The following is a 64343-nucleotide window of genomic DNA, read 5'->3' as shown; positions in this document are numbered from 1 at the left end:
ACGGCGAATTTGTCCAACTTATAAACCTATATGGCATCTTTTTATCGATTGATACAGGGCTATGTCGAGTGGCCATGGTGGTGTTGCTGGTGCCCATAGTAGTGGTGTCAATGGTAACAATAATAATAGTAAATCTAGCTCTCATTTTTTTTTGAAAATTGTTCCAATAATTTTATGACCTTGGTTGTTGGATGACAACCAAAAACAATGGCCATCATTTAAACATTGGTGACATATGATTTAACAAAACAACAAAATTTTCCAAGAAATTTTTATAATAGCTATTAATAAACTATACCATGTTAAACACTAACTACATTTATAAATATGTCACATATCCAACTAGCTAATTTTCTCTTTTTTTTTTTTTTTTTGGAAAAAAATAGAGAAACCAACTAACAAAATTGACCTCATTTTATTACCTTTCCTAGAACTTCTTTCATCATTTGTACTATAACTCAAATTGGACATATTTCTTTATCATTTAAAATATATGATGTAACCTTACAAAGCTTGAATATAAAGAAATCAATAAAATGTACCTAAAGAGTTTTAACTGCACGTGCAATCGCAGGAACAAGGAGATGAACTGTAACAAATATAAGAAACTACTGCCAAACAACACGAGCTAACTATTATTTATGACCTAATTGATTCTTACCTTCTGAAAACGGAAGAGATTGATATAACAAGAGAATTGAAAGGGATCAGATACCTTGTGATGTCAAAGAAAAGTCATTCGCACATGCCTTAGGAGAAGCCTTCCATGTCCTCATTTTTATTTTCCTTTTAGTTCTTCATGTACTCTACTACTTTGGCATATCTTTTTCTATGCTTTCTATGTCTGAGTAAAACTATTTTGCATGCTTATGGTAGATTGTTGCATGTGTTTTTAATTTCGGTGAATGGCACATTCTCATTTGTGCCAATTGTGGGATCTCTTATCCAACTTTGTGCCAACAAAACTATATAATGATGTTTTTACTTTGACTGCATTCTCGTTACAATGAGCTATGCCCATTGATTTAGATGCTGTCAAGACTAGTTTAGGCCAAACATGGCCATCATCACCATGTAAATAAACAGTTAATTTCGTGCAAGCTAGTCTGATAATTGTCGAATATAGGCATAAGAATGATCTTGTTTTGTCATATTGTTAATTTCATCGTCGGGAAGGCGATGCACTATAGCAGATGCAACAATCAATTATTTTAGCATGGATCAACCTCCATACAAAGCTTCATATATTGCTTTTTCTTTTTCACCTTAGATCACATCGGGCTAGAGCTGAAATCGGATTGAATACGGATTGAATACTAGCATATCCATATCCATATTTATTTTGTTTGACGAATACATATACGGATACGAATGTTAGTCGGATGCAAAAATTTATTTCCATATTTATTTTAAACAGATATAGATACAAATTGAATATCAAAAGTATAGATATAAATCAGATAATTAAACTTTATGAGCACAAAATCAAAGATATTATTAAGTGAATGATAAATCATATTGATAGCATGTTAGTGTGGTTATTTTTTCTTAAAAGTTAATGCGTGCTATATAAAATTAAATAGGATTACAAATAGAATTGGATATTCGCATACAAATTGGATAGTCGTTCATCCATATTTTTTTTTTGATAGATATAGATATTAGTTATATGCTCAAATTTTTAATTATATTCTAAAAAAAATTGATAGATATAGAGCAGTTCCTCAGTTCCGTTCATTCCATGAGACGTACGCAGAACGACTTTAAAGAATACATTCTTATAATGAATTAGCATCCATGACCAATGGTCAACCAAAATATCACCACAAGCTAGATGAATCATCTCAATTGTGAGGGCTATCCATTACAATATTCTTTTGAGCGTATCTGTTACAATATTTGGTAGAATGGAGTGTATCCACGTGTTGAGCATTTTATCTATGATTTAAACATCTTATTTTTACAATATTTTTTTACTAACTAATATAAGCCGGCACCGTCGCTAATAAGCTGTTTTGGAGGCATGAAGGGAGTTGAGCTTGCCAACTATCACTAATAGGAATTTATTATATACTTGACCTAAAGCAAAAAGATATTAGGTATGGTGAGGCATAACTCGATGTAGCTAGATGGGAAATTTGTACGAATAATCTCCTTAAAAGCCACCATAAATGCGTGTTTTTTTGTTTCTCAGCAGGTCCAGGGGCGGCTCAATGCATTTGGAGGCCTATGGCGAACTTGCTAAAAGAAGCCTTTTTTTATTTTTTATTTTAAATAATAAAAAAAAATTAATAAGTGCAATATACTTTAGGAACCGTCTATTTACCAACCATTTGAAGTTACTAAGAAGGGTAGAAACTTATTTTTCTAATAAAAGCTTATGCTGTCACTAGTGTTGGCGCCATCCTCACTTCACAGCTCAACTCCCACATACAGGCACAGAACAAAAAAATAACAGCAGCAGCAAGGACAATAATCTTCAATTAATAAGCTATCAGAGAAAATACATACCTTATCCTGTGCAAGCAGAGAAAGATGTAGAAGAATTTCAAGTGCCTCTGAATGCAATAAGCCAATAACAACAATATGGCATATGAAAGAAACCCTATTTATATATAATTGTTCGGTAATCACAGATTCACAGAACTATTAGAAAATAAAAACAACAATCAACAAATACTTTCATGAAATAATTAGTGAATAGTGAATAGTGATTAGTCAATATAAAATATTAAAACTTACCCTTAGCCTAAGCCTGGGATTTGATTTTGGCTGCCTTTGCCCTTTGGGATTTGGGATTTGGGAATAGCCGAGCTGCCGAATGATGCTCCACTCCGAGTGGAGGACGGGAGTCGGGAGGAGCCGACGAGGCGACGAGGCCGAAGCCGCGGAGCGGCGGAGCCCGGAGGGCCGGAGGTCGGAGGAGCCGGAGGCCGGAGCCCGGAGGCCGAAGCCGGAGGCCCGGAGCCGAGGAGCCGGAGCCCGGAGCCCGGAGGAGCCGAGGACGGCGAGCAGAGCTGGAGAGGAGATCCGGACTCCGGAGTCCGAAGCAGGGGCGGTCGAGGCGTCGAGCCTCAAGCCGTCGACGGTCGAGCCTCCCGGCTGCCGGTAGAGAAGGAAACTAGGGATTAGGGAAGGGCCGAACTGCCGAAGAACTGAAGTGAAGAAGCATTGAGGCCTGAGGGGAGATCGGGAGAGCCGGAGAGGAGAACGGAAGTCGGAAGGTACGCTCTGTTTTTTTTTTTTTTGGTGCTTTGAAGGGTTCTGCAGCTTCTGGCTTCTGCCGACTGCTTTGAGAGGAGAACGGAAGGTACGCCGTACGCCCCGGCGCCCCGCCCCGCTCTGCCTGTCTCAGGCCCCTAACGGATCATAGGCTCGTAGCCTGTCTCAGGCTCTCAAGAGGCAGCAGCATAGGCATAGCCGTCGGCCCGCGCCCGTCGCCTCGTCGGGAAGATGGGGACTGTAGCAGGCCGCCGTCGCCCGTCAACCCTGCAGCCAGCTTTCGGATGTGACTCAAAAAAAAAAAAAAAAAGACTCTTCACGAGTCGGGCGGGGGGCCTTCCATGAGCCGGGGGCCTTAGGCGACCGCCTCGGTCGCCTAAAGCTCGAGCCGGCACTGAGCAGGCCTCACTGAGTATCTTAACCCCACAACGCGGAGAGAGAGAGAGAGAGAGAGAGAGAGAGAGAGAGAGAGAGAGAGAGAGAGAGAGAGAGAGAGAGTACCATGGCAGCAAAAAGGGTTAAATTAACCAATGATCTGACTCAGTGAGGATCTTTTAGATGGACTGAAAAAAAAATCTACGTGAAATTCCAAGGTTATATATTTTAGAATAAATTATATATATTTTTTTAAATTTATAATTATTATACTTACATCCAAAAATATGTAAAACCTACGTTAGTTGAATCTATTTACCTCGAAAAAGTTAAAATTGTCTTTGATGGCTAAATTAAAAAAAACTTTCTGAGATTAAAGATAAAATATAGTTACAATCAATAGTTTGAAAAACCTACGCTTATTTCCTTGAGGTTTATTTTTATCCAATAATTTCACCCATAACAGAATTTTAGCCAAATCATTAACTTAAATAGGACTTAAATATTATATTAGAAAAAAAATTAGAAAATTACAAAGTAGCCTTAAGTGAAATAACATCCACCCAAGAAGGAGAACAACCATGAGGCGTCATGGGTCTGGAGCTTGATTTTGATGAATCATCAGAAAATAACTATGTGCCAAGAAAAAAAAACATAATTCTATATATAGATATAAAAATCCTCATCCACAGCGACGGTGTTAAGAAATCATGTCTACGGTATTAGACAAATAGAACTTAGAATTAATAAATGATACACCAATATTTCTTATCTCTGTAATATGTTGGGCCGGAAAGCAAGAACAAAACCTGATAAAAAAGGAAGAATACTGGTTAGGAATTAAGGATGTTGTCGCCGGATGCTGGTTGGGAAGGAAGCTTGTTGTAGGTCGCTCATTGGAAAGGAACACTCATGGTAGGGCGGCGAAGAGAGAAAGAAATTCTATATAGTGAATCTTAGAGAGAAGAAGACTCTTAAAGATGAAAGGCTTTAAAGAGATCGGAGTGTCGAAAAAGTAAAAGAGGAGTTTTATTTTCTCATAGAAGTAATTTTGGCTTTTTATAATAGGTAAATTGTTTCATTAACGCTGTCAATTTAACTGAGTGTAATTGGATGTTTTACAAAAGATTAGGTATAAATATAATAAACGTAAACCTTAGAGAGATTTTTGTAAAATTATTTTGATCATTTTAAAAATTTTTCTAACATGGCACTTGAGTTCCATTAAAAGTTAACAGTTTGACTAATATTTTGTTAAATTATGATCTCAAATATTGAATAAAAACAAACCTCAAGGGGATAAATGCAAGTTTTTCATACTATTGGGTATAAATATAATTTACCCCTTATCTTAGAGATTTTTTTGTAATTTACTCTATATTTTATTACCCAATCAAGACCAAATTAACCCATATACTAATTGGGCTCAAAATTGGTCAAACATGACCCAATTAGCCTAGCCCAACATGCTTCCCCAAAAGGTCTGTCTTTTAAAGGGATGTTTGGATGCTGAAGTTCTTCATCTGGCCCAGTTGGTGGCCTACAGTAGATAAAATCAAAAGTACATAAATGATGTTAAAGAAGCCTGCCTCTAGCAACACTTCACAACAGCAATATGCCCCCGATCAGCAACTAGAATTCTCAGCCGGAATGTGTGAATACCACCAGCCAACATCTATTCAAACTCCATGGTAAGACCGCTCGGATGCTGCTCTGATGGACTGATCCCAAAATTACGGCGGGGATCGTCAAAAACCTTGCCCTAATCAGGATTGTTACCAATTCACATCTTTGAACCATTCTCACCACTAAACAACAGAAATATCCGCTTAAAAAAAAGAAGAAACTTGTTGGCCCACTGCCAAGTAGCATTCGCTGAACTGAGACAACCATAGTCCGTCATAGAATTTTTAAGCTGGCAATCAGCCATGCTGAAAGAACACTGAGATGTATAATCTGTTTCACGATTTATCTGTCGGATACAGTCTCCGTCGATGGATATAAAAAGCTGTACAATTCGAAAAGGAACAAAAAGTAAAAAAAAAAAAAGCAAAGAATTTTGTATCTCAATTTCGTCGTGGATGGGATGAAGCAATCCAGCCAACATGATGGCAACTTTAGGCCTGTACCTCATTTTGCATGTGTTTTTTGATTTTGGCCTGTGGTCAAATCTCCAAAACCCTTTTGAATTAGCTGACAGAAATTGGTTGCCACAACAGTGGTATTTGAAGGTCAATGTTGGACAAGAAATGTAGGTCATTGAGCATTTTCCATCATTGGAATCATACCACTCCTTTAGACCTAGATTTGGTGTCAGCAAAAAGGATGAAGGTTAATCATGTGAATGACAAAACTCTATATAACTGAGAAGCCATGAGAGAATCTACAAATATCCACTTCTAACATCATACCTATTTATATTCCTGCAATAATGAAAAACTTGAATCCTCATTCGAATGCAAGCCTTTGAGTCCCAACAAGTGAGGCATATTGACCTTTCTGAGCCAACAACTCAAAGTGCGTCCCCAACTCGGTGATCTTCCCATCTGAACAAAGAGCGATTTGATATGCATTTTGCACAGTGCTTAATCTATGGGCGATCACCAATGAGGTCCTTCCCTTCATCAAATGATCAAGAGCCTCCTGCACTAAGCGCTCGCTAGTTGCATCTAGAGCACTGGTGGCCTACAACAGAAACATATCAAGAATAGTTGAGGCAGAATACTGGGTCCTGATGATAGAGCTAGCAGCCATAAATCATCAGTTTACCATTGGAGGACTTACCTCATCGAGTATTAGAACCGGAGCATTCTTAAGAAGAGCTCGTGCAATAGCAATTCTCTGCAAAGTTAAACCATTAGTTGTGATAATTGACCACGTTCAGTATCATGTAGCTTGACATTATACCTGTCTCTGTCCGCCACTTAGGAGGCTTCCACGTTCGCCAACTAGTGTGTCATAGCCCTAAATTAAATAAATAGTTCTGTAATACATATAAAGATGGAAGAAAATGGTGCTGAAGATTCCAAAATACATGAATCTGAAAACTACTGACCTGAGGAAGAGAGATTATGAATTCATGAGCATTGGCAGCTTTGGCTGCCTTTATTATGTCATCTTTGGAGACATCCTCATCTGGTAGCCCGTATGCAATATTTACTCCCACAGATACTGAGAAGAGGACAGGGTCCTGCACCGGAAATTTATTTACTTAAAAATAAGTCATGAAATAAAGGAATGGTGGAGCATTAAAAAGAACTGAATAAAAATGAAGAAGAGAATTGTTGGATCTCACAACCAGCATAATAAGCACTAAGCCAGATAATAAGCACAAAAATGTACTGCACTGAACCCTTGGTCATCCAAAAGGTACCTGATTCACTAAGGACACAACCTTAGCCCATTCTCTTTTATCAAATGTTCGAATATCTTCCCCTGCTATAGTTATGCGGCCTCTAGTTGGCTGCAAATACAGAATAACTCATTTCAATTCTCTCTGTTTTTCTGCATTGGACACAAAGATAATGGATAATTTTGAGTGAAATGACATCTTACCTCATAAAAGCGGGCAAGAAGTTGTACTACCGTACTTTTTCCAGCACCACTAGGTCCTACTAATGCAGTTATTTTTCCAGATTCAAGTTTCAGGTTGAGACCATTTAAGACCTCCACATCAGACCTTAAAGGATAAGAGAAGTACACATCTGTCAATAATAAAGAAAATGTAAGCTGAAAAGTTTAATGTAGCCAAACAAAGCCATTGAGGAGTAGATGTTGACATCTGACCAGTGCTCAACGTAATTGAGAAAAATAATCAAATTGAACATAGGTGTACAAGATATTAAAACTTTGAAAGAAAATGCACCATCTCCCTTATAGTAAAAATAATGCAGGACTGCTGGTGCATGTATGAACTAAATATAGTAGAACAAAATCATGCAAGGTCAAGCTGTTGGTTGATCTCAGTTATTTCAAGTCACTGTAATCCTGGTAGAGTTAAATTTCTAAGTAAATAATAAACTGCAGATTTATAAGGATCCACTTAAATCAAAATGAATAATTGCCAAATTAGTTATGCCATATCTCCAATTATTTAACTCGAATTGAATAAAAAAATTTGCTCCAGATGTGACTTAAGTGATTAGCAGAAGTAGAACCTGTTAAATATTAACCCAAAGTAAAGCTTTTGAAGTTATTTCAACACAAAAGCATCGGTCACTATCATCAAACAAAACAGATATAAATCAGTGTAACCTGGACAAGCCATGTATTTAGAACTTGTAAATTTTGACACCACTGAAATCCTAGAAGTGATGCAGCACATTAGCCTTCTAAAAGGATTGTCATAGTCACTTCATGTCAGCACAAGCATCCATACTTGGCACAGGTTTTTGGAGTAGAAAGTCAAAAAATAAAGTCTGGAAATTTGTAAAAAGCAGAGCTTCTCTCCCTTCAATTTTTAATATAGTTTTTATTGTGTTTACCAACTATTAAGCTTACATGCAGCAATTAGAGTGTCTGTTCTGATGCTCATGATATTCAAGAGCTAGAATGATATAGCATAAATTTGCTGAGCATTAAAGAAACTCTAGAATAAGGCAAGCTCACGTATGCTAAGAAATTTTCTCTTTTAATGATCCTAGACTAGTTTTTATAACATAAATTTGTCGAGAATTGGTCCAGACCAATGCGGGAAGATATGCACCCACCCACCACCATGGCAAAAAGGGACACCCCTTTTCTCTACCCACCGCCATGGAATGCCTATGAATAGGGATGGATATGCAACTCCTTGTTTCCTTGGAATACATTCTCTTATCTTGGTATGGTCTCTCTGCATTCCCATTGAAGAGAGGGCCGTCCATGGGTGATCAGCTAGGCTCTTCGAGGATTCAAAGGTTCTAATTCGAAGTTTGAGGTGTGTATCCTTTGTTTTTCCAGCTCATGTGAATAGAAAGCTTATACATTGTAATTTTTTCAGATTTTGAGTTCAACATCTCATAATTTAGAAGTTAGGGTTGAAAGCATGGTATGTCGTACCCGTCCGAACCGGGCGGTACGGGTCGTATCGTACCGTACTGGTTCGATACCGGTACCTGGTATGAGTGGCGTATTAACACTCGGTACGCAAAAAAAATCCATACCATATATGACATCAGTATGGGGTCCGGTACCAAAATGGAGAATCTTGCTTGAAAGTAATGTCAAATTAGTGTTAAATATCTTATAATACTAGCAGGCACCAATATGTGCACCGACTCATTTCAATCCTTGATTATATGAAGTGGCTTGTCGGATATATTGGTTGTAGATTGTGTCAAAAACTATGTCCATAACACTTAACATCTTATATCAATTGTGTATTCCTATAACATGTCTAAATTTTAGACATGATAAAGAAATACAAATTTTCTGAACTTGTAAACCTGAAAAACACGATCACAAATTCAAAGCTTTTAGTCCAATATCCAATAAACAGCGAACATAAAGAAAAGAAAAGAAAAGAAAAGAAAAGAAACTCAAAACTACCCTAAGAAATCTTATATCAAGAGTCAAAATAAAAAAGATGGCCCAGTGCATGAATCTCATGCCATTGCGGGGTTTGGGAAGGGTCAAATGTATGCAGCCTTACCTCCACATGCAAAGAGGTTGTTTCCGTGTTTTGAAACCGTGACCTCTAGGTCATAATCGAGCAACCTTACTGATGTGCTAAGGTTCACCCTCTATATTAAGAGACAACACACACACACACACACACTTCAAAAAGAGAATCAGATGTTTCAAGATATAAACAATCTAATGTACCTTCAAGGCAAATGTCACCAGACCAAGCTAGACTACACCCATCACTAGCTGATCTCAATGCTGACATGTAATGCATATTTAGAGCTTGATTTTTCGCAGAATAACCATCACTATAAAGTGATCCAACATTAACCTCTTCCAGTTCTTTCGATTGGATTTCTTTATCTAAACCATAAGCAAGTGACTCATCAATTTCTGTTGCAGACAGAATAGAATTAATCCGTTCTACAGCAGCAAAGGTCCCACGAAGATCACCAAGGGTATTCACACCCCCTTGAACCTGTAGTGTTTGTCATTTTGTAATAGAGCACAGATAGGCTATCCTAAAAGGAGGATTGGAAATACTGGATGTATATCAACATATGGATGTTCAAAAAGCATAATAAAAGGTACTCACAGCAAAGGTTAATGTGAAGGTGTAACCAATGAATGAAGTCATGGTTCCAACAGACAGTTCACCCTGCAATGGAACAAATGTGCCAGTCATGCTTGTAAAGGATGATATTAGAACCACAAAACCCTCGAGTCACTGATGGGTTCAAAGCAGTAAAATTGCATGTCAATAAAAAGAGACAAGGCAGGCTGGAAGGCCATCAGAAGTAGATGGTCAGCACATTTAAGAGTAGCAATCATCTGATATCTAGTCAAAAATTATAAAGGCACGAGAATTACATGCATTGTGTGAATACTGATCAGTGTTATTTCTGAAGAAGGTGGCAGATCAGACGCTTTGCTGTTCAAGAAGGCATGTGTATGGGGGTAAAATCATCAAGGAATATTATCAGGAGATGGAGGTTCTTACCGCTTTCACTTTGCTTCCTCCAAGACAATAAAGTGCCATCAGAGAAATGTAGACTACCACTCTAGTCAAGGATTCGTTTGCAGACTTCAATTTTCCAAGTTTTATGCCACTACGCTGGTAAGCAAGTACCTATCAAAGGTTAAAAGACATACAAACTCAGTATAACAAGAAGGATTAATCCACTCTAAAGAAAGCAGCAGCATTTACTGTGTATATATGTGTTACATGTATACATATAAACATATATGTGCATGCATGCGTGCAAGCATCTTATTATGTGCATGTATATTTATATGTTCATGAAATCGTATGGCATGTATATCTAGAAGCCTTGATTTAACACTGAACAAATATCAGTATCAGCACAATGTTGGTACTAAAATTAAGGCAACACTTATTTGGTGGCAAAAAGTATTGTAGTTTTTTGTAATACCAAAGACTATAACCAACAAGCCTTGTATTATTTTTTTCCCAAAAATCATTAGGTGGAGCCGACCAATGTCCACAGGTCATACATTGGGACACAAGGCTAAAAATTGAACTTTAATCACACCTCCAAATTCCAAGTTTGTAAATATCAGATCTTTGGTTGATCAAAGAATCCAAGCATAGCTCTTTTAATTTCTTAATAAATATTCTTAACTTATCCAAAGTTTGCCTACCAATAAACCACTAAATATGTTCATTATGTATCAATGCAAAACCCAAAGAAATCACATTAAGCAATAAAATGTTTTTCCAAATTGCTGGCAAGCTTCACAATGGTTAGAGTTACCTGCTATTCTCACTCTTGCACAAACAAAATTTTTATTCCAAAAGCTTTTAATTGTTGCACTTTGTGCAATAAGTAATAGTAGAAATTATGCTAGCCAAGTCAATTCCATGTTTCAAAGTTCAAAAATTCTTGAGTTGTATATAACAGCATAACCATATTTTTTCCTCGCAATTTAGCAATGTTTTTTTTATAACAGTAATGTTCTTCTCAATTTAATGGAGTTGAACCCCATCCTTTGTATAAAGTATAGCCAGACAGGGTGGGGATATTCATGTTTTTTTTTTGTAAAGAACTACGATTAGTTTTCTGCCTAGTCACTTCCTATTTAGAAAAAGAAAAGTTTTAACATTTTTTTTATTGAAAAATCTTACTCCCATGCCAGCACTTCCAGTGGTTCAATGGCTTAGGTATCTACTATTCACTGAAAATGTAGCACCCTGAGAAAACTTACCAAATTACCAAAGAGAGACATTTGTCTCTTTTCACCACCAAAGGACCTAACCTGTAAGAGAAAAAGGAACATTAAGTTTTCAGTGAATAGACCTGCTGGATATATCACCAATAAGTTGGATAATTGAATAAGCAAATAAAGCATTTTTTAAGCGAAAAATATCTAACAAATTGAACAGATTATTATAAAACCAACAATGAAAAGTAAAGAACAGTCAAAAGAATCTTGAGACTTACAGTACGAATGGCAGAAAATGTTTCAGTTGCACAGTCTGATATGCTTGCTTGGGACATTCCATGAGATTTAAAGATGGGAACAGTTGACCGCTTGAATATAGCTGAACATGTAGAATAATTTGTAAACTAAAAGGTTGAAACAAATAATATATTTTTCGTTCATGTTATAAATATGGTGTCAAGACTACAAGTATGGTGTATGAAATATAAAGCTACAAATGGTGAAATATGAAAAATGTTCTATGCTCATTAAAACAATATCATCTAGAGTTCTTGAAGAAGATACGAAAAATTCATCCATGCTTCCTGGTTAAGAGAGAGGCTAATGTAAGCAATGAGGGAATTATTACTTATAACTAACCCTCTCTTAATTATTATGGGTCCTTCAGATTGTCCTAAATCAAACTACGAGGAAAAAATCCAATCAGAAGTTAAATGTTAGTCGTGAGTTCAAAATCATTTTGAGAGATGTACTAGGACAAAACCAATAAGCATTATTCCAACTATTAGGGGTTGGCTAATATGGATCCTTGTAGTCCCCACTTATCCATTAAGGGAAACATCAATGGAGACCAATATCACAATTTCTGTTTCAATTTTTTGAAGACCAGATGAGTTTCAATGGTTTCAGCTACAGTTTCTGAAATTTCAGTTGCAAATTATCAAAAAATATCACTGAAAATTCAAAAAATAAGAAAGGAAAATGGATGCTTTAGAAAATAAGAAGCATATCATTTTGAGGTATATTACATATCATTTCAGGGGTTCAGCATTCAAACAATCAAAAATTGTTTTTTTTAAAATAAAATGTAATCATAGTTACATTGTAGTATGTAATTGTGTTGTTTAATTCCAATTTGAAACATGCTAGTCTACATGTCTATGACATTTGGGTTTTAGGTGTCATGTCTACAAAACAAACAATTAATTTACATGTCTTTGTGATGCAATGGTGCAATGCTTCCAAATCATCTAAAAACTCGCAACATCCAGGCTAAATTTAGAGAAAGTGCATAGATAGCTTATCTATACAATAAATTTGTTCCTAAACTTTTGGTTTGGCAGAAATTAATCAGTTTCAATTGGTTCAAGTAAACATGGAAACTTCTGGTTTCAGTTTCGGCATTTCAGGCAAAACTTCAAACATGATTGTTGTAAATGTCCAAGCCACATTAATCAATTGTTTACTACTCTATCAACTTAACTACCACGCATCCATTAAAGCAACCAATTTAACACAAACATTCTAGATTTTCCCGATATCATGTTATCTGCATGGACCCTATTAATTGCCTAAGGGCCTTATGGTTGGAATGAAATCAATGAAAGTCACTTTGGTCCACTTTCGGGCATGTCTCTGCGAAAGTGAAAAATGAGAGTCATTTTTGCCCGTAGAAGACGGGTAAAATGACTTTAGACCACCTAGGTCCCAAAGTCAGTTGAAATTGGAGAGATTCAAAGAAAGAGGGTCTGTCATTTCACCCCACTTTTTCCTCAATCTCGATTATGGTCACATTGTTAATAATAAATACTAATAAAAATATTATTTACTAATAACAAATAATATTAAATAATTAGTACTTAAATATTAAAATATAATCTTATTTTATTTAATCATAGTTAATAATATTAATAATCTAATACTATTAAAATATAATCTAATACTATTATCAAAATATAATAATAAAATTCTACTCACACAATTTGTGCTCTCTTGAGACTTCATATATTCATTCAAAGAATGTACAATGCCAAAAACTAACAAGAAAGCAAGGCATGCTGTGAAAATAGATAAAACACTGAGCCCATCATGAAGTTGCATGACACATTGTATGTTACATACATATAAGAAAGTACTACTAACTACATCAGGGACAGTAATTCCAGATTTGGATATTAATAATGATAGCAACAGTAGTCCATGTTCACCTGAAAGATTATAGATCGTGTAATAACGGTAAGTATTGATGCAGAATAACATGCAGACTTATTACCTACTAAAACAGCTATGGACACCATTAGCAGCCCCAGCACAGGAGCAAGTTGTGTTGATAGTGCAAAAAGTAAGCATACTGTACCAATAACCTGCAAGATATGGAGAATTCTAGAAATAGTTCATCCTCAAATTCAAAAGGTCAAAAAAGTCAGCAAAACAGAATACAAGACAGAACTGGCATTGAGATCTAACAGGGAAAGAAAAAATAAGGAAGAGCTTCTATGGTGCAGAAGCTAATACAACAAGAAGTCAAAGAACTATTTAACAGCATAGTACAAGTTAATGATAGAAAAGAAAGCCAGATGGCCGAGTGTCATGAATCTCAGACTAAGAGAATCATAAGTAATAAACATGTATTGGTCAAATTGTTGGCTATACCAAGCTCACATTGTCAATAGTGTAAAGTAGCTTGCCTCAGAGAGTGCCCTCAGTCCACGATCTCTTGATATATTTTCACTGACAACATCTTTTAGAGAACCCAAGTCAGATGTCAACAAACCAGTCAATTCACCAACCTGTTGAATATTAAGAGCATGTATGTAGCGTAAGCATGAAATCTTGCCGGCAAAGGAACATACCATAGGAGATGCAATACTAGACATTAGATCAGCAATGTTCGTAAACCATATCAAATAAAAACGGCGTGCTTTCCCCAACATCAAATACACATGGATTACAAGTATAATATCATGTGCACAAGCAGAACTATAATAAAAAATAATCTTATGCTGCCCTATATCAAGTGTCAGCACCAAGAACTGGACCATCCCGACACTATCAGCAAGGTAGCAGAAACCTTGTTCTTAGCAATAGTTCTATAAAAATCGCCAAGAATCCAAAACTAAATGAAAATTTCACAAGTTGTCTTATCTCTCTACCAATTTTTGCATAATACTGCTAGCCTAGTGAACAACTTGAGGAAATCTTTATGGATAAATATTTAAATGAAGTTTCAATGCATATTGATCAATAAATATTGCAAGTTTCAAACTGAACATGTTTGAGGCGTTGGTCACATCTAGTCTTGTGGTGCAGACAATTAACTAGAAAAATGGATGCTTATATACAAAAATGTTACTCATGACATATTTTTGTACAGATGTATAATATAAGTTGTATCATGTATAATATATCCAAATTTTCCAAAAAATCACCACTTGCAGATATTATAACTGGGTTTCCCACATGTCATTAGATACTACTAATAATTTGAGAGAGATGTCAAGGAAGACAACATATTGTACACTTACATAGAGATTGCTATTGGCATGTTTACAGCAATATAAAATTGCTAGAATACTAATATGTAGTAAGCCTTGTAACTTTGAAATGTAACTTCGAAATGGTACTTGACTTGCATACCCTATGTTAAGGGTCTGCCAAACCCATACTTGTTTTGTCTCATATAGCAGATCCCCATTGTTTAGAATAAGGCATGTTGCCATGTTCATAATAAGTTTTACATGTTAACTAAGTAGCAAGACTTGAGAAAGCGCAAATTGAAACTGTGGAGGAAAGATATGGAAGGCAAGGGAGCTAACACCAGTTGAAGCATACAGTGTACAGAAAATGAAATTTCCATGAATATAATAAAGCAAATTGATTATAATATAATGAACCTTTCCGGATCATCTATGAAAGCAGCCAATGAGGCATTGCTTATCTCTACACAATTTGATTTTGAATAATGAAAAATCTTTCATATTGTATACTTCAGAGAATTAGTACAGACTATGATGAAGTGTATATAGCCATATTTTCACTTGTATAAAGCTTAGTTTACTATGAATATTACTGTGCTGCCAGAAAAACAAAAATAAGAAAACTAAAGCTAATGAAATTACCTTATGGCGGTCAAAAAATTCCACCTGCAAAAACAAAAAATGGCAGTCAACTTAAGAAAAATTATCTAATTAATTCACAGAGAAACATAAATAAAGAATAGAAACTAAAGAAGTAATCAAAGACATGAAGTATATAGAATTAACAAGACAGTGAATACCATAGCAAAACGTTGTTTGACCTCATCCAAGAACCATCTAACTTTTGATCACTTTGTTCTCTTTTTTTCCCAAAAAAATGCCTTAACCAAAAATAACTTCTCCCTAAGTATAGCATTATTATCCTTGAAACTTTGTATTGTCAACTAAATCCATAAAAAATGACAGTTACAGAACAGTAAACTCCTTCAGAATCAACTTCAAATGGGCTCCAAGCCTAAGAGTCTTGAAACTTCTGAACTCCTTAAAATCCAATGGAAAAGTCTAAGTGCTTGTATTTCATATACCATCTCAAACTTCATATAAGTTACATCTTCATCATCGGATTATCATATGTTCTCTCACTCTGCCATTTCTATTCCTCGAACTTACATTAACACTCCCTCCAGCTTGTTAGAAGGAACCGATGAATGTTATTAGCTGGTTGCAATTATAATATAACAGGATTAGTTAAAGGAAATTGTACCTTTTGGATCAATATCCTCCTAAAAATCTGGCCTCTGAGGCTTGCCATCACCTTCTCCCATATAATGGTCATGTTAATAACAAATATAACAGTAAAAATTGGCTCCAGGGTATAAAAGACAGCAATTTTAGAGAGAAGTTTCCACAATGGTTCAGAACCTCTTCCTATGAGTATCTCGAAAAATTTCCCTGTTGCAATTTGCAGTATGTGACAGATTAATAATTATGTGATCTTGATAATTATGCCAACAACATGATAAACAATTACAAGTTTTCAAATTCATCTAAAAAAAGAGAAAAATATAAGAGTTGTTCAGTTGAAAATGTTCAGCCACGAAGATTAACCCACGTTAAAAAAAAACTCTGATCAGAAAGAATTAGATAATTTTTAGAGAAAATTCATAGTATCATAAAGAAAATTTTGCGTTTCCTACAAATCTTACAAATGAATGTTCACTGATTTCTACACTCCACCATACGCGCATAAGTTGTGGGTGAAATGTACTTATTATATAGTAAATAATTGGATAAACTGGATAATATGTTGGCAGACAAATGACAGAGAATAAAAGAGAAGGGAAAGGGACCTGCTACCATGGAAATCTATCTCATGCCTGGATAAATTTTAGACATTCATATGATCATTTGGAAAATCTTGTTAAGAATCCAAAAATTCATACAATATTCTTATTTTCTGCCTGGAATGGCAATGCAAGAGTGGAGTAAAAGCACCTGGAATTAAGTAAATATGCAATATTAGTCATTTATGAAATGAAGTTTATGGAAAATAGACTTCACAGGAAGTATGACAGAAAGTAGCTTGTAGGACAAGGGAAATGTATTTGAATAAATTATAAAAGAGAACAAACTCAAGCTCCTCAAAAATCTTGACAGAGGCTCAGAGAATGGATCTAATTTCTTGAATGTTAATGGAAACTCGCATGGAGTAATATCAGAACATTTTATCCAACCAGACTTGATTTGAACAAGGTCAGTTCATACAATTTGTCAGCATTTAAATGAGGCAATATGACTCACCATGTTGACATGATGCCGCTGAAAGTGAAGAAAGATGTCGAACTACCCAAAGCACTTGCTCTCAACTCCTATAAGTGGGGGTATGGACTGTATCTAGGAGCCTGGAAGAAAATTCAAACCAAAAGATGATTGGTTTCAATTTTGGCACTTTTGGCCATTACTGATTCCCGGGATTGTTCAAAGAATTGTCAATGAGGATACGGCAACAAATAATGGTGGTCATAGTAAATGCATGAAGCATTTATAGAGATACTAGGATGATGAGCTTAAGATTTAATGCTGAAACCAGAGGAACAGATGTTTCAGGTGATGCAACAGCCCATCAGGGACAAGAGACATATAAAAAAATCCAAAATTATTTAGGTCAAAGGACATATTCTAGGAGGATGTCACCATACTAAGGGTGAATGAATATAAACCCAAAGCACAAAATTTAATTTAAAATCTACAATCCGTGTACAAAATTGTTTAAAGAATAAAAGCACAAAACAATATAGATATGAAGAACATAATAAATATGTAGTTGCTACAGTGTATTTATGGATTTTCTCTAACAACATATGGCTTAAAATAGAAGTTTGCAGCATCAAGCATGAATGAAGTAAAAAGGTAACAAAGAATCCTTAGTTTATGTTAGATAGAAATGGTGACATAGACCGAACATTTAAAAATTTCAGTTATCAAAATCACCATGCCAGTAACATATGGTAATATTTTGAACAAAACACATCTAGAGATATGGAAAGAAAGAATGGTTACTTATAATACCATGGGCAACAATAGATCGATTGTAAGGTAGCTTACTGTATAATGCCGTGGTTATATGCATGTCTAAGGCTTTCTAAAGAATCCAAACACAAGAATTGTGAGGGCAAACATGGAAGATTGAAAGAGGCAGCAGATCTAACTCAAATGAAAGAAATCATGAAAAAGAGCATCTGTAGATACAGCTTTTAAATAGGTACAGATGACTCGACGATGCGATCGCGCCTGATCTATAAAAACAATGTTCCGATGTTTAGGTCAAAGCCTAATGGATATTTCCTGGTTGATGCCATGAGCAAGAAAACTAGCACTCTATCACAAGAATTTCTTGAAGGAAAATAGGCTCCTTACCAGAAAAGAGAGGCATCGAGAGGGTGCAGGAAGTGCACCCAACGAGAGAAGCCAGCGAAATAGCCATCCTTAGCTTGTGACGCAAGAGGAGAGACCAGATGCCGCCCCAACTAATGGCGGCGGCCGGGGAGGACACCTGGGGAGCGGGCGCCTCGGGACTCGCGCCCCTGTCGATGGCATCGGGATCGGAGGCCGGGGCGGAGACGTAGGCCGCCCGGGCGCCGCCGCCGCCGCCGCGCCGCTGCCCTCCGAGGAGATACGGACGGAGAGGCCTCCGAGAAGGAGGGAGGATCAGGGGCGGGGTTCGGCGAGCGAAGCAGTGGGAGGACGAGAAGGCGGAAGGCCTGGGTTTCGGGAATCGGGAGGACGGAAGGGGGGAAGCGAGAAAAGATGGGAGAGGGAGAAGGGTGGAGGTAGCCATGGGATTGGAGTCCCCACAAGATCTCCCACGCTGCCGCGCTCTTCCTTCTGAGGGGTTCGGGGTTTTCTTGGACCCTTCGATGGCAACGGTCAAATGTTATCCACGCCGGGGTATATGGGAGCCCTACGCTCCGCACACCGGTATGGGTCCGATAAAATTGGACTTGCTCTAAAGCCTTAACCCGATTGGGCTTGATAAATGGCAAGCTCTAGTCCAGTCCATTTGGAAAAAAATTTTCCTCCCGTTTGTTGTCGTTTGGTCCCGAAATCTTGGAACCTAAGCAGATGTTGAATTTCTGAAACCAAGTTGATCTGATTCAAGGGTTGGACTGACCTGAACCGACAAGCACTTCCACGGACTCGACCCAACCCAATCCAATTATATGATATTTAAGACTCGGCATAACTAGAAGGAGACATTCATTCTTGATGAAGAAGAAATAGTGATTTTGTCAGGTCATCAAGAAGGTCTAATTCTAGTGACATCAAGTCTTAAATAGGATTAGAAAACTGTCGCCAATCTTAGGACATCAAGAAGGTCTAATTCGAGGAACCCAGTACAAGAAGCAGCCATATTAGGGAAAAGTCGGACAGGGTGCTGCCAAGAGTCAGCCCGGCAGTATATCTGTTGTCTGAGTACTTCAACCACTTGTGTTTGCGCAGTAGGTAAAGTGATGCATCTCAAAATGTTGCAAAAGAAGGGGAGGTAAATAAACAAAAGCTTCGGTCGTTAAACTAAGAGATGAGAGATGCTAACGAGGAACAAGGATCTGCCTCGATCCGGGGAAAACGGGGGAACTTTTCTATATTTTCGATCAAATGTAATAAATAATGATTATGAGAGAGCAATCCATCAAAAGTTAAATCCTATTTGTGGGCAATCTGCACGAAGAAGATAAAAAGAATCCGTAAAAATTTATTTTTCCTCTTCACTGGATTTAGATTGGAAGGATATTGGGTTAATATGGACCCTGCCTAAAAGCCAAAGAGGCTCTAAGGCATTCTAAACACCACTGGTAGCCAGTCACTCGAGTACTATCCTGTAGGCTGGAAATGAAAATTTGCCCTGGGCACTCTAAGATATTTTGTTTTTTGATTTTATTGGGTGCATCCGTACTCGTCTGATATGATCCACCCATCTTAGCAAAAAAAAAAAGAAAAAAAAATGCTAGTTCCTTGTTTCTTTTTTTTAAATGATTCCAAGTATATATTCGTGGTGATAGTAACGGTCCGATACTCGTGGAAATACTCCCAAGACTCGAATCAGTAGCTCGGTATCTCCCCCAAGCTGGGCTACTGCACAGATCATAAAAGAGTGATCATTTAAAAAATTATAAATCAGGCGGTCCCAAAATAAACAATTTCAAAGACACTAATATTTTAATTTCATCTCTGGTTTAGGCTGCGTTTCGAGGTCTCCAGTCATAAAATCATTACTTTTCCCCACTAAATTCGAAACTTTGGGGTTACGAAAATTGATACTATGTGTTTTATTGTTACAAGGGAAGGTCTCAATTTTATTTTTTTTTAAAAAAAAACATGCTAATAACAAGAGAAAATTATGAATTTGCATAATTTTACTCAAAGTATAAGTTTTAGGCTATTTATGAGTTTGTTTGCATAACACACCCAGTATTAAGAATACTTGGGATGAAGCAAGTTCAGAATCCTCCTTAATAAACCTTCCCAGCAAAGGCCAATGCTAAGAAAGAAAACTGAACAAGTTCACTCAGTTTTCCTGTAACTCAGTCAATAATCCAAATAACTTCTGGTTTCCTGCAACTTGATCAACAACTGATATGACTAACACGTTCATCACTAGAGTGGAAATATAAAGTTTTCTTGTTTGGCAGCAATAGGAATCGGGCAGGGAGTTTTCAAGTGCCTTGATCCTTCAAATGTGTTTTATCGTGATTTCAGCATGAAAGCCAGAAATCTACATAGCAAATGACATTCTGTATATCCTCAAACACAGGAAGAAAAGAGGAGATGCTTTCATGCTATCTGAGTACAGGAAAACCCAAGCATCAGCTCTCCATAAAGTCCAGGAAGCAAGATAAAGAAATGAAAACAAAGGAATTACAAACCAACCTCACAGAAACACAAGGATAAAGCTGCAAAACATCTGACATACTTGCTGATATAATGTACGGAAAAGAGTGAGTCATGGTACCAATCCAAGATCCTTGAAGTACTCATGCTGCAGAGCTTTCCGAGCTGTGATTCTTTTACTTGGTTCCAAGTGAAGCATTTTCTGACAACCATGAGTATCAATCAAATAATTAGAAACACAGCATTTTCATACAGCATTCGACCTATTATTAACAGAGTATTTCTTTAAATAAAGAGAAAAATGCGTATGACCCCAGACATCCCATTCTGAAGTTCAATAGCAGGGTTCCCAAAGTCGTACCGTAAGATAGATTACCAACCTAACATGTCGGTTTTGTAGGTGACCAGCAATGCACATACAAGGAGCAAAAAAAAATGATTGTGATCACAAAATTAAGAAATTCTTTTTTTTGTTAGAACATAATTACACCTGCATTTTCGTTTCACACACCTAGATTGTCTCAAATAAAAAGAGAAGAGAAAGCGCAATCAAGGTTGGTACATTTGCTCAAGAGATAAATTGACATAAGTGTCTTTAAAATGGTGTATGACAGACATCCAACTGGACATCCAATCTGAGTTTGCCTTATAATATAGAAGAGGTACGTTAATAGAGAAGGTCAAACAGTTTTCAGCCCATAAGATTTTTGCTCTTAGCATGCACAAATGTACAATGCATGCGAGGGTAAGATGGATAGTTGTGATCTCAAGATTACAATCTTATCAAATGAATGCTAGATGTAAAGGAACTCCTGTTTTTGGTTGCCAAACTTGTTTCTCTCTTAAGAGAGAAGAGATATCTAAGCTGAGCTAGAGTGCATTCATTAAAAGGAAGATAGTTACAGACATGCCCTCACATAGTTCGGAGACTGTCAGAATCCAGTCAGGAGTTTTATATTACAGTGAAGATAGTGGTGGACTCTTCAAAAATCTTGATTGATTGGTTCCATTGAAAGTTACCACCTTTCAATATTGAAGTAGATGACCCCATTTCAAATGCCATGAATTCTCTGATGCAACCCTATTTTTAGCATCTGAGAAACTAACTTGTATTTAAAGCAGGCAACTATCAAGTGACAAAAACAACTTCAGCTTGCGTTTATATTTCAGTTAAGGTATCTTGAAATATTATCATGTCATTTATAAAAAGCATGACTTACAGAGAGAAGATCAATTCCAGACGGTTCAAGATTTGGGACTATTGTTTCCAGATCCTGAAAAGCATGCAAAGCAGATGTGGATAAAAATTTAGAACATCAATCCAATCAATTATGTAAGTTACTGATGTTATGGTATTTGACCATAGCACATGATGCCCCAGGCCCCAAGGTCACCACAAGGTAGAACAAACATGTATGTATGGTTTCTAGAAACTAGACATGTATCTTTTATGATTCCATAATGCTCATTGGAAGATGAAATCTTAGTCAACATAGGAAAGCAAACACACTATTCTTTCATACCTTCGGAGGCCACTTGGGGAAGGCAGACTTGAAGTCAGCTAAGGAAGTGACCCCTGGCCAAGTTTCCTCATTTGGGGTACCAAGTACTCTAAAAAAATATAATACAACCAAAATAACAAAAATCAGTCTGATAGGTATCAGACCAGGGGTACATAAAAAGTGCAAATTAAGCATGAATTTACTAAAAAAAACCTGAATATCTTAAACAATTCATCAATCTCAGAATCTCCTGGGAATAATGGCCTCTGATTCACCATTTCAGCAAAAATACAGCCAACCGACCACACATCAACAGGTGCGGAGTAATGCCGGGATCCAAGTAGGATTTCTGGTGCTCTGTACCAGAGCGTCACTACCTGAAAAGAGCTCTCAAAGAAGATGAGTAAGAATCTTATACCAGAAAAAAACATATGAATTTCAGAATACTAGAAATCTCCATGAAACATGACCAAACAGTCCTATATATGTGTGCGCATGCATGCGCACAAATGCATTTGTAAGGAGAAAAAAGTCAGACTCCTCAATGCACCTTTAAAAAATAAGAATCTACAACAGGAAAGGCAAAGTACATGTAAAAAGCATTTCCCGCAATGCTAACAATATATATTAATTCTGATGTAATCAAATACTTCTCAGAAAAGAGATTTTCAAGAAGATGGCCTGTGCAAATATGATTCACTCATTTGTGCTAGAAACCAAGCATACGCTATTTACCTATCCGATCTAATTAACAAGAAGTCCAAACTATAGGAAATGGCAAAAATATTAGCAATGGGTAGAGGCACCTCATGAGTAAATGTCCGGACAGGAATGCCGAAAGCCCTGGCTAGTCCAAAGTCTGCAAGCTTCAAAGCATTTGTACGGCGATCTATCAACAAATTCTGCGGTTTCAGATCCCGGTGAAGAACCCTATGAGTATGACAGTAGGCAATGCCACAGAGTATCTGATAGAGATATTTCTGCAAAAGACAATAACAAAATGAATGAGATAAAATGGCCAAGATATGTTCTACTACTAGTCCAAAATGCACTCTTTATCATTATTATCCTGCAAAGAGCCAAATGAGAACAGCAATATGTAATGTCACAGCATATCTGAATGCTGAAGAGATGTCTGCAAAAGAGAGAGCAAGAGATAAGCTAAAAGATATATCTGAAGCATAGTGTACTATTTATTATTAATCTCGATCAGGTTTTATTTATTTCATGAACATACATTGCCACTACCAACAACATTAATCCACTCTTATGCTAGGAAACCTTCAAAGATCTGTGGCACATGTATGTTCATGACAGATTACATGCAACACACCAAATCAAACGTCGAGTCCAAAATGATTTTTAGCTGTGAATTTTCCAGGTGAAAATAAAGCACAAAATGTCTCATGAATTCAACATAGATTCACAATAATGCAAAGCTCATAACTGACAGACCATTGTTGACTAAATAATATCCAATTACAATTTTATCAAGAGAACTAGTTTGGTGAGAAATTCTAGAACTAGGACAAAAAACATTGTTAAATTCTGATACACTCCAGAAACCTGATGAAGCCACAAGGTGATCAAATATAGAGCAAGATTAAATCTTCTACCATGCTACCTCAAACTTAATGAAGAAGAATAAAATCTTTCACAATGTTAAAGAAACAAATACAACTACAAATGCTGACTCATAGTAGTCTAACTGTCTACCATGCAATCCCTGCTCGGAGAGCTTTTGGAAAAACAGAAATAAATATTTGTACAAAACTCATATTCTTATACATCACTAGACAGGAGAAGCATTCAAGAAAGTGTATAAAACCATTAGATAACCACTAAACAGTCACACGATGATGTCTGTAAAACAGGTCAATCCAACATGTATATTTATAAGAGGAAAAGGATCTCACTTTAACTAGACGAGGATCTTTAGCAAACTCTGGACAGGAATCCATGTGTTTCTTCAAGTCCAAGTCCAGATATTCAAAAACTAAGTAAATCCGTTTCTCACTGTGAACTACATCTTGCAACCTGTTTTACAGGAACCATTTAAAGTGTAACTAAATATGTGAAAATAAGAATGCAGAAGGCAAGACCGTATAATGAAGCTTGAATATTCAGAATTTGAAATGATAGCGAGGATTCTGATGAACTGAAGCTTTTGAACAGTGACATAATACCCAAAAGTTTCCTGTAGCTTATGGGTTGCAAGAACAGGCAACACAAATACAAACAAATTTTTTCTGTATTGTTTTGTACTCGCTCAGGGATTATTTCATGTTTCTACTTATTTTCAGAGGATTTTATGAAATCCATTAAATTTGATAAAAATATGGCTTCAGGCCAGGCCTAAATGGAGCCATGTTTTTTAATAAAAAGACTCATAATTATGTTTGCATATGAATATTTGAGACACCAACAGATCACTAAAATCCTCCTATTGTTGAGCTTAGCGAACTTTCGTACACATCTATGGTATCTCTAAGGACATCTTCCCATCAAGGAAGCCGGGAAAAATATCACAGACATCTCTTCCTTTGATAGAAAATAATTTACACCAGAGTAATGTTTCAATTTAGGAGAAGGGGAAAAAAAACTTCTCCCAGAAACATGCATGTTCTGTAACCTAAAAAGAAAATTTTAATTTAAGATAAAAAAAAGCATATACTGCCAATTGTAGATAGAAAGCCTATAGCTATCAAGCTGTATCAACAAGCTAAAATGTTTAGATAAAGTTCCAACTCATTAAAAAATACAACTAACAATGGGCTTTACACCCATATAAATCACATGCTCCTCAAAAGATTCTATTGAAAGATTCTTGATCACAATGTCTGCAAGATTATAAGCCAAGAGAACAATTGAGACACGAATATGCCTTTTTCTGGACCTTCTGATAAATATATTGATACTCAAGTACAATATGCTTGGTTGCCAAACGGCACCTTGCTTCATTAGTAAGAGATATAAGTACATTATCATCATAGAGTAACTAAATCCATACATATTAACACCAACAAAAGTACTAAGGATAAAATAGAAATATTTCAAATGCAATGTGTTCCTAGCAAGCTTACAAATTGCAATATTTTCTGCCTTTCTAACTTATTGGGTTCGAAAAGTTTGTAATGGCCCACCATCCATTACAAATATATATATGCTCCGATGTTGATTCAAGGTATTCTCACATTCATTAAAGTCAAGGAATTCAACATCCAGATTGTCAAATCTGCTAAATAAAAAATAAGACCTTCGACCTTTAACTCCCTTCAAGTATCAAATATCCTTTGATTACCTTTTTTATGTGCCATCCTAGGTTTACTTTGGTATTTACCAAGCAGATCCTTAGCAAATGCTAAATCCAAACAGATAGAAGTCATTGCATACATAACCCAGCCATTGTAAAGGCTTGCAAAAGCAAATGCCAAAAATTTAACTTATTACCTTTTACAATAAATGACTCATTTGGATGGCTATTTTCCTTTCCATATTTTTCGAACTTTTTATTCAATATACGTGCTTCTTAAAAGAAGACTAGATCACCAAAGCTCTCTGTTTCTGAACCTTTAGGTATCCAATGCATTCGAATAATTGGCAAGACTTATCATTTCAAAAACATGAGAAGGACATTATATATGTACTTATCTATGTGCATATTGATCCAGCTCTGCACACCTCACAAAAAAAAAAAAAATGTCTTCGTCGCTATAATGTCTCTTATACTGGAAGTATAATTTCCGCAAAAGAAGGCAACGAGAAACAAAATCAAATTAGATGCATGAATGCAAATCAAAATGGCGGCAGAGCACTACCTGACTATGTTGCTGTGCTGCATTTCCTTCAAGAGCGAGATCTCTCTTATGGCTGTGCTGGGAACTCCCTCATCTTGTTGCTCCAGGCGAATCTTTTTCAGAGCTATCGTCTCATTGGTGAGACGGTCTCGAGCCTTGTACACCACTCCGTAGGTCCCTTCCCCAATCTTCTCCACCTTCTCGTACTGAGACCAAAATCCCTCATATTATCACTGAAAACATCACATACTAGTAGGAGAAGAGCTGTAGAAGCAAGAAAGCACATCACTGCTAACCTGGTCCATGCAATCCCAACAAAATCTATGGCTCACGAACACAAGAAATCCAAAACCTAGCATTCCATAAAGAAGAAGAAATGAAGAACGCAAGAAAAGAGCAAACTCGATCCAACCAGAAGAAGCAATTCGAGAGCACACATGCTGCACGCATTCAAAATATATATATGGATCATGATCATGGAAATGGATGCCGTTTAACCCGAAACCAGTTCCCATCGGCGCAGCCTAAGCATTCGAATTAAAACCCTAGAGAAACCGATCAAATCAACTTCAATCATGTAATCCAGCGGGTTACTTTCCACCAGTATTCTTATCCAATAAAAATCATAAACAAAAAAAAAATAATCGGAAAAGAGGTGTAGAGAGCTCAGTACCGAGCTACGACGGAGGATCGGATCCCCGAGACCGAACGGAGTTGGGCGCGGAAACGGAGAAGACAAGAGGAGATGGGATCGAGATTAAGAAACAATAAGGGGAGAAGATGGAGGAATGAGTCGCGTGATTTTGTTTTATTTTTCTTTGGGCGTCGGAAAGAAACGAGTGTGCGTGGGATAACTGACGAGGACGCGCGAGAAATATATATACCGCTTCGCCCCTCTTTCTATGCTAATGAGTAGTCTCGTCGCTGTCAAATGGAGTACTGTTTCTCTCCCTGACTCCCCCCATAAAGGAGTGGTAAATTGGTAATAGTTATAAATTAGCCGCCCAGCCGTCTCGAATGCAGACTTCTTACTTTGTCTTGACACGTGCCATGAGACCACGAGGAACGCAAGAGCAGGGTTAGGATTTGATGCACGAAATTTATCAGGCATTCACGACTTTGAAAGAAGACGTGAGCCTTCTTGACGCCTAGTCAAATCATTTTGTTGGGCAAGTATAGGTTTGTGAGAGTAATCACGGGCATCATGAAGTCTTTCTTATTGTTGTTAATTATGATTAGTTAGATTAGTACTGCCAATGACTCTATCTATGGCATGCCACCACTAGGTCCCGGCCTGCGTCTACCTTAAAAAAAAAGAGGGATTGGATTCCCTGATGATCCGTAGTGGACCAGCAGGTGATCCATTTGCATCCCTACTTAATTAAATGGCCATTATGACAGTTTTAGCACCTCTCCATCATATTATAAAAATATAATATAGATTAAAAAAAAAGCAGTTGTTATAATACATTATTTAGTGCTATAATGATCTTTTATAATGAAATAATGGCCACCTTTTTAGATTATATTTTTGAAAAATAAGACTAGCATACAAGTAAATGCGATGCATGTTTAGTAAATGATATAAAAATTAAATGAATATAGTAGAAAATAGAGATTGAAGGTGAGAAAGGTTGTTAGAGAGGGAGGTGAAAATATATGAGAAATAAGTTTGCTGGTGATCATTATAAAGCAGATCCAAAAAACCTCACCATTCTTCTTTTAAAGTTCAAATTTTTTTCTAAAACTGATTGTATTGTAAAAAAAATAATATTTTCTATCCAATAAAAGATGAACAAAAAAATACAATTCCATCATTTTTCCCACTATTATCTAATATTTCTATTATAATACTGTTATAGTAATTGTTATAACAATAATTATTTTAATATAAAATATTTCAAAAAAACTTTTTTGAGATAAATAACAATCATTATAATTACTATAATGATGAGTAACAATTTTGATGGAAATCTGTTGCAACTTGTAATGACATAAGGCATATATTTATAGACTTGTTTCCCGGAAGTTTGAGCTACAATCACGGCCACCCTGCTCCGTGTGACGTACCGTAAATGATATTATTATCATATTGATGGTTACTACGAGTGCAACAAGCTGAACCCCGTATCCTTCTCCTCCTCTACATCTTTTTGCTATAAAAAAAAAAGGAAAAAGAGAAGAGGAAGGGACAAGCCCACCCCATATAGCAGCCCCTAGTGAGCCCCGCCCTGCCAGAAGAGTGTTCGATACGGACAAAAATTACCGTGTGTTGAGCACTTCGACCAATTTTACTCATGCCCTCTCCATCTATGGGCCCAGCATGGCTATCTTTTTGGGCTCCGGCTCGAATTCCATGTATGAGTACGTCATATCTGGCACCACCAAAGTTATTAGAGGTCCAATAAATGTTTCTAGGCCCCATGTCCAAATAGTGATTAAAGTCATATTTTAATCGATGCCGCAGCGACTTAAACTTGCAGCTACGAGGATAGAAAAAACGTCCGGTACCATAAGGATACCACCTTGGTGGCCAAACCCCGTATCTTCCGGCGTGGCTTCTTGTTTCAAAAGAACACGTAGGTTCGCGTGCCTGCTGTGACTACGAAGACACCAGAGGTTCATGGTGCTCACTACCCCCATGATTTGGGGTACATGCATGGCTTCGGTAATCTTATTTGGGGACACATCGGGCATCGATCTGATCCGACGGCGCCATCACCAGAGCGCCTGACGTGGGAGCGTAGGACATCTGGGGCAAGACCGGATCAGCTGTGGCGGCTCCCACCACCAAAACCGTACAAAGGCGGCATTAGCCGCTGCCACGTTATCCGCTTTCCATGAAAGGATTCACCGATGCTAACGTTCGCCACCGAAAGCCTTATGGTTCAGTGGCCGTGCATCAGGCTTTGGTACGGTGGCTGCTATTTGGTGAGGAATGTGGGACCGATCGCACGCCGCAGGCCATGATATCAAAAGTTTAGAGGAGACCGTTTTAATGGTTGGCAGCGACGGCTCTTAGAAGTACCATTTCAAACTTCTAATATTAAAATAACGGCTCTTATATTGGCTGATATAATGACATTATGATGGAACAGAACAGGATAATAATGGAAATATAACCAAATTGTCTTTCCACTCTTTTTTTCCATTGAATAAAAAATATTTATTTCAGACCATACAATCACTTTCTAAGAAAAATTTAAGGCAAAAAAAATTAGCTTTAAAAAACACTAGTATCATACATTAGAAAAAAAAGTAGACTTAAAACTTCCTTTTTGTAAGAATAACACCATTTCCTTTTTGTTGAGAATAACCACCATTACTTAAATCTTTGCTTGACATTAGGAGAAGTATCTGAAAGATAATCTGATGGTGCCTAATATAAGCTTGACCTTCTAGTGATAGTTCAAGAACTAATATTCTATCACCATAACCACTTATACACCAATATAACCCAAAATTAGTAATAGCAACCTATGTAGGTGCAACAGTGTTTTTTTCTTTATGAAAGTTTTTCACCAAAAAAATGATTTGCATTAATGGTAAAAGAAAGCATGATAATTTCAAGCCATGCTTGAAAACTATAATATTGGTCGTATGACCGCACACAAAAATGAAAATGATATGCTAAACTTGGGGGCTCTTTAGTTGCTCATTTGAGTTATCTATGTATATTGACCTAATAGATGGATTTTGATGGAGACAAAATACTTAAGGGTGATACTAATGATTTTGTATTTTTGGAGTAGTTAATTTTTTGTATAGGGAGCTTAATAAGTTTAAGAGGTTAGAGAAGCATGGAGAAGTTTTTTAAAGAGTTTTGGAAGTTTCTGCAGTAGATGAGTCGACTCCTAAATAGCCACAGAAAGTAGTTAAAAATAACCGTTTCATTAGTCGACCCCTCAAGATTACGAATCGACCCCTAAGATCACAAGTCGACCCATCCGCTCCTAACAACAACACCGGTTAGTTTTTCTGTAAAACCAAAATGGTCATATTCACTCTCAACGGCTATTTTAGCCTATCTAACAGCTAGAAACGTCTTACAACCGGTTGTTGAAGATATAAATATATGGAAACACCCGATGAAGCCAAGAAGAAAAGAGGGGATCAAACAAAGTGAGTGGATAAGGTACAAAAGAAAGGAATATAAGTCTATCACTACTTCTTGAGCTTCAACTTGAGGATTAATCTGAAGAGTGACTATTTAACTCCTCCACCCACTTCAAAGAGAGCTTCCAGATATTGAGAAAAAGCTTCAACTTCCAATATTTAAGTTCTATCGCAACATAGCAAGCGAAAAAGAAAAAAAAAAGTGTTAAACTCTACTCACCAAGATCACAACTTTCAAAACAATCAAGTTTGAGCTTCCACGGCATCAATCCAACCTTTGTAGAGGTTATATTATATGTATTTTTTTCTTTTTTTATGCACGAGATTAGAAAATCTCATATGGAATATTTGGAGTAGCGACACTGTAAAAAATCAGTTAGCTTGTAAGATCTCATTGTACCCATGAAACAACTAGATTGCAGTTGATTGCTCTAGAAAATGGGCTAAGTTTTGTTAGGCTTGAAAATCAGCAAAAGGTTTTTAAGGGTTGGAACTGGGGGTTGGTTTAGTTATATCAGCAAAATATCTTGGTTCTGGTTGATTGCCAGAAAAAATCAACTGGATTTGGCTATGAGCCCGAAAACAACTGAATTGTAATATTATTTAAAGATTATAGTGAAATCCGCCTTGGGGAGTAGATATAGGAGCTAAATTTGGCTTCGAAGCATTATAAAATTTTGATGGTTGATTTGTTTGTGTTTGTTCTTATCTTTTGCATTTATTTATCATTCATTTCACTGTGTGTTCTTAAATTACAGATTACTTTTAATTAAGAATTATTGAAGTTCGTAAAAAGTTTTGAAAAACCCAATTGATCCTGCCTCTTGGGTTGTCATCTTGAGAAACAATGTGATTATCTATATATACGTGTCCGCAAACTCACCAGAATGGTTGGCACAAGAGTTTAGAAAAAACAAGGAAAACATATGAAGATAACTACTAAAGGGATAAGGATTGTAAAATTAACTAGAGTTTAGGCAGCGCAAATTAGACTACCTGGAAAGGAGAGTCACCCTTTTAACAATCCTCGAATAGAAAAAAAAAGCCTAAATTTGAAAAATAAATGGAAGGGGAAAACAATCCACCAATATTTGGGATAGATTAAACTTAATAGTAGTCAAAAGTTACTACTCCAAGCAATATTTATGTCTCCGAGAATATTACAAACTAACAAAGTAGAACATGATGAGCAACCTCAGCCAAAGAAAAGGGAGGAAAACTTAAAAGACTTGAGATAGGTGAAAAATTGTAAAAAGGTTAAATTGAGAATAGATAAGCATATAATCAGATGCAACAAAATTAAAGAGAGTTCAAGTGGCTCCTCTAAGTGTGGAAGGTTTCGATGCCTGGGGGGAATGGAAGGGCAGCGAAAGACGGACACAAAGAGAGAAAGAGATCAGACCAAACCCATCCAAAGCCTGAGTGAGATCAAATAGGCTTGACTTTGATCTGATGTCAGTCCTCATGCCATTAGAAACCTTCCAATGCCCCAAGACCTAGCATCAGAAGTAGTATCACTATTTGAAGGTTCTAACGATAGATGGCCCATATACCGTCCGAAGATATCTGATGGTGACCATGTTACCAACTGAAGTCCATAAATCCAAGTCCGAGCTAGGCAAGAGATCCAGAGGATCCGATGACATGCAGCTAGGCCTTATTAGATTACATATGACAGCAACATAACTATTGTTCGAACATTTCCAATAGCAATCTTCCTACCATCAGAATCGAGTCCTTAGTCATCATTGCATGCTTTGAAGGAGCTTGATAGATTCCCACGACGATGAAGCCTTTCATTAGCAAGGCAAAGAGCTACAAATTATCCTTAGTTACCTTTAGATTACTTAATTATCTTCTACCTTTAGTTTTCGAAATTAATTCTCTTTTCTTAGTTTCTGAATTAGTTTAATTATTTGTTTAAAGTAGTTTATCTTACAGTGTGTCAATCCAAAGCTTGTGCTAGGCCTTCCGGCCTACAACAAAGAGAGAGAGGCAATGAAACAACGGTTGCAAATTTCTTGCTAAGATATAGCTTTCGATGATTAACAAAGAAAGAGCTGTCCAAGAAACATCCAAGGAAATGGAAGGAATTTTTGAAAAAAAAATTGAAGTGGAAACCTTAAAACTTAAAAGACAACCATAAATTACCTCGAAATGAGATAATAAGCTAAATTGACGAGAAAGGACGATCAAAAGCTCCAAAAGGAATCAACAATAAAGCAAAGAAAGAGCAAGCTAGATGTAACTATAAAGCGTTCCTATCTAAATTGACTGGACTAGCTAGGATGAGTATTTGTTAACTGCGTGATTGGTGGTTTCAATCACCAATGGTAAAAATTACTACTTAGAATTGGGAATATGACTCCAACCTCAAAAATCTCTACATTAGACAAAAGAATGAAACCTAATAAGCATTATCCCTTCTAAATAAGGAGTCTTAGCTAGTTTGTCAGTTTATAATGTCACACATGTAATAGGGGATTTGACATGGACTTCCACCATTAAGCTGAATCAAGTTTATATAGCTTGCTCTGAATCTAGCCCTTAAGAATACAAAATGGATGTAGGTGATTTTATTCCATGGTGGTATCACAAATGATTTGAAGGACCACAACATGGTCGTGAAACTTGAGGACAAAGTGAAATGTAATTATCATTGTACAGTTTTGATAACTCAACAATCAATTGAGAATGCATAATAACATTTGTATATAACCTCTATCACACTGTTGATATACATGAAGTGATCATTAGAAAAGGTAAAGTAAACGAAGAAATTTTTAACTTTTCTCGCAAATTTATTAGTGAACAAAGCAATATGTTGAACACATATGTGCCATCGCTTATATGTAATCATTTAGCAAATTATGTATTGCTTGAAGGTGCAGACATTCAAGTGCTTCGTTCACAGTTAATTTGAATAAAAAGATTCCTAAAATCATAGCATGGCTCCCATACTTATACAGCGATGCGTGTAAAAAAAGATCAAACGAACATACAAACATACATATTGAAAATGGTGCTAGTCCAACCATGGAAGAAAAGGAAAACAAACAGAGGAACCTTATCTTCTAGGATTCTTTGCATATGACACAATATGTGGTCGACATTACATACAATATCTTCCTTAATCACTATTTACAAAACAACCCAGATAACTTCAAAAAATTTTACAACGAACACCTTAGGCTAGATTTACTCTAATGGAATAGTGGATGGTTCTGTCTAGGCATTTTAACTAGGACTTGGGTGTGATGTGTGTATGCTCTTAGCTTTTCCTCCTTGGACTAGGGTATTACCCTATCCGGGGTTTTGCTGTGCTGAGGTTGAGGTTGAGTTATTAGTAGGGGCCAGGACTAGCTTGTACAGAATTTTGAATCTCAAACTAAGAATTATTGGAGAATTAATCTCAGCCATACTAACCTGGGAGGATGATGGGAAGGGAAGAGGGCTTGGTCGCCTTTCCTTTTCTTTAAAACTCAGGGGGAAGAAGAATCTAACCATGCAAAAAGGGAAGATTAACTATACTAAAAAGACCAACTAAGAGCAGTCAGGAGAAAGGGATAGAAAGGCTTCCTTGATGATGCTAACACCCTGGCCAGACCTCCTGCAGAACTCCAAGACCCACTACACCCTTCAGAGTAGCAAAAGCATTAAATACTCGACTACCTTATAAGATATGCCTAAGCTAAGCTTGCAACACGGTTACTCACCAAGACTGCTCGATAGTTCTTTAAGGTTGTTTTGGCATTGTGATGCCCAAAGTGTGGTTTGTTGAGGCATTTGGCCTATGTTTAAGGGATTAGAAGTAGGGCATCTGCAAGTCCCACTCTCTTCTATTCTCCTTAGCTTCTTCCCCCCATCCAGCGTCTGTCCTCATCGACTATGCCCCAATGAGAACTATTGCGTTCGAGTTTGTCATCGGTTGAGGGCAATCCCATTTGCAGCCTCGCCACAATGGCTCCACTGCCTGCGCTTGCTCAAGCACCATCTTCAACAATAACCATGGCACTAAGGTTCGATTACGAGGCACAAGAGCTCCTGGCTACGCGATGCCTCATCACCATGCAAACCCTTTTCTTTTGATGAGCAGATCCTCTATGACCACCACATCATCACTGGCTCTGATTCCACTCGTGAATCCTACATCACTAACATCAAAGGCAAGGGAGCGGCATCAAGATATCTGGCTCTAGTTAACTTAATCAACAGGTAGAGCAATCATTTGCTACCTCTGGTTAAGCAGGATCTATGATTAATTTTGCTCACATATTGCAATAATAAACCCATCTCTGCCTGATGCAATTATGCATGCGTTTATGTATGCGCAGACAACATAAAAGAAGACCATAAACCATAGAAAGAAAACCTAGGTTTATACCGCTGCACATCAATGAGATTCCGCTACCATCCCTGGATGTTATCCAGCTAACGCCAAGTGTACCACACATGTCAAACCATTGTTTTATGCCACCGAAGTAGTAAAATCAAATAACCATTATATAGATTTTCAATGAAAAAAATCAATTAGCAATCCAAGCAAAAGATAACCTAAATTCTAATATATTATCCACTAGATCTAAAAGAAATTTAAGCTAATGAAGAATGAAAGAATGAGTCCACAATGTATATCCATCTTATTAATATCTGTGGCCTGAGTATAAGTCCGAGTGAGGCTCATATTCCATTTGATTCCGCCCCTCGTGCAATCTTAATGATAGGTGTTGCAGCTGGAAATTGGCCCGACCAAGGCGTTGAGCTAGCAAAACTATTGGAGGGCTCGAACGATCTGCTGTTTATGCCATAAATGTTGGTCGAAGATTGCGATATATGTCCGAGGTGGCGGTGTGGTGACCATTGTGCTCGGGTGGTGGTGGCTTTGATGCTAGTCGCTCCTAAGATGGTGCTAGGTGGAGGAAACCGCGCTTGGACCTTAGCTTTGACACTAGATTCGACCTAAAACAGTCCTCTTGGCAGAGAGTATCCAACAAGGGATCCTCTGATGCTCAAGTCACATCGACACTCAGGGAACAACGAAGATATTATAAGAACAACAGAGTGGCAACATAAGGACATAAAATGGCTCGAGAGCACTTATTTGGATGGTTTCTTAAGAAATATAGATGAGAGTTGGTGCATGTCACTAAGGGCTCGTTTGGTTCGCGGAAAGCATTTTCCCTCCTAAAAATATGATTTCTGGGAAACAAATTCCTACGAAAAGGATGCCTAGAAAAGTACTTTTAGCATGTTTGGTTGACCATGGGAAAGTGACAAATTTCCAAAGTGCTTATGTTTGGTTGGTCATCCACTTTCCTGGGAAGTTATGTATAATTTCTATTATGCCCTTAATAAAAATTAGGTCTTTAATGCTTCTTTAATGCTTAAGGGCCTTTTTGGGAAAAAATAAAAATAAAGTGATTCCCACCTCATGGGAAAATAACTTTTTCATGTTTCTCATGGGAAAGACTTTCCCATGAAATGTGGGAATCATATTCCCATGGGAATACAACTTTCCCATTTCTCTCCTTTGAAAACTCCAACCAAACAAGAGGCATCTCATTAATTTTCCGTTGACCACACTTTTTCCTCTTCTTTTCCCGCGAACCAAACGAGCCCTGAAGAGTAATCAAATGTGCAGATTGGCAATTTCTTGGTAACCAACTCGCATGTCCCGAAGAAAATGCCTAGATGTTCTGCTTGCGCATCACGTTTCACATATCTCACTCATTCGTTATGTTGTTATGAAAACCGTTTGCGATCATGGCCGAGGGGTCGCCATCTGGGAGGAGAGTTCAAAATCTAAGAAACTCTCCATGCATCTTTGGGATCAGCCATGTGGCGTATTTTGATAACTTGGTTGAAGGCTTGTGGCTAGCTCTGATTGGTTGGTCTGCCATGTTGGTTGTTGTAGATTCTGAGATGTATTATAAGACGAGTGTTTGCCAAGGCATGTGGAGACACAATAGAATTAGAAGTGCCGAGCTTGATTATCTTATGCCTGCCCTTTGCTCAGCTCCACCCTAAGTGGGTGAACATCTGCAATTCAATTAGCCTCCAAGCTATCTAATATCAATCGCATGTATTCGCCTCCAAGCCATCTAACATCAATCGCGTGCATCATGCATGCCTGTTACTAGTATAGATGACTTACGCTCATTTGCTTTAGAATCCTGGATATCTCAAGATGTTGGACTTCCAACCCTGAATAAGCTGGCCATATTCTTCTATAAACTGCACTGCTCCTTTCCTGGCTTTTCCAGTTTTTCACCAAGTTTACATCCACTGGGTAGTCGAATCCCACAAGAAGATCAGAATTCAGGATAGGCCCCATTATTCGTGCGGAGCATATAATCACTAGCTTTTAATCTCTTGCAAACACCTTGAGCAACTTCCATGGCATCATATTTCCAACACAAATCTCATAGCTTGTAGTACCTTAGTTCGGAGTCTTACTCCTATGGTTGTCGACATAGAGCACATACAGAGCTCAATTGGTCAATTGGAACACAAACCATGCGCCCACGGGCTTTATCTGAAATGGACGGCAATTGTCGGCCATTGTCATATTTGCTTCTCACTGGGTAGACTTGTGCGGCTTAATTAGGATCTGCTTGAATATTCGATAGAATTGAACTAAATTTTCTACAGAAATTGGATCTGGCCGATCCAGCACACATCTTCTAAACAATGCATACAGATTATGTCTAATATTACCAAATATGAGACCTGGCTCAGCCCATATCAATTGGACTTCTCCTAGTCCATTTCTGTAGCATGAAAAAAAAAATCTGATGAGGTTGTGAAATGGACCTTACTTGTTCTTATGTTCTTGTGAATCTTGTTGAATTGCAATTCTTCTCTTGCTGGCGATATTCCCTGCCATGGAGACTAATGTGGCTGGAAGCAATTAAAGGAAATTTACTGCAGAACTCATAAATCAAAATTTGATTGCTGTTACTCCTAGACAGTATATCCCGCGACATATACAGACACTTCCACATTTCTAAATTGATTTAATCAACGGAGATCGTTAATTATTATCATGATACTAAATCTAGCGCCAGCTCCCCTACCAAGGACCCTAGCATGGCGTCCACCAAATCCACGGCCAACTCCTCATCTTCCTTATCGAGGCATCTCCACCGTCCGTTCCTATCCATCTCCTTAAGCACCGCCACCAGGGGGAGCTCCTCCACCTCCCTGCTGCTTTCGCCGTTGATCCAATCCCTCGCGGCTTTCAGCAACCCAGCCGGCTCGCGTACACCTGACGTAATTCTCGTGCGCAAAAGACAGCTGTGATCAACGCTATCAGAGGAGGAGAGCCGTTCGATGAAGAAGTCCAGCAGAAGCTTCTCGATGCACCCGAGTGCGGGGCCCACGTGCGACCTGGCTTCGAGGTCCTCGAGTAGGTCCCACGCCCTCGTCTCCACGGTGTCTCTGTGAGCCTCTTCTGCATTGTCCGATTCCACGTGGTCTGTCGATTCGGTCGGGTCCTCCAAGGACGAGAACCGATCTTCGAGATCAACAGCTTCCAGCTCAGCGAGGCTCTCGAACCGTCTGATCTTCTGCATCCGCTGCAGCTTTGTTCCTGTACCAGATCGGAGATAAATATTATTTTAGCATACTTACTTCCAGGCCCGTCAAAAGTTAAATTTTTTGAATGAGGACGAAACTAGTGGGGGCTTTCACTAAGCACAAGACTGTAGTTTCCGCTTTTTTTTTTTTTTTTTTGCTGAAAGTTTCCGCTTGTTTTTACCGGACTTCCTCACTTGAAGTGGAGCAAAGTCCTTTTATTGTTTTTTTATTTGTAGAATAAACACACAGGTTTCATTAGTATATTGTATGGAAGAGGCCGCGGTTTTTTTTATCAAGCGGTCTACGGTGGTTCGTCTATTCTCTGCGTATGTCTTCTTCAATAGTAATTAGTAAGGCCGGAGGCAAGCGGGAGAAGCTTGCGCAGGGGCACGCAAAACGAAGGCTCAATTCAGCACAAAGGAAGCGGACATGAGAGGGGCCGTTGAGATACCAATATATTTTACTTGTCGATCCGGGTCAAAACCGTGGGCCAGAAGTAGATGAGTAAAACTGAGAGAGAACACTCACTCTCGACTTTGGCGTGGCTTTGCTGGAAGGAAGGCGATGGGGACGATTCCTCTTCTTCGTCCTCGGATGGGAAGTCCATCACCGACACCGGGCTTAGTTGCTCCTTCTCCTCTTCAGGCTGGCACCCTAGGCACTCCATCGTTTTGCCCTGTCCAAAAATATTAATCTGTTAATCATCGAAATAGAAGCTTCAAAATGTTTTGAAAATTTTAGAAAAATCTTTATTTCGTTTATATATTCGCTTTTTAAACTTTTTCAAAACCGCACGTTAATAATGATGAATGTATACATATAATACAACTTGATGATGCACATAAAACTTTACGTAATATTAGTCGTTTAAGATTTTTTGCGACATTATTTTTTAGAATATAATTTTATAGAAATACGAAAGCGTGAGCCTCGGGCCAAGGCCACGTTAGCGTGCTATCTGCATCAAAATATTAGCGCCACTTCACATCAAAGCCGCACGGACCAAAACGAGAGCAGCACGCGTGGTGGGGGTTCCCGCTTTAGGAACTGACTTTGGACAGCGAATCCACAAACGGGTACAATATAAGATTAGGTCTACAAGGTGATGTTAACAGGCTAAGAAGCCCTTAGCGGTGGGTACAACCGCATAATAGTGGAAGGTCTGCGTCTTAAACAAATCCCCCTTCCCGGTCCTCACGCACCGACCGGCTCGGTGGAACGCAAATAATCATAGCTTTTCCACTAGCCGACAAAATAAACTACCAACAAAAGACTGCAAATTTGCGTCCCCAACTTTCACTTTTCTATCCCATACAAGTCCACCCCACTGCATGGATGTGTCCCACCTTACCATCTTGTGCGGTCGTGCCTAGCTTTCTCGAGGTAATTAACAATAATGGGCGTATACTGCTAATTAATCAAACTATAGTCTTAGTAGTCTAGTACAGTTTTAACGTTCATGATCATTGAGTGATCAATTAATTGTAAAGTAGTTTCATACTTAAATCGCCTTCATAAACTTGTGAAGGTTTAGTTTGCCAATGGTTAGTGATGGAATGTAAAGAGCAATGGAGGACCAGGGTCCAGGGGACCACGGGAGCTGTCCTCTTTATCGCCGTTTCCAGGAACCGCTATTGCCGATGGTTGGTGGCCGCTCTCGCCAATCGATTGGGGCGGGAAACGCCAAGGAGCAGCATGGAACGCCGTTGGAGGGGGAAAAGGCTGAGGCTGGGCTGGACCACCGCACCGACGGTGGGGAGAGCCCAGACGGCTTATCATCATCAAGAAGGAATGGAACAGAAATGACACAAAAAGTACGCTGTCTGGTCCCATGGATCCAACAACGGGGCGGGGCTTTTGAATGGAGGCGTCCCACAAACGAGTGGTTAAATTTCCCAAACGTCCATGCGACGGTCCCAGTTTTTCCCGTGGTCCAAATAGTACCGAGCGTGCATTAAAAATTAAGAAAACAATGTACGTAACTATGGAGCCAAAAATAATTAAAGCATTAATTTGACCTCACCTCAGGCTCCCGGTGGCCGGTAGATGTCTCCACGGTAACGGAATCCCCACCGACAGCATTTCTCCCCTTTGGGCTCCGTTTAAGGCTCGGGCTCCGCCGCGGCGGCGACCCCTTTTCGCCATCCCCGTCGCCGTCGTCAGCGGCGTCGATCTCGCCAAGGCACTCGGAGCTACCGATGGACGAGCGCAAGAAGTCCGATCCGGACGAGTAGGACTCGGACCAACTGCTGCAGCTACTGACAACTGGAGAGGGGAAACCGAACGACTTCCTCTCCTCTCCTTCCTCCTCGAACGATTTCAGCTGCACAATGTCTATGACCCTCACTCTAGCCTTGTGTTCTTCCTCCTTCCCTCTCTTCTTCCAGAAGCTCCCTCTAAGCCGCTTCGAGAAGCTCCTGGAGAGGAAACCCTCGTGGCTGGACCGGCATCCGGCAGAGAAGCCGCCGAAGGGGAGGAGCCTGACGGCGTGGATAACGGCGGAGAGCCTCGTGAGGGCGCCCATGGAGCGGGCTCTCACCAGCCTCCCGCCGCCGCAGCCGCGGAGCTCCGCTTCGAGGAGGCACCGCATAGTCGCCGCGTCGCCCCGCCTCGGCGCGCACCCGAACCCGGAGCAGGACTCCAGGTCCGAATCCAGCTCAAGGTACTCCTTGAGCATTAGTGGTTTCTGTCCCATGATCACCTCTTGCGAAACAAACAAAACCTCTAAGAGCGAATGCTAAGAGAAGAGCAACTCGAACGCAAAGATCTGGAAGCGTGAGAAGCGGGGTAAGAGTAGAGCGGCAAGTAGGTGGCTGGACAAGCAAGAGTGGTATTTAAGAGCGGAGAAGCGGTGAGGACGAAGGGGAGAGGTAGCTTCGGAGGCGGAGATCTCCAGATAAAGAACCTGCGAGCCAGAGGCAGTAAAAAAATAGTAGGCAGGAATCCATACTAGCAAGCAAGCTCAGAGAGGAGGAGGAGGAGGAGAAGAAGAGAGGAAGAGAGGAAAAAAAAACAATGACAAGAGGAGACCGCAAGCGGGAGGATGCTTCTTGGCCTCGCACCCTGGGTGGCCGTTTTAATATCAAGGAGGCAGCTGTTTGTAATTTTTATTTTTCTATATTTGTTAATTGGGAAAATTTGAGAGGAAGCCACGTCGGATATATGGTCATTTGGACTGATGGAGACGGGCATGTCAGGACTCAGGAAGGGGGGCGTCTCTGCCTTTGACCCACCCTGGGCGAGGAGTTATTTCTGGAAATTTTAATTTATCCATGGACCAGAAAGAAAAGTGAGGTAAAAAACAAGGAAAAGCGGAGCATGCGTCCAGGGGGTGAAATAATAGAGAGGATTCGAAAATTTGAACGTGTCCTGTAGCGGGACACGTGGCTGGTGGTGGTAGGAGAGGAGCACGTGTGGGTTGGGAGAAGAGCGGGGGAAGTTGCGCATGTGGGGGCAGCGGGGACTGGGAGTCCCCCGTGACCAGGATCCGATGCTGGAAGCATTGATGGATTGGAGGGAGAGGGACGTGGAGTCCGTGCGCGCGTGTCGGCTTTCGCTCGCGGACGAAACGGATGGTCGCCGCTGCAGTGTGGCTTGCTCCTGGGCCGCTTGATCTAGGTTACAGTGAGGCCCAATGAACCAGATTTACAGGCTATTGGATTTTCTTTTTAATTGTGTTAAGAAATCCATTCGGGTCGGAATGAGTGATTTGTCCTGAGTTAGTTTTGGCAGATCTCTGGATGTTGTAGTCTCCGAGGCTTGAGTTTAGGTACGTTGGAGGGCGGGGAAGAACGGGATCACTTTTGCTTGTTGCAACGACTTGTAGGGAAGAGTGTTAGAACGTGACGGTCATGGGTGCAGATTAGATTCTGATACGGCAGGACGGATTGTGCTTTGGGATTTAACTAGGTGCATGAAGGTTTTTATGAAATTTTGATTAATGAATTAGCATGTTGTGATGGAAAAATGAGTTTTGTATATATGCTTCTATGTTTGGTTTATTCATGACGCAATTTACCTTCTTCTCACATCTCTATTCAAATAGTTGTGTACCAATTTGACTAATTGATGAAGTGTTTTCTTGATTGTACCAAGAATTTTAAATTTGAATATGCCTCCAATCATTCATTGGAGGGTTCATGGTCGTTAGTGGAAGCTATCCCTGTATAATCTCTGCGCACCCTTTGTCTCCTAGAAAACTATTTCTAGTCGTGAATCGGATCGCTGACACGTAAGATCAATCGGGTAATAGTAGAACTAGGTCAAATGAGAGAGGAGATTCAATTTTACCTTAGTCAAACAAATTAACATCTCTAATGGAACAAGAATATGGCGAATCAAAAAAAAGGAGAAAGGGTATAGTAATAACTTACATGTAGAGAAATAAATTAATAAAGATTGATTCTTCAAGATTGAATGATCATCAAGCTGAAGAATCAAAATACAAGAGGTTCATGGAGGACTCCAAACAACTTCTTTGCAGTAGCAAATAGCAATTGGCTGTAAGAAATATTGGAGATGTCTTGATGGCGGTCTTGATCCTCTTTTTAAACCAATTAATTGCATAGAACTATAAGAAACTATTTCCAAACAGCTACCTGGAACCACCGATGCATGTGTTTCCAGTAACCATATCCAATTTCTGAAACTGTCAATTAGAGCTTAGTTTTTACCACATGCACTGCATGCCCGATCCTGGAGCTTAATGGACTTGGTGCAATCACATGCCCAACCATTGCCTGAAAAATATTTGTTCGGTTGAGTGATTTGTACTCATTTGGATGAAACCTGAGACTTAATTAGCCTAATTGGTAAGTTAAAGTCGTTGCACACGATGTTGCATAATAAACTTTGGGCTAAATACCGTCTTAGAACAAGAAGAAGAAAGAGAAAGGAAAAAAAAAAAGAGAAATTGTTTCAAGACAAATTGAGATCGATGAAATGCCAGATATGTGCATATAATGAGTACTTAAATCAAAACTTTTATTTTGTGTTCTATGCTGATGTTAAGTGCAAAAGTAATATTTTGGTTCCTGCAACTCATTCATTTATGCCTCCAAAATCTCCTTCTCCACTCTTTCTTCTTTTTTTTTTTTGCTAAAATAAAGGGAAGAGGAGAGTGAGGAGAATCTCACCCGCGTAGCAACTCTCACTGGGCCCCTTCCTCGCTGGAGAGTGTTCGATGCGGGTAGAACATTTTTTACTCATATCCTCCCCATTCGTGGCAGAACCCCACTAACATGGCAGCTATATCCCCGTGTGAGTATGTCACACCAGCACCACCTAAGTAATGGCAGACCAGATAACGACTTCACCAGGTAAATCAGGCGGGGGACATCTGATCCCCGCATTTAATCGGTGCCTGCGCGTTTCGAACCTAGGCCACTCCGGTAAAATTAAAGCTCTATTCCCACCGTGCTACTACCTCGGTAGTACTTCTTCACCTTTTCAAAGAAAGGTACCATACCTTGATTTGCATATCAACTCCTAATGTCGCTACGTGAACACTCACGAGCGATCCAGACAAATGCGCCCTAGGAAGGGATTTTAAGTACTGTATCTTTTCAGCAATTTGGATTAAAACATTCATGCATTACAGATGTAAGCAATGAACGTAGACAAAACAATCCCACGTAAGAACAAGATCCGTGCCATCTCGTCTGGTGCACGAATATAAAGTTGGCAGGAAAGAAGAAAACTTCCAGAATATTACGTTCCAAATGACCAATAGAGAGAACAACGATACAACCAAGAAAATAGTGCATACACGCTGATAGGTGGGACACTGAGATGCATGCTAACTTCACTCCTAGGAACAGCATAAACTTTTTGTTACCTTAGATGCTGCACGAGTGCACCAAGATTTGCCCCTTCTGAAATACATTATGGCGTACCATACTGCGACGTTACTGCCGGTGGGGTACCTGTCTCTGTAGCTCTTTGATGGGCCGTCCATGGCACTGTTGGACTCAAACAAAAAAAAACTCGTCGAAAACAGTAACTTTTAAACCTCAGTGACGACACAGAAGACTGGGAGGCACGACAATTTGCACGACTGAAGAGGATCAAAAGGGTCAAAGGGTTCCAGTCAATTATTAGAATATGACCATGGTCTCCAAGCCCATCCCCGCTAAACGTAACACGATGGGGATTAACTCAGTGCTACTTGTCACGCTCTGTGCAAATATAATTTTTTTTATATATATACTCACTTGCACCGTGGTACTTAGATGCTTCAGTTATGATTTTTTATTTATTTTCTGGTAGGGTTTTGTCGTGTCCTCCTTAAAAAACTTAAAACGGCCCCCCAATTAAGACATGCATTATTTTGGTTTAGCGTGTCGGCAAGAGTATAAGCATGCGTCCATCTCTATATTATTGTAGCTATTACCATATATTGCCGCGGCTGCTATAATAATAATAATAATAATAATAGCAGCAATAAGGATAATGGTAATAGTGATGGTAATAATAATAAGATGATTTTATAACTGGCTCAATGTTAAAAATGAGATATTAGTCATCTCAATCATTGATCAATATAAAAAAAAAAAAATTATTAAATATCAGCCAAGATGGAAGGTGACATGATTTAGACAAAAAAATCAAGATTTTAGTTGACAAATGGAAATTAAGATATCCAGATTTTGAAGATCTTGATCAATATACTGGATTTGTTTTACATGATATCTTAAATTATATCAATTTATATTGTTTGTATGATAAGGTCCTAGATTTTTATATATTATCTAGTCAAGTGCCCAGTAACACATAAATCGTGACCTTTGCCGGATTGAAAAAAATGATGATTGTTTTGCATTCTAATTGGAGTAGAAGAAGAATATTAAGAAAAGTACTCGTTGAGTCCCATGATATTATGACATTAATTCCACATTTGAATTTCACCGTACTTGTGATCAATATCATGAACATCGGCCCTTTAGTAGCCAACAAATGCAGATAAGAACCATCTCACATGAATGGCACTGTGGTGGCCCTGAGAATCATTCGGTCTTTAGCTACGACATGGAAATATGAGAAATCAATGTGCATGAAACGCCTGCCACCCACATGTCATGCAATCGGCCAGATTTTCTTGAATTTGTAGGAATGGCCTATTCCAATTTTTCGGACCAAAACATCCCTCACCACATCATCTTGGAATATGTGAAGGAGAAAGAGGGAAAGTAGGATAATAGCATATAATGTATATGAAATAAAATATACGAAATAGCCTAAGAGAGAAGGACCAAAATATCCCTGGCCACATCAATAGCATACAATATATATGAAAAAAAATATAGGAACAAATGAAATAAGAGGAAGAAAGAAAAAGGGAAAAAATATTTCTTTCTCTATTGCCATCCATCACCACTCACCACCACCCACGTTCCCATTACTGCCTAGTATCACCGATGATCCCTCAAATCGTCTATCACCTTGTACGCTCCCACCTCTATCTGCCACTATTTTTGATGTCGATTTCTCACTGCCCACCATCATTCAGGATCTCCATCACTGCTCATCATCCTTAGTAATTTTTACCACCATCTACTAATACCAATGATCTCTACATGACCTACCATTATTGATGATTTCTACCATTACCCACCATCGTCAGCAATTTCTATAACTAGCCACCAGCGTCAATGATCCCCATCATCACTACCATTGATGATGTTTTCCACACTACCAACCAAGAAGATAGTAAATGTCATGATTTACCACAATCGGCCTTTTCAATATCACCTATAATTAATGATGATCGCCACCACCATCAACCATAGCCGGCAATCTTTATTACTGTTCGCTATTATCGACATTCACTAAATCCGCCCGTCACCAATGTTATCTACCACTGCTCACCACTGCTGATAATTTTGACCACCATCCAAAATCATCAAAGAGAGTGGTGGATGATCACCCTCAAAGATGATACATATTTTAAACATAAAATATGTTATGCATATATCATGATTGATGCACATGATTCAATAGAAAGTATTTTTTAGATATATTCTTTCTTGGAGAAATAGATAAAATGTCTATGTGTTGTGGTATTTGATCTCAACCAATTATCAACAAAGATTTCCATCACCATCTGCCACCGACAATGATCTCTAACACTATCCATGACCCTCAATGATCTTTGTTGTCATCTACCATCATTGACTATTTCCAATATTGCTCACAATAATGATATCCATCATTATTTACCACTCTCCTCTACTAAGCATGCACAACCATTAATGATGGATGGTAGAAAATCTTAATCGGAGATAATGCACATATATTTTAAAAAATAATGTATATGATATAAACTATTAATGCACAAGTACTAAACTGAAAGTACTTTTAAGAGATTTATAGAGAAGCAGATGGAAAGTAGTAGTAGAGATCGTTGATGGTGTTAAAGATCATTGCCGGTGCTAGTGATGGTGGAGATCATCGTTAGTGGTGGGTGTTGGTCGAGTTTGTCAACAATGATGATTATGGTGAAATTCAAAATCCCACTATGCCTAGATATTTTATATAAATCTCTAGAAAGGTAAATATTAATACGAAATACTTTAGTTATAAGGGAGTCAACAATTTATGATATTTGTATCATTTTTTTAATATATGTATTATCTTCAGTTATGATCTTTCACCATCTACCATTAGCAGTTGTATGTGAAGGTAGATATAGTTGTTAGTGGTAGGTAATTGTGAATATCATTGATGATGAGCGGTGCTGGAGATCATCAGCAATAGGGGACGACGATGGAGATAGTTGACTATAGTTGGTGGAGATGGAAATCAACGATGGTTGTAGGCGATGGTGGAGGTTGTATTATCACAGATGATATTGGAAAACACCTATTGTGGTGGGTCATGATGGGTATTATCATGGTAATGATAGAGATCACTGACAGTGATGGCTAGTGTTGGAAACTACCAATGGTGATGACTAATGGAGGTAAAGATCATTGACGATAATGAGTGATAGTGAAAATTACTAATGGCAGCAGAGAGTGATGAAGATCCTCAACGATTGTGGCTGATTAAATAGAGATGGAAGTGCTAGCAAGAGGATGGCGGACATCAACCACAATAGTGAATAGACATGAGGAACACCAATAGTGATGGATGACAATGAGAATCATCGTCGATGATGGGTATAGTTACGATGGTGGATAGCCAAAAAGAAGAGAGTTCTCTTCCTCCATTTCTTTCTTTTTTGAACTATCCTCTTTTTTTTTCCCTGTATTTATTCTTATCCCCCTTCCTCACCCTCTTCTTGCCATATTTGACGAAGAGGGAAGGGAGCATTTTGGTCCAAAAAAATTGGAAATGGCTATTCTTCTAAATGCGAAAAAACCTGGTCCAATTCCGGTAAAAGGGAAGATATGATGACCATTGTTGCAAAATAAGCTATCCAAGATACAAAAGGAAAAAAAAAACAAAAAAGCTTGCGGACCCAATCTTGGTATAAAAATAAAAAACTCCATTATGACATGTCATATGAGTTGCCGCAACCCCACCCTGTGGCAGAAACTGCACCAGTACCGTCAGATCGTACGTATAGCGTAGATTTCTCATGCTATCATGGTTGGGCCCTACAGCATTACTCGTATTTAAACATCTGTGGGGTACCATCCCAGTCCATTGCAGTGTCTCATCAGTTCTTCAAAAGGACTAGCTTACACGTAGGTTGTGGCTACCGTCCATGTACAACGTCATGAACCGGGACTGGCGCTGATATATGGCATGAGGCCTGTATGGCTCTGCGGTGTAATTATTTAGCTTGCCTTACCGGAGTCCAGGCAATGTCCTCCGCGGAGGAGTCCATTGTCGTTTCACTTTGTTCACTGTTTCTCGTTCCAGGGACATGATCGCATATTTTACTTTGCTCCCAACTCGCGGATATTGTACGCGAATGGAGATTTTCCTTCACGAGCCATTTGACTACTGGACCTTCCTTGCTCTTTCTCCTCTTCTGGATGTATCAGTGTTCTTCGAGCTCCAAGTCTTTAACTTATGTGGTTCAGAAAAAAAATTGTTCTGATTGAAGTATTTTTTTGAAAGACTGTTGTCTAAATATATTATGTTTAAAATTATAGTTTTTGCATATTTGGTTTTAAGCATGGAGAAATGACATATTTCAGAATGACTTATATTTGAATATTGAAGACATATTTTTCTGAAAAAGTTTTGTAAAATACTCTTGCTTAATTCTATTTAAAAGTTTAAACGCATATTTGACAAAAAAAAAAATTGCTCCAAGACCTCAACAGTTGTCCAAATCCTACCCAGGTTGGAAAGTGGTCTTTTAGTTTAGGATTCGAGTACGGTGTACCAATGTTTTCAATAGTCCACTTGCTGTAACCCGGGTTAAAAAAATTCAGTTCACCGTCTTCGAAGAGATTGACCTTTCCGTCCCCCATCTTCATGGGCCATTTTGTCAATCTAGTTCCAAGTCAGGCGTTTGGGTTCTAATCGATCCTAATTTTGAACCATGAACTCCATGTGCTATATTCAATATGAAAATTTCCTAGGCCCGTGAACAAGAAGCTTAGCATATGACTCACATTATTATCCGCAATGCTCAATCTTATCTGGACATTGAATCGAATATCTTGAATCTGCTGGTTGGTAGTGAGGCAGTCTTGATACAATCCAGCAACTTATTCCGAACCCTTTGTTTGGTTACATGCTCAAACTCCTCCTTTGCTGCCTAAAAGTGGGGATATAATTAGAGATAGAACAAGAACTTCATTCAAGTCACCGATCCCAATTTTTTGTTTGTTAAAGCTCTGAGAAACCGTTCTGGAGGGAAGCAGGAAGGAAATCAGTAGGAGACATCTTGTGTAGTTTTAAACTATTAAGTGGTTGTCTTTTCTGCTCATTAGCCATTTAATGCATGGTTCAAGCATTTGAGACATGGTTTAAGCATTTGAGACCTCACAAGATCCAAGCAATATATTAGTGGCCTTAGCTGTCCTAGGAACAAGCGGGAACACCATTAATTAGTTTAGTGCAGTAGTGTTCAGTAACAGCTAGGCAAGGACATGTGAGGAAAACCTTGCATGTTGGCTATCTACTTCTCCGTGGCTTCGCCATATATTCCAAAAATCTCGTTTGGCTCTGGAGATCAGCAGCTGACAGTCAACTGGGTGGGGATGAGCTGCCTTGATGGGCCTTGTTTTTTTAATATATATATATATATATATATATATATATATATATATATATATATATATATATATATATATATATATATATATATATATATATAGTTTGAGGGAAACTTAGACTGAAAGAGCCTAGCAATATTTTATTGAGATAATGAAAAATATTGTTGGGCATATAATATTAAGGGGAAGATTAAGTAAGTTCTAATTTGCCGACCTGTGAAGAGGACTATTTTTGAGTAATGGATTAAAGATGTATAAAGGAATCCTCTCATCTCGCTACTTCAATCGCGATTCTGTCGTACTGTATTTGCTTCGATTATTTACACATCACGCATGATTGAGGAATAATGCCTATATCATTGATTCATGCAGCCTAATTTGTGGGTTGGATCTCTGGGGGTTGAAAAAACAAATAAATGGCTCAGCCCAACCCAATTCCAAGTTGGGTCAAGCAAGATGTGGGCTGGACTTTCAGAATTGCGTCGCTACCCCATGTCCAAGTCTCGTTGGCGATTATCCATCTCATCCATTGGAGAAAAAGCATGCGACTCGATATAATTAATGGGCTACGATATTTTGCTTCGTGTTGGCACTGGCGCTGGGCTTTTGCATGCATTTTAGAGGGGGGAAAGGCGTGTTGCTGCCCATAATATTTTCATGGTTAGCTGTTAGTTTTTCTTTCATTTATGTAGCTCCATAAATAAACTCAGTCTTGATTGTTGCCCTTTTATTGTGTTGAGGCCCATTGAATAGAGTAACAACCTAAACAATTGCCTAGCACGTTTCAAAAATGCAAGAATCTGTAGATGTTAATAGACGATCAGGAATCATGGCCTTCTTTTGACTGTCGGTTAGAAATGAAGCAAACATTTAGTTCGGAATCGAAGTCAGAATTGGATTAGAATGGAAATTGGAAATGACCACATTTTCTGATGTCTTTGGTTCGTGACTGAAATCAGAATCACAATCGGAATGAGATTTTCATACTGGGAAAGAGTTGGGCTTGGACTTCGGGTGATTGAGGTATTCTCATTCCCTTCTAGAATCAGATTAGGAATATGACTTCCTCTAACTAAATGGCTAGAATGAGATCCACTTATTCTTATTCTCATTCTAGAGCCCAATTCCCTCAACTAAACATCCCCTAAGTGAAACATGCCATGCCATACCTAATTCAAAGTTATTTCTTTTTTTTATTATTTTTATTTTTTGTTTTGCATGCGTAGAATTAATTAAAAAACATTCTGAAATAACTCTAAATTTAATTTTTTAATAATTAGTTAACTCTATTTTTTTGTCATTAATTGCATAACATGACCATGCCATACCTAATTCAATTGTTTTCCTAAAATAACTAAGAAGAGTCCCACAAAATTTATTTTGAATTTTTTCTTCTACTTGTATGGAGAGAAATATGTCTAAAAGAAATACGTTTTTCTCTTTTTTTTTCCTATGTATGGTGATTTTTAACATATTTATATATTTTTAGCATATCTAAATATTTTTTTAAAAACATTATGGATATTTTAGATGATTTTTCTGAATGTTGGAGAGGGATGGAACTTTCTCATTCTGCTCTGTTTAATAGATATGGAGATGGTCATGTCTATAGCTGCTGCGGAGGGTACTGACATGAGAGATGTCTCACAAACATGCTTTATATTGTTGAATAAATGAGTTGTATCCAGTTTTTTCTTTCTTCAATTTTTTTTTTATTTGGTTAGACTTGACCGGCATTTTTGACTGAAGAAAGAAGAGGAAAATCCTACTACAGGCAGTCGCTTCACGCGGAATTAAAAAAATAATCATGTAGAAAATGATTATATTGAAAAAGTTGCCCACTCGGTTCCCCATCTCCTTGTACTACAAACTACAAATCGTTACATTTTGGATTTCCACAAAATTAAATTTTCTTCGTGGACTCCCAAAATTCCATCGTCTTACACCTACCCCTCTGAAGCAGCCACGGCGGGCTGGACAAGGCTGGCCAGGCTTGTCTGGAACGTCAATCTAAAACCCCAATGTTGCCCAAAAAATGATCCTTATGGAACTGTTGTTAATTATTAATTTATTATAGCTTTAGTGGATTGGCCCAATTTAGCTTTGCACTTTGGAGCGGACTCTAAAATAATTGGTTGTTATAGTTTTCATCAAAATACATCGTATCGGCACGAACTGAGTAGTTCGGAGCATACTATATTGGTATCCAATACGGATAGTATATTAAAATTTTTTTTACACAATATAGTATCGATACTGTACTAATATGATACTGGTACAGAATTCAGTATCTGGATAGCGAATTTTAGTTTTTATTAACTATTAATGGTTATATTTTTGCTCATAGAATAAGTGATGTTGTAATAATTAAATGATCACAAATAACAATAATTGTTTTTATTATTTCATGACAACCATTGTGCGTAAATAATTTAAGGTGGCTCCTAACCCAAAAAAACCACCGGAACGATATTATTCTCCGTCACTTTTCCGTGCCCAATTATAAGCAAAAGTTTTCGTGTAACATTAGCATTACTCTTTCTGACATTACATTTGTTTCGTCTATGTTGTGTCTCTCCAACATTTCTCAAGAAAAATATGGGAATTGCCCAACACTTGGCCAGGCAAAAGGTGAAGTACAATCACGGGAGCCCACTTGTTACTGTGATTGAAAAGGTCAGGCTTCCATGATGGTGATGATCCGATTTCTCGCACAAAACGCTTGCTGAGAAGGTGCTTTAGCGTGGTTTTTCGCTAGAAAAAAGACAAACAACAGCCAGCCTTATCTATTGAGTAGCGACCCCGTCAAAGTTGCCAACGAACAAAACGGGCCGCAGACGGCCGCCAAACACGGAATCTAATGGCAGCCGAAGCCGCGGAAGCCTCCTGAGCTCTCGAAATTCACATCATATGGACACGTTCTCGAGCCTTCGCAAAGTTTGTCAAACCACAAAATAGGCAGCACTTCATGGTTGGCCCCACAGTATCTTTGTTCAAAGGATGGATATATATTTCCTGTATCCAATTGTTACCGTTGGCATTTCCTGTCTCAAACAACAGCATGACTCTAATTTGAAGATGGTCTTTCATGCATCCTAACTGATTGCCATTAATTATGGAGACATATCGACTCCAGAATACAAAACTATATGCCATTCTCTAACTTTGATTCGACTATTCCTATTAGTCCATCACTCACTCTGCCATTCTTTGATTGGCTACCTTTCTCCCTCTTTATTTATTTCAAACAAACTACTCTTACCTCGTACCGCATTTTTAAAAAAACTACAGGTACAAGTCATTCCGGCCCCCATAAGTAACCTTATTTAAATTATACTGTACATAAAATGCCACACCAGCTTCAAATGGAGTAGCTCCAGAGTGGGACATCGCCGTCGTTTTCTTCCTCATCGGCGTTCATCGGCGGCGGATCGATCAGCAACCCCTCAGCCATGTCCAGATACCCTTGTATCCCAAAGTCGAGACTATCCTCCATGTAGAAGGGGTCATCAGCCGCCGCCACCGATGGCCCCGCTGTCATCGCCATTGCCGCATCCTCGCTGCTCTTAGTAGCGTCGGACTCGGTCCGTGGCCGGAAGGCCTCCGCGGCCTCCACGGCGGCCCTCCGGATGTCCTTCGGGTTCGACGAGCTCGGAACGGGGCAGAGCCACGCAGAGTCGGCAAAGTTGAGGCAGGCCGACCGGCCGCGGAGGGCCATGGCAGCCACGTCGTGCGCCCGTGCCGCCATCTCGGCGGTGGGAAACGTCCCGAGCCAAATCCTCGACTTCTTGTTTGGCTCGCGCACCTCGCAGACCCACTTGTCGGCGTTGCGGCGCCGGACGCCCTTGTAGACCGGGTGCCGCGTCTCGCGAAACTTGGTCCGCCCGGCCCGCCGCTTCGGAGGGGCCGACCACACAGTCGCGTATGTCTCCTCGTCCGACGCCGACCGCCGGGTCATCGATGAGTCCACGGAGTCGCTACTGAGGCTCTCCATTGCCGCTTTCTTGTGGAGTGTTCGAGTTGTGAAGTGTTCGAGTTTGGAGTTGGGAAGTGGCAGCGACCGTTGTGTGGTTGGGAGTAACGGGGAGCGTATATAAGTGGGCGGAGCCGGGTCGTTTTCTTACGCGGCACACGGAATGCCAGCTTCGGGCTCGATGGAGGAGCCAGCTGGTTTGGAACCAGAAGGCCAAGACTTGGTAAGGAGGTGGCCTTATGGGCGGGTTGGACTTTTGGGCTCACATTTTTTTTGAAGTTTTACTGGGGGTGATGTGATGGGGTATCAGCTCGTACTCGCTTTGGAGGACTGGTTCGGACTAGGAGAAAACAAGGTTGTTGTGGGGGCCAGTGGGGTATTTATTTGAGGGGACGGGTTGGAGGAGGGAGCGTAGGTTTTCATTTGGGTTGGGACCTTGGGTTGGCGCAGTGATGCGATGGCCCATGTGGCTTACTGGCTTTTGAGACTGTTAGCTGGGCCTTGGAGAAGGCCCAAGGAATGGACCGTTTCCTTGTTGCGTGCTGCCAAATAGGAAGATTTCCACGACATGGGCGTGCGAATGGTCGAAAATTCACGGACAGGGTGAGCTTCTAGATATGAGCACATTGATGGTGCAAGTTCCATGTTAATCAAGGCTTTATTTGGTATCATTTCTACTTTTCTTTCAAAAAAATTTGAAACAAAAAATCTACTTTTATTTGTTTCAGATTTCTTACAATAAAAAATACGTTTGGTCCCCCCCCTCTCTCTCTCTCTCTCTCTCTCTCTCTCTCTCTCTCTCTCTCTCTCTCTCTCTCTTACTTTTTTTTTAACAATAAAAGCTTGGTCTTTGGTGGATAAATATTATTATAAACATTATAGTCTATATTATTACAATATACATAATTTATAGTTATTATAATATATTACTATAATAATATCTCCTTAATAATTTTATAATAATTATATAATATTTCTTATATGATAATAATATCTAATAATTATTAAAATTATCGCACAATAGTGTGATAATTTATATTTTATTCTATAATTAAAATAATAATAATATTATTATATTATGTATTTAATATTTTATTAATTAATTAATTATAGTTTTAATGTTGATATAATCTATATTATATAATATTATTCGGTTAGTAATTACTACATATTATTTATAAAAAAATATAACATGATATATAATATATAATCCATTGTAATATTCTATATATGATTATATGCTATCATCTGCTATAATATATATTAAATAATAAAATTTTAAATTATATATTATATAATATCTATAATATTATATAATATATTCTAATATATTATTGATATATTAAATAATATATATTATATTATATAAGGTAGAAGGGTGGTGCTGAGATTGGGAGGTTGGGTAGAGATGATGGAAGAGGGATAAATACCCAGTTTTAAAAGAAAAATAAAAGTGAAAAGTTTTCACCTTCACTATTTTCAGAAATAATGAACGTTCTTTTAAAAAAATAAGAAACAAAAATAGAGTAACTAAACATATTTTCTGGATTTTGTGTTTCTATTTAAAAAAAAAAGAAATGAGAAAGAAGATGATACCAAATGGGCCAAAGTATCTGTCTTTGTCTGGCCATGTTGTGGACTCAATTTTACGAGTTCTTGTGATATAGGTATAACTGCATGAAGGGCAATAAATCTCATACAATTTGCGAAAAAAAATAATAATTTTGACAGTTTTTGATAACACTTAAAAAAAGAAGAAACCAAAAAAGAGAGTTTATAGAGATTTTTGTTCCACATTTAGACCATCTGGCTTACAAAAATACTTCTATAACTGAGATTGCTGGAAATTTTCAGTCCAAGTGAAGATCTTAATTTTTTTAATTTGACTTATATTTTTGGAATAACTTACTAGCAAACATTGGATTTGATCGACTAGGACACGGAGGACATGTTTGTGCCAAATTAGCTAGAGTTTGAGTCTTAGTTTGCGAGTAAAATTTGACATATAGGTCTTAGTCTATATGAGAAGCAAGTTTGATTTTATACAAATTGATGTACTTTTACTGTTGCCTGGTGATTTTTCTTTATGAGGAAGGGAGAGAATCCCACCCAAACTTTAATTATCTATATCCAAGTATTTTATAATATATCATCTGAGAATCAAATTGAAAATAACTGATTGATAAGTAGAGGAGAGATCATTAGTGTAAGCTCTCTTGCGAATATTGAAGTGGAAAAAAAAAGAAAAGAAAACCTTAGTGTTGGTGCTATTCTATTGATATATGTTTTGCTTCTAAAATGAGTGTTATTTAGATCGGTATATTTTTGATGCATCTTAAAATTTGGACACTAAGGTCTTCTAAAATGAGTGTTATTTAGATGGGTATATTTTTGATGCATCTTTGTTAACTAACTACTTGATCCCAAAAAGTTCAGCCACAAAATAATGACTAACAACTACTCTATGCCTTGCCACAACATTCACTCTCACATATGGCTTAGAGGAGATTTGAATCCATGACTTCCAGCAACATTAGTTCTAATATCATTTTAATTAACTACTAGATATAAAAGTTTAAACTATCAATAGATGTTGATAATGTACATCAAACTTTGACAAATTACACATATCGACTAATAGACTTTCGAGGTGCAGCTGAGTTACCAAACTAGACCGCAAGAAGTTGAGAATAGTGTATATTTTCTAATATTAAATTCTTGTATTCATCTTTTAATAAAAAATTCATGATATTCATCTTTCATTGAAAGAAAAACAAGAATGATGATGCCACCATTTGATTCAATTAGAATTTTTATCGGAAGTGAGAAGGTTAGTGAGGATAATTTTTGATGAAAAATACGTAAGATCATACATTGCTCTGGAAGGTTAGCTCTATCTTCAAACATAGAGCAATGCTATATTCATATTTTCGTATTAAAATGTAGAAGCTTTTACAGCTAGATTATCCATTATAGCTATAAACTATCTTTTCTCTAATTTTCATACTAATGTATTGGAGTTTCGGAGTATTCTCACTTAAAAAGTCCTCCCTCACCCCCGCCCCACTATGCTATGTTTGGTGGCTTGAAAAATATTACAGATACTTAATTTATTAAAAATTTAAAATTTTCAAAAGATAATATAAAATTATAGTATACATAATTAACTTCAATTATTTTTTGAGTAATTATTTTTATAAAAACCGAGGAGCGCCAACTACCTGGAGAAAGTGATTTGCAGCACTAGACAAACCAAATCCTTATAGATTGGTCCCAAATAGGATACCTCACGGAGATGTGGTCCTCCGGACAAGATTCGACGGTTTGGAATCGCTTCTTTCTTTTTTTGGGTAAACTTTAAAGCCCGCACCGGAGCACGCGCACGGGCACGGCGGACGGCGGAGCGCGCGCCCCTTCCTTAACGGCCAACTGTCGCCAGATACTCGTGTCCACTCCTGCCTCGATTTTTTTACTTCTAGAATAGATCTAGTCAGCGAAGACCCAGGTTGCCACCCGCTCACTGAAACGGGGGGAGTTATATTCCAGGTGGGACGCCGGTAAAATCCAATCTACAAAATAATTTGCTAGGTAAAAATTTATGTGAGTATGTATTTAGTTATATATTAATTATTCACTCAGTAAATTTTGAATACTTATATACAATCAAAGAACTCAAATAATATTTTTTAGCTAGCCATTTTGGATGAAGTCCTGTATTATTACAAATGGTATTAGAGTGGATCCGATCCATAATATATGTGAACTACGAGACACTGCAGCACAGATCTATTGGAGCAGACTACGGATCGATCGTGGTACTTGCGATTAGATTTGAATATATTTGAATTCTTAGCCTGACGAGGACATCAAGGCTTAAACGAGGAAGTATGCGAGGACTCGTGCGAGTGTATGTTTAATCCCATATTGGTTATTCATCGAGTACATCTTGGATATTTATTTGTGAGATATTTTGAATGATGTCCTGTATTATTACAAAATATATGGTGCATCTCAAAAAAAAGAAGCAAGGACATATAGCGTGGCCAAATATATGGTGCATCGCCTGGTCGGGCCCACAATCAGCAATAGAAGGTCTGTTGGATCTTATTTGATTTGGGTTCCACGTGGGCTCATTATCCCTATATTACCGGGGATAAATAGCCAAATGGGCAAAAAATAAAAAAAGGTCAGGGGTTGTTGAGATCTGGGAGACCCCTCACGTGGTCAAAATTAATCCAGCTAGTTCTGATGCCACGTAGAAAATCTATATGCAATTTAATAGGGTACAAAATGGCATGATCATTGATAGAATAAGATCAACCGATCTAAAATCATCACTGAAACCGTATAAAATAAAGCAAGGAGCTAGAGACTTTCGTCTTTGCTCTTGAAGAATCGCAAGTGAATTTAGCTATATTTTGTAAGTTTAATGTTACACTCATGGTACCAATTTTGCTTGTCTTTTGAGAATGTGGATTCTGCATAAAACATCCACTAAATTAGTTATTTAATAAGCATTTCTGAGTGCATATCAAATGTTCATTACATATGTATCATCCATATTGAACTCAAATCCAGGGATAAAATTGTTTAGGGACCCTAAAATATTTATCATTTCATGCACATACAAAAATTTCTTGCAAATTCAGTAATTAAGTGGTTTTTTAATGCAAAATTCGTCTTAAGAGTTATTCCGATACGATCATATTTATTGTTATATTTTTGGGTAATGTAAAGAAAAGGAATACCGCTTTTTTTTTTTGAGATTTTTTAGAAGGAAAATGCGAGAGAGATCGCGAGAGAGTTGGGTGATGTGACAACCAGAAGTTTTATAAAAATTAAAATCTTGAAGAAATAAGGACACAAGAACTTGTCCTACTGCTTTTCATGTGGGTTTTTTCGTGCTTGGCACTGGTTTTCGTAAGTTGGTCTTCTCGTCCTCAATCGTCTTTTTTTTTCTTTGGTTATTTCTTTGCGCTAAAAAAAAAAAAAAGGTACATAGGTAATATATTAGTACGACCTATCAGTAATGTCTTTTATCTAATGGGCCTAGCAATTCGTGTGGTTGGACGTTAATGCTCCCGAAGGCCTACATGAGAGCCCACGTTGGATAGTACATGAATGACGCTTCACTGTAACCATTCGGATTCACATGGGCACCCAACGCCCCATTAATCATTCTGGGCTGTACCTGGTGGCGCCCAACCAAACCCGTCGTTTCCTCATGTCAGAAAAGTTGATGCGGAATTTTGGGTGCGACAAACATCCCTGTTAACCAATTATGCATGGACTGTACCTAGTGGCGCCCAACCACACCCGACATCCAGTTAGAGCAGCAACTTTGGGGTACTCTCTCTCTCCCTCTCCCCCTCTCCCCGTCCCACCCCACCGCCCCCCTCCCCCCACACGCACATACCAAGAAAAAGTGTACGTTCTTTTGGGCAATTTTGTCTCTCCTCATGGTGCCACCTTTTTCTTTTGGCAAAAGGTGCTATCTTTTTTATTAGATGGGTCCGTGAGTATTTCCATTGTGATGAGGAGGATGAAGCGATTAAATTTTGCCATCGAGATGATAGCCCAGTAAAATGAGACCTTACCTTTAACCAAGTAATTTCAAATTCGAAATGCACGGACATCAATTAAATTGAGGAGACCGGATGCTTCCTACTCGAACACGGAGTTTGGAAGGGCTATTGGTCCAATGGTAGCCTCAGTGGTGCCAGGCGTGACGTACTCACATGGAGGGTTCATGCCGAAGCTCAGAAGGATCATCGAGTTGGCCCACGAGTGGGAAGGATATGAGTAAAACCGGTCGAGATGCCCAACACACAGTTATTTCTGCCTGCATCGAACATTTTTTATCAGAGTGGGGGCTGCTACGCGGGGGTGGGCTTGTCCCTTCCTTCCCTCTTCCATTTTTCTTAAGCAAAAAAAAGAGAGAGATTAGATTTAGCTGAAGATGAACTACAAAAGTGTATTTGATTCATAAATAAGAAAAATAAAAATTGTGAAAGTTATACTTATTAAAGTAGTTATGACATGCTACACTAATTTTGCTTTGGCTCCATGTTTGAGAATAATTTCTGAAAGAAATTTTTTTTGTCTTTAAAAATAAAAAGGAGGTATAAAAGATACCTTCACACCAAAGAACACTATGTAGCTTTTTTTTTTTTTTAATGGAAGAGTGATGCTTGTCATAAGTAAATTGGCTAGCATAACTATTCCATGACTATCTTTCCTACCTATATATTGCTTTGGCGGCCTGAACCTAATACAGCCTCAGGGGTCAAGGCAGCATGAAGTTAAAACACTTTTGTGAAGCATGAATATCCTAGGTGATAAATTATGATTTCTTATGCATCCGTTCTGTGAACTAGCTAGATACAAACGTTTCAGCCGAGTCCTTGCAAAAAAATATACAACTTAAGAAAAAAAATGTTAATTGCCCCGCATCCTCTGCATTATATTCATTAATTGATATATTTATCTTCCAAGATATTGGAATATTGCTTTAACATTTCTTTATTAAAATATTAAATTCGGTGAAATATCTGCTTATTGTAATGTGAATTCTCTTGGAGTCCGGGGTTGCGAGACATTTCGAAGCCTTTGCCACTTTTTACAGTTTCCTCCTTTTCAAAAAACTTATATGTCGTCGCTCAAAATCCGGCCTGATAGGTGGATGAGCCAACTGGGTGAGTTGGAGGAGCGTAACATGGTACTGGAGTTATTCTGCAACCACAAAAAATGGTTATAGAGAATTAGAGGGTCGCTGGAACGTGTTTAGCTGGAAACCCTCTGATGCTTAAGTGAGGCAGAGTTTTGAGAGAAAATAGGAGACATAAAAGAGATATAGAAGTATGAGAGTATGGCATTCGGATTTCTCATTATATCTAGGGGTTCCTTCTAGTATTTATGGAGGATAGGATGCAAATCAATGCGATTAGGATCACGTAATTTGCAGATGAGCAGTTGATCACTTTCTATACCTACTGATCGGGATGGTTAATATGTTTCTTTTCAGATGCACCGTGATCAGGTGCTTTTCTTATCTGCTGGTTGGTTACGATATTTCTTTTCAAGTACGTTGAGATCATGTCGAGCTGTAACCAATTATGCTGATTGTTCCGCGATTTGATTTTCTATTGATTTTACTGAACATGTGTTGTTATCTGGTTGGCAGGCTGAGTTGTCAGGTGATATTTTAGGGATGGCGAATCCAAGCCATATCATTATCCAAATGCTTTTCTCAATGTGAATCCATTTTATCCTGATCCTACAAATGTTATATAGGAGTCCATATGCCAATAATTAGTAGGGTGGAGCTCGTACTTAAAATGTCTCTCACGTAATTATATTTCAAAAGAATAGAAGTTGAAATTGAATAATATTAATTCCTTTTGTATGAAGACATTCATGGTGCATAATAAGGGGAGAGAGTGAAACAAATTTAAAATTTTACACAACTATCAATTTCAATAGGAAGACAATCTTCCTTGAGATCGACTCGTTAGTAACTGTTGTAGACTAAAATCGATCTGCCTATTATAGATGGAGATATGGTAAGTAATTTCAAATGGATCTGAATTCTGAACGATTATAGCTTTACAATTAAGAGAATCTAGAAATGGAGAGATAGTTATGGCTCGTCCCTTAATTTCTGCCTCCAACAGTAACAGATCTATGCTCTGTCACCTATATAAATAGGGCCAAGAGATCCTAAAGAGACAAGCTCTCACAGTTCAAGCCCTCATCCATCATTTTGCTCTTCTTTTTTGTAGGTCGGTAGGTCTTTGAGCTGTCAAGACTAAGGTGAGAAGGCCGAGGCTGAGGTGAAGGCCATACCCGAGGTGAAAAAATTGTGGCTAAGGTGAAAGCCAAGGCTGAAGTGTGAAGTTTGAGGTTGAGGTGAAGGCCGAGGCCGAGGTGAGAAGGCTATGATCGAGGTGTGAAAATTGAGGTGTGGTTAAGGTGAGAAGGTCAAGGTGAGAATGTCGAGATTGAGGTAAGGAGTCTGAGGCTGAGCTATCAAAGGTCGAGCTCCTAAAGTCGACTAGAATCAGAAGGCCGAGGTGAGAAGCCCGACCTGATAAAGCCAAGGTGAGAAGCCCGACCTGAGAAGGCCGAGGAAAAAGACTTATGTGAGAAGGCCGACCTAAGATGGTCGTGTTGAAAAGGCCGAGGTGAGAAAGCCGACTAGAAGAAGGTAATATTCTATAATGTTCTAATCTTTATATATATATATATATATATATATATATTTCTTTCTATTGTTATTCCAAAGTCCTTCGTGATATAGACATCGGAGGGTCTAATTGGAGCCAATCCGGAGCTTACCTTAGGACTTGTTCTCGCTCGCCAGGAAGCTAGCTTTTTTTTGTGTGTGTAGACTAGCCTCCCTCTATGAATTGACTGGCGCCCTTTAAGACTCCATATAGTTGGGCCTATAGAACACGTCAGGCTTAACACAGACCAACCCAAGCTGCCCTTAGCTCCATCCCATAAATAGAAATGTCAAAAATTTGGCACCCACCAACAACAACCCTAGAGTCCGGGTCGTTGATCATGAAGCCCACACCGCCCCTCCTGCCACCATCTAGCATGCATTCATCAAAGTTGACCTTAAGAAAACTCGAAGTTGGAGGCTCATAAGTGAAAATACTGTCTGTGGCGCTATAAGAGTAGATGTAGCACCTCAAATGCCCTGAGCTATCAAAAGCTTGTCTGATGGACCTGCATGGATAATCTTCATCGCCTATACACAGGCCCGCTCCACGACAAACCAGGTGTAGGTCGCTCTCTTCAAATATCCAGGCATTTCTAGCGAGTCAAACAATATAAGTCACCCCAATAGTCACATACTAAGTTTGAGAAGCGATGACCCACTGTTTGAGCACCTGTGTGAAGGGGCACGACTGTCACTGAGCATCCAGAGAGATATTGATAAGTCTCCAAACTCTCCTAGTTCGATTGCACCGAAATAGAATATGGTCCATGGTCTCCTCCACCTGGCACCCAGGGCATTGCGGTTGGATGCCCAGACCTCTCCCACTCAGCACAGATCTCGTTGGTAGCTGATGCCAAGCCATTTTTCAGAGGAACAGGGCAAACCTCGAGTAAAGACCAAACCTCTAAATTCAGGCGCAATCCTACTTCGAGTGCTGCTCATACTGAAGATGGCCATAGATGTCTCTCACTTTGATTCCACGATTGTAGGACGTACACCAAACCCTCACATTTGGACCAGCACTCTTCGAAACTACCAATGATAGAACTTTCTCTGCAAGGTGCTCACCAAACAGATGGCCGATCCTGCTGGTATCCCACCCTGCCCTATTAGGGTGGAGAAGATCACAAACTCATAGATCGTCCACGACCTCAACATTGACCATGGTCGGCCAGAGTTTCACCGAAAAGGTATCCACCCAAGAGTCCTTCACAACATCCACACTGCACCTATCACCAATTGTGTTAGCCAAAGCAGTAGGCATGTACCTACAGATCTTCCACTAGAAAAAGGGGTACCTCCGAAGCCATGTCTAAATATGCATGCCTTTCTTAGGCCTGCATTTTTTTATTATCAATTGAGTTTCTTTGATCTATACAAGTACTCAAAATCTACCTAGTGCACGATTAATGTTGAGCTAAACACATGCCCGCATAGATCCTCACATATTTATCCATTTAAGCTTTGTCATTCTTGCTAGGCTAAGAGTCCAAATTCATGCAAATTCAATCATAAGTACCATAAATCCAATCTTGACTCATAATGTAGTGCCCCCTAGTTTACATGGGCCACAGACTAGTTCCACTCTAATACTATTTGTAACGATGTAACCTCCCTCAAAAAGCTAGCCAAAATATATTTTTTAAATTTTTTGGCCCTGTATAAGTACTTAAGATCTATCCGGTGTATAATCGAAGTGGGACTAAATATACACCTATACGGATCTTCTTATTATCCATGATGGACTATGATAGATCTATAATGAAATCATGATCAAAGCTCATTGGTTTTTTTTATAGGAGAACTTGAGATCCTTCCCTTGAGTGGATTGTTATTTTATGTTTAATGTTTGTTGATTGAAAAATATATACCAGCAGATATGTTATGATTATCCTTAATCTTGGCATAAGTGTGTATAAAACATGTAGAGTTACGTCAATGAATTATTATTATTTTCTTTTTTCCGAGAATGTAAACATGCATAACAGGCCTATTTGTATCTAACCAGGTAAAGGACTAGAGGTAAAATAGCAGAGGAAAAAGGAAGAAGAAGAAGAAGACTGGGTGTGAAGTTCCCCTTTTGAATAATAGTATCCACAAACAAATAATCTAAGAGATCTCACGTATTCAACTAGTTTATAAGAGAAACAAAAGAGAAAAGGGGAGCACAAAATCATTCTCTAATTTGGCTTCTCTTTGAAAAGAGAAAAGGACCCGGAATATTGTCGACTTGCACTACTTCTCTGCTTGCTGCCAGTCACATGCAACCCTATCGATATTATTAGGCAACATGTGACATGCTTAGATACAACAGAGCTCTTAGAAATTAAACAATTAATCCGCGAATTAATTCGTGCCTGTCCCAATGGCCACACTTCGCTGTTATGCAACTGGAACAAAACTGCTCATTCCAATTCATGATCTTTCATGATGCCGACATGGCATGTCATGACGGATAAACTTCTTCTTTTTTCTTTTTTTAAATGAACCCCAAAGCACTCCTTGTTGTTAAGAGTCTTAGAGAGATTGCGCACGTGTCAAACCACCAACAAGAGATGATGTATAGGGTGACACGAAAGGTAAGGAACTCAGAAAGAGACCCTCCACCATCCGAACCCAGGAAGGCACTCTACTGGGGCCCCGTTGTCGTCTCCTCCCTCGCTTGAACGCCGGAAGACAGCGGCCTGCTATCCGAATCTCGACCACCTTTCTTCGGGAAAGGACGTGACAGGCTCTTTCGGCTGTTGTTGCTGCGGCCGCCGACTTCGAACCAAATCTTTTCTAGCTCGTTTTCTTTCCATGAACTAGCCTTGAGATCTCATTAACCTTTGTTCCGCCTCCAAGCCACCACCGTAGATGGAACGCATGGTATTGGTCTTGGTGGCGTAGCCATCAGCTTTTCATGCTGGGACCGGATTTGGGTAGGCCACAGAAAATCTTCAGAAGATTGTTCAAAGTTTAAAATAACCAGGTTCATTGAACGTTCTGACAAACTTGCCACACGTGCGTCTCTGATCTTGGAACAATGGAAAGGCTTGCGTAGTTTTATTGCCTACGCAGGTGGCCGTGCACGCAGCCAACAACAGCCGCTGATCTCTACAGAACTCCATTCATCAAGTGTTGGAACGTTACTCTTGTGTCTCAATCAATCTACTGGCTTCCGGTACTGTCCGCGATGCTGCTAACTCCCAGGTCGGCAATGTATGCCGCAATCAGCCCA

The 64343-nt window shown here is 38.6% G+C and overlaps 4 protein-coding genes across 9 annotated transcripts; all 4 read right to left on the bottom strand.

Moving 5' to 3' along the window:
- Positions 1-5428: 5428 nt before the first annotated feature.
- Positions 5429-18790, bottom strand: LOC103711124 (ABC transporter B family member 28). 2 transcript variants are annotated; one of them, XM_017843792.3, is made up of 17 exons: positions 18282-18790; positions 16129-16316; positions 15507-15530; positions 14076-14177; positions 13661-13751; positions 11667-11767; positions 11431-11481; positions 10205-10333; positions 9800-9862; positions 9403-9682; positions 7153-7301; positions 6971-7060; positions 6653-6787; positions 6505-6561; positions 6382-6438; positions 6009-6282; positions 5429-5911 (listed from the first exon to the last, which is right to left on the bottom strand). In XM_017843792.3, exons 1-16 carry the CDS (start codon positions 18700-18702, stop codon positions 6046-6048), a joined length of 2175 nt encoding a protein of 724 aa, XP_017699281.2. In that variant the 5' UTR covers positions 18703-18790; the 3' UTR covers positions 5429-5911; positions 6009-6045. The 2 variants fall into 2 exon arrangements, with proteins under 2 accessions (XP_017699281.2, XP_008795363.3); XM_008797141.4 differs by having other exon boundaries at positions 5429-5898.
- A 1730-nt stretch (positions 18791-20520) lies between these two features.
- Positions 20521-26927, bottom strand: LOC103711126 (cell division control protein 2 homolog A-like). Of its 5 annotated transcripts, XR_001879682.3 has the most exons (10): positions 26726-26927; positions 26349-26597; positions 26074-26258; positions 24172-24292; positions 23062-23235; positions 22469-22632; positions 22277-22364; positions 21974-22027; positions 20793-20955; positions 20521-20705 (listed from the first exon to the last, which is right to left on the bottom strand). XR_001879682.3 is itself a non-coding variant. In XM_017843788.3 (9 exons), exons 2-9 carry the CDS (start codon positions 26565-26567, stop codon positions 20866-20868), a joined length of 1095 nt encoding a protein of 364 aa, XP_017699277.2. In that variant the 5' UTR covers positions 26568-26597; positions 26726-26927; the 3' UTR covers positions 20521-20865. The 5 variants fall into 5 exon arrangements, 4 of the variants coding, with proteins under 4 accessions (XP_017699277.2, XP_038982570.1, XP_008795365.1 ...); XM_017843788.3 differs by having other exon boundaries at positions 20521-20955; XM_039126642.1 differs by having other exon boundaries at positions 20521-20955; positions 26349-26492; positions 26726-26926.
- Positions 26928-37088: 10161 nt separating this feature from the next.
- Positions 37089-40797, bottom strand: LOC103711127. The gene is made up of 3 exons (XM_008797144.4): positions 39770-40797; positions 38275-38422; positions 37089-37759 (listed from the first exon to the last, which is right to left on the bottom strand). Exons 1-3 carry the CDS (start codon positions 40439-40441, stop codon positions 37212-37214), a joined length of 1368 nt encoding a protein of 455 aa, XP_008795366.2. The 5' UTR covers positions 40442-40797; the 3' UTR covers positions 37089-37211.
- Positions 40798-51895: 11098 nt separating this feature from the next.
- LOC103711128 (dehydration-responsive element-binding protein 1G-like) lies at positions 51896-52990 on the bottom strand. The gene has a single exon (XM_008797145.3). The coding sequence runs from the start codon at positions 52915-52917 to the stop codon at positions 52285-52287; it is 633 nt and encodes a 210-aa protein (XP_008795367.1). The 5' UTR covers positions 52918-52990; the 3' UTR covers positions 51896-52284.
- Positions 52991-64343: the final 11353 nt, after the last annotated feature.

The sequence above is a fragment of the Phoenix dactylifera genome, chromosome 5 (genome assembly GCF_009389715.1).
Source record: "Phoenix dactylifera cultivar Barhee BC4 chromosome 5, palm_55x_up_171113_PBpolish2nd_filt_p, whole genome shotgun sequence".
In the NCBI taxonomy this organism is placed as follows: Eukaryota; Viridiplantae; Streptophyta; class Magnoliopsida; order Arecales; family Arecaceae; genus Phoenix; species Phoenix dactylifera.
The sequence above is the reverse complement of the archived record's forward strand: the minus strand, read 5'-3'. Positions and strand labels throughout refer to the sequence as shown.

What these genes read in the sequence shown, in the direction of transcription:
- LOC103711126 (XM_017843788.3), bottom strand. Translation starts at nt 26,567, where the DNA reads ATGGGAACTGGTTTCGGGTTAAACGGCATCCATTTCCATGATCATGAT. An exon ending in TCCCCAAGTGGCCTCCGAAG is followed by an intron (nt 22,028 to 22,276) that starts GTATGAAAGAAT and finishes CATGCTTTTCAG; the next exon opens with GATCTGGAAACAATAGTCCC. An exon ending in CTGGAATTGATCTTCTCTCT is followed by an intron (nt 20,956 to 21,973) that starts GTAAGTCATGCT and finishes CATGGTTGTCAG; the next exon opens with AAAATGCTTCACTTGGAACC.
- LOC103711124 (XM_017843792.3), bottom strand. Translation starts at nt 18,702, where the DNA reads ATGGCTACCTCCACCCTTCTCCCTCTCCCATCTTTTCTCGCTTCCCCC. An exon ending in GTCCATAGCTGTTTTAGTAG is followed by an intron (nt 11,768 to 13,660) that starts GTAATAAGTCTG and finishes CTACATGTTCAG; the next exon opens with CTATATTCAAGCGGTCAACT. An exon ending in TTCTTGCCCGCTTTTATGAG is followed by an intron (nt 7,061 to 7,152) that starts GTAAGATGTCAT and finishes CTGTATTTGCAG; the next exon opens with CCAACTAGAGGCCGCATAAC.
- LOC103711128 (XM_008797145.3), bottom strand. Translation starts at nt 52,917, where the DNA reads ATGGAGAGCCTCAGTAGCGACTCCGTGGACTCATCGATGACCCGGCGG.
- LOC103711127 (XM_008797144.4), bottom strand. Translation starts at nt 40,441, where the DNA reads ATGGGACAGAAACCACTAATGCTCAAGGAGTACCTTGAGCTGGATTCG. An exon ending in CCGGCCACCGGGAGCCTGAG is followed by an intron (nt 38,423 to 39,769) that starts GTGAGGTCAAAT and finishes ATTTTTGGACAG; the next exon opens with GGCAAAACGATGGAGTGCCT. An exon ending in AAGCCACGCCAAAGTCGAGA is followed by an intron (nt 37,760 to 38,274) that starts GTGAGTGTTCTC and finishes GATCTGGTACAG; the next exon opens with GAACAAAGCTGCAGCGGATG.